We start from the raw sequence: 72089 nt of genomic DNA, 5'->3' as shown, positions 1-72089 counted from the left end.
ACCAGGCCCCCACTCATGTCCCCCTGCACCCCCACCCCCCAGCATCCAGGGGCACCCTCCACCAGGCCCCCACTCATGTCCCCCTGCACCCCCACCCCCCAGCATCCAGGGGCACCCTCCACCAGGCCCCCACTCATGTCCCCTTGCACCCACACCCCCCCCAGCATCCAGGGGCACCCTCCACCAGGCTGCCACTCATGTCCCCCTGCACCCCCACCCCCAGCATCCAGGGGCACCCTCCACCGGCCCCCACTCATGTCCAACTCATGTCTCCCATCACCCCCACCCCCCAGCAGTGCAGGGCACCCTCCACCAGGCCCCCACTCATGTCCAACTCATGTCTCCCAGCACCCCCACCCCCCAGCAGTGCAGGGCACCCTCCACCAGGCCCCCACTCATGTCCAACTCATGTCTCCCAGCACCCCCACCCCCCAGCAGTGCAGGGCACCCTCCACCAGGCCCCCACTCATGTCCCCCTGCACCCCCACCCACCAGCATCCAAGGGCACACTCCACCAGGCCCCCACTCATGTCCAACTCATGTCTCCCATCACCCCCACCCCCCAGCAGTGCAGGGCACCCTCCACCAGGCCCCCACTCATGTCCCCCTGCACCCCCACCCCCAGCAGTCAGCGGCACCCTCCACCAGGTCCGCACTCATGTCTCCCATCACCCCACCCCCAGCAGTGCAGGGCACCCTCCACCAGGCCCCCGCTCATGTCCCCCTGCACCCCCACCCCCCAGCAGTCAGCGGCACCCTCCACCAGGTCCCCACTCATGTCCAACTCATGTCTCCCTGCACCCCCACCCCCCAGCATCCAGGGGCACCCTCCACCAGGCCCCCACTCATGGCCCCTGCACCCCCACTCCCCAGCATCCAGGGGCACCCTCCACCAGGCCCCCACTCATGTCCCCCTGCACCCCCACCCCCCCAGCATCCAGGGGCACCCTCCACCAGGCCCCCACTCATGTCCCCCTGCACCCCCACCCCCCAGCAGTCAGGGACACCCTCCACCAGGCCCCCACTCATGTCTCCCAGCACCCCCACCCCCCAGCAGTGCAGGGCACCCTCCACCAGGCACCCACACATGTCTCCCATCACCCCCACCCCCCAGCAGTGCAGGGCACCCTCCACCAGGCCCCCACTCATGTCTCCCATCACCCCCACCCCCCAGCAGTGCAGGGCACCCTCCACCAGGCCCCCCCTCATGTCCCCCTGCACCCCCACCCCTCCAGCATCCAGGGGTACCCTCCACCAGGCTGCCACTCATGTCCCCCTGCACCCCCACCCCCCAGCATCCAGGGGCACCCTCCACCAGGCCCCCACTCATGTCCAACTCATGTCTCCCATCAACCCTACCCTGCAGCAGTGCAGGGCTCCCTCCACCAGGCCCCCACTCATGTCCAACTCATGTCTCCCAGCACCCCCACCCCCCAGCAGTGCAGGGCACCCTCCAGCAGGCTCCCACTCATGTCCAACACATGTCTCCCACCACCCCCACCCCCCAGCAGTGCAGGGCACCCTCCACCAGGCCCCCACTCATGTCCAACTCATGTCTCCCAGCACCCCCACCCCCCAGCAGTGCAGGGCAAACTCCACCAGGCCCCCACTCATGACCCCATGCACCCCCACCCCGCAGCATCCAGGGGCACCCTCCACCAGGCCCCACTCAAGTCTCCCATCACCCCCGCCCCCCAGCAGTGCAGGGCACCCTCCACCAGGCCCCCACTCATGTCCCCCTGCACCCCCACCCACCAGCATCCAGGGGCACCCTCCACCAGGCCCCCACTCAATTCCAACTCATGTCTCCCAGCACCCCCACCCCCCAGCAGTGCAGGGCACCCTCCACCAGGCCCCCACTCATGTCCCCCTGCACCCCCACCCACCAGCATCCGGGGGCACCCTCCACCAGGCCCCCACTTATGTCCAACTCATGTCTCCCATCACCCCCACCCCCCAGCAGTGCAGGGCACCCTCCACCAGGCCCCCACTCATGTCCCCCTGCACCCCCACCCACCAACATCCAGGGGCACCCTCCACCAGGCCCCCACTTATGTCCAACTCATGTCTCCCATCACCCCCACCCCCCAGCAGTGCAGGGCACCCTCCACCAGGCCCCCACTCATGTCCCCCTGCACCCCCACCCCCCAGCAGTCAGCGGCACCCTCCACCAGGTCCCCACTCATGTCCAACTCATGTCTCCCTGCACCCCCACCCCCCAACATCCAGGGGCACCCTCCACCAGGCCCCCACTCATGTCCCCCTGCACCCCCACCCCCCAGCAGTCAGGGGCACCCTCCACCAGGCCCCCATTCATGTCTCCCAGCACCCCCACCCCCCGGCAGTGCAGGGCACCCTCCACCAGGCCCCCACACATGTCTCCCATCACCCCCACAGCCCAGCAGTGCAGGACACCCTCCACCAGGCCCCCACTCATGTCCCCCTGCACCCCCACCCCCCAGCAGTCAGGGGCACCCTCCACCATGCCCCTACTCATGTCCAACTCATGTCTCCCTGCACCCCCACCACCCAGCATCCAGGGGCACCCTCCACCAGGCCCCCACTCATGTCCCCCTGCACCCCCACCCCCCAGCATCCAGGGGCACCCTCCACCAGGCCCCCGCTCATGTCCCCCTGCACCCCCACCCCCCCAGCATCCAGGGGCACCCTCCACCAGGCTGCCACTCATGTCCCCCTGCACCCCCACCCCCCAGCATCCAGGGGCACCCTCCACCAGGCCCCCACTCATGTCCAACTCATGTCTCCCATCAACCCACCCTCCAGCAGTGAAGGGCACCCTCCACCAGGCCCCCACTCATGTCCAACTCATGTCTCCCAGCACCCCCACCCCCCAGCAGTGCAGGGCACCCTCCACCAGGCCCCCACTCATGTCCAACACATGTCTCCCACCACCCCCACCCCCAGCAGTGCAGGGCACCCTCCACCAGGCCCCCACTCATGTCCAACTCATGTCTCCCAGCACCCGCACCCCCCAGCAGTGCAGGGCACCCTCCACCAGGCCCCCACTCATGTCCCCATGCACCCCCACCCGCAGCATCCAGGGGCACCCTCCACCAGGCCCCACTCATGTCCAACTAATGTCTCCCATCACCCCCACCCACCAGCAGTGCAGGACACCCTCCACCAGGCCCCCACTCATGTCCGACTCATGTCTCCCAGCACCCCCACCCTCCAGCAGTGCAGGGCACCCTCCACCAGGCCCCCACTCATGTCCCCCTGCACCCTCACCCACCAGCATCCAAGGGCAGCCTCCACCAGGCCCCCACTTATGTCCAACTCATGTCTCCCATCACCCCCACCCCCCAGCAGTGCAGGGCACCCTCCACCAGGCCCCACTCATGTCCCCCTGCACCCCCACCCCCCAGCAGTCAGCGGCAACCTCCACCAGGTCCCCACTCATGTCCAACTCATGTCTCCCTGCACCCCCAGCCCCCAGCATCCAGGGGCACCCTCCACCAGGCCCCCACTCATGTCCCCCTGCACCCCCACCCCCACCCCCCAGCATCCAGGGGCACCCTCCACCAGGCCCCCACTCATGTCCCCCTGCACCCCCACTCCCCAGCATCCAGGGGCACCCTCCACCAGGCCCCCACTCATGTCCCCCTGCACCCCCACCCCCCAGCATCCAGGGGCACCCTCCACCAGGCCCCCACTCATGTCCCCCTGCACCCCCACCCCCCAGCATCCAGGGGCACCCTCCACCAGGCCCCCACTCATGTCCCCCTGCACCCCCATTCCCCAGCAGTGCAGGGCACCCTCCACCAGGCCCCCACTCATGTCTCCCAGCACCCCATCCCCCAGCAGTGCAGGGCACCCTCCACCAGGCCCCTACTCATGTCCCCCTGCACCCCCACCCCCCAGCAGTCAGGAGCACCCTACACCAGGCCCCCATTCATGTCCCCCAGCACCCCCACCCCCAGCAGTGCAGGGCACCCTCAACCAGGCCCCTACACATGTCTCCCATCACCCCCACCCCCCCAGCAGTGCAGGGCACGTTCCACCAGGCCCCCACACATGTCTCCCATCACCCCCACCCCCCAGCAGTGCAGGGCACCCTCCACCAGGCCCCCACTCATGTCCAACTCATGTCTCCCAGCACCCCCACCCCCCAGGAGTGCAGGGCACCATCCACCAGGCCCCCACTCATGTCCCCCTGCACCCCCACCCCCCAGCATCCAGGGGCACCCTCCACCAGGCCCCCACTCATGTCCAACTCATGTCTCCCATCGCCCCCACCCCCCAGCAGTGCAGGGCACCCTCCACCAGGCCCCCACTCATGTCTCCCATCACCCCCACCCCCCAGCAGTGCAGGGCACCCTCCACCAGGCCCCCACTCATGTCCCCCTGCACCCACACCACCCAGCAGTCAGGGGCACCCTCCACCAGGCCCCCACTCATGCCCAACTCATGTCTCCCTGCACCCCCACCCCCCAGCATCCAGGGACACCCTCCACCCGGTCCCCACTCATGTCCCACTGCACCCTCACCCCCCAGCATCCAGGGGCACCCTCCACCAGGCCCCCACTCTTGTCCCCCTGCACCCCCACCCCCAAGCATCTAGGGGCATCCTCCACCAGGCCCCCACTCATGTCCCCCTGCACCCCCACCCCCCAGCATCCAGGGGCACCCTCCACCAGGCCCCACTCATGTGCAACTCATGTCTCCCATCACCCCCACCCCCCAGCAGTGCAGGGCACCCTCCACCAGGCCCCCACTCATGTCCCCCTGCACCCCCACCCCCCAGCAGTCTGGAGCACCCTCCCCCAGGCCCCCATTCATGTCTCCCAGCGCCCCCACCCCCCAGCAGTGCAGGGCACCCTCCACTAGGCTCCCACACATGTCACCCATCACCCCCGCCCCCAGCAGTGCAGGGCACCCTCCACCAGGCCCCCACTCATGTCTCCCATCACCCCCACACCCCAGCAGTGCAGGGCACCCTCCACCAGGCCCCCACTCATGTCTCCCATCACCCCCACCCCCCAGCAGTGCAGGGCACCCTCCACCAGGCCCCCACTCATGTCCAACTCATGTCTCCCTGCACCCCCACCCCCCAGCATCCAGGGACACCCTTCACCAGGCCCCCACTCATGTCCCCCTGCACTCCCACACCCAAACATCCAGGGGCACCCTCCACCAGGCCCCCACTCATGTCCCCCTGCACCCCCACCCCCCAGCATCCAGGGGCACCCTCCACCAGGCCCCCACTCATGTCCCCCTGCACCCCCACCCCCCAGCAGTCAGGGGCACCCTCCACCAGGCCCCCACTCACGTCTCCCAGCACCCCCACCCCCCAGCAGTGCAGGGCACCCTCCACCAGGCCTCCACTCATGTCCCCCTGCACCCCCACGCCCCAGCAGTCAGGAGCACCCTTCACCAGGCCCCCATTCATATCTCCCAGCACCCCCACCCCCCAGCAGTGCAGGGCACCCTCCACCAGGCCCCCACACATGTCTCCCATCGCCCCCACCCCCCAGCAGTGCAGGGCACCTTCCACCAGGCCCCCACTCATGTCTCCCATCACCCCCACCCCCCAGCAGTGCAGGACCCTCCACCAGGCCCCCACTCATGTCCCCCTGCACCCCCACCCCCAGCAGTCAGGGGCACCCTCCACCAGGCCCCCACTCATGTCCAAATCATGTCTCCCTGCACCCCCACCACCCAGCATCCAGGGGCACCCTCCACCAGGCCCCCACTCATGTCCCCCTGCACCCCCACCCCCCAGCATCCAGGGGCACCCTCCACCAGGCCCCCACTCATGTCCCCCTGCACCCCCACCCCCCAGCATCCAGGGGCACCCTCCACCAGGCCCCCACTCATGTCCCCCTGCACCCCCACCCCCCCAGCATCCAGGGGCACCCTCCACCAGGCCCCCACTCATGTCCAACTCATGTCTCCCATCACCCCCACCCCCCAGCAGTGCAGGGCACCTTCCACCAGGCCCCCACTCATGTCCAACTCATGTCCCCCTGCACCCCCACCCCCCAGCAGTCAGCGGCACCCTCCACCAGGCCCCCACTCATGTCTCCCAGCACCCCCACCCCCCAGCAGTGCAGGGCACCCTCCACCAGGCCCCCACTCATGTCCCCCTGCACCCCCACCCCCCAGCAGTCAGGAGCACCCTTCACCAGGCCCCCATTCATATCTCCCAGCACCCCCACCCCCCAGCAGTGCAGGGCACCCTCCACCAGGCCCCCACACATGTCTCCCATCGCCCCCACCCCCCAGCAGTGCAGGGCACCTTCCACCAGGCCCCCACTCATGTCTCCCATCACCCCCACCCCCCAGCAGTGCAGGACCCTCCACCAGGCCCCCACTCATGTCCCCCTGCACCCCCACCATCCAGCAGTCAGGGGCACCCTCCACCAGGCCCCCACTCATGTCCAAATCATGTCTCCCTGCACCCCCACCAGCCAGCATCCAGGGGCACCCTCCACCAGGCCCCCACTCATGTCCCCCTGCACCCCCACCCCCCAGCATCCAGGGGCACCCTCCACCAGGCCCCCACTCATGTCCCCCTGCACCCCCACCCCCCAGCATCCAGGGGCACCCTCCACCAGGCCCCCACTCATGTCCCCCTGCACCCCCACCCCCCCAGCATCCAGGGGCACCCTCCACCAGGCTGCCACTCATGTCCCCCTGCACCCCCACCCCCCAGCACCCAGGGGCACCCTCCACCAGGCCCCCACTCATGTCCAACTCATGTCTCCCATCACCCCCACCCCCCAGCAGTGCAGGGCACCTTCCACCAGGCCCCCACTCATGTCCAACTCATGTCTCCCAGCACCCCCACCCCCCAGCAGTGCAGGGCACCCTCCACCAGGCCCCCACTCATGTCCAACACATGCCTCCCACCACCCCCACCCCCCAGCAGTGCAGGGCACCCTCCACAAGGCCCCCACTCATGTCCAACTCATGTCTCCCAGCACCCCCACCTCCCAGCACCCCCACCCCCCAGCAGTGCAGGGCACCCTCCACCAGGCCCCCACTCATGTCCAATTCATGTCTCCCAGCACACCCACCCCCCAGCAGTGCAGGGCACCCTCCACCAGGCCCCCACTCATGTCCAACTCATGTCTCCCAGCACCCCCACCTCCCTGCACCCCCACGCCCCAGCAGTCAGGAGCACCCTTCACCAGGCCCCCATTCATATCTCCCAGCACCCCCACCCCCCAGCAGTGCAGGGCACCCTCCACCAGGCCCCCACACATGTCTCCCATCGCCCCCACCCCCCAGCAGTGCAGGGCACCTTCCACCAGGCCCCCACTCATGTCTCCCATCACCCCCACCCCCCAGCAGTGCAGGACCCTCCACCAGGCCCCCACTCATGTCCCCCTGCACCCCAACCCCCAGCAGTCAGGGGCACCCTCCACCAGGCCCCCACTCATGTCCAAATCATGTCTCCCTGCACCCCCACCACCCAGCATCCAGGGGCACCCTCCACCAGGCCCCCACTCATGTCCCCCTGCACCCCCACCCCCCAGCATCCAGGGGCACCCTCCACCAGGCCCCCACTCATGTCCCCCTGCACCCCCACCCCCCAGCATCCAGGGGCACCCTCCACCAGGCCCCCACTCATGTCCCCCTGCACCCCGACCCCCCCAGCATCCAGGGGCACCCTCCACCAGGCCCCCACTCATGTCCAACTCATGTCTCCCATCACCCCCACCCCCCAGCAGTGCAGGGCACCTTCCACCAGGCCCCCACTCATGTCCAACTCATGTCCCCCTGCACCCCCACCCCCCAGCAGTCAGCGGCACCCTCCACCAGGCCCCCACTCATGTCTCCCAGCACCCCCACCCCCCAGCAGTGCAGGGCACCCTCCACCAGGCCCCCACTCATGTCCCCCTGCACCCCCACCCCCCAGCAGTCAGGAGCACCCTTCACCAGGCCCCCATTCATATCTCCCAGCACCCCCACCCCCCAGCAGTGCAGGGCACCCTCCACCAGGCCCCCACACATGTCTCCCATCGCCCCCACCCCCCAGCAGTGCAGGGCACCTTCCACCAGGCCCCCACTCATGTCTCCCATCACCCCCACCCCCCAGCAGTGCAGGACCCTCCACCAGGCCCCCACTCATGTCCCCCTGCACCCCCACCATCCAGCAGTCAGGGGCACCCTCCACCAGGCCCCCACTCATGTCCAAATCATGTCTCCCTGCACCCCCACCAGCCAGCATCCAGGGGCACCCTCCACCAGGCCCCCACTCATGTCCCCCTGCACCCCCACCCCCCAGCATCCAGGGGCACCCTCCACCAGGCCCCCACTCATGTCCCCCTGCACCCCCACCCCCCAGCATCCAGGGGCACCCTCCACCAGGCCCCCACTCATGTCCCCCTGCACCCCCACCCCCCCAGCATCCAGGGGCACCCTCCACCAGGCTGCCACTCATGTCCCCCTGCACCCCCACCCCCCAGCACCCAGGGGCACCCTCCACCAGGCCCCCACTCATGTCCAACTCATGTCTCCCATCACCCCCACCCCCCAGCAGTGCAGGGCACCTTCCACCAGGCCCCCACTCATGTCCAACTCATGTCTCCCAGCACCCCCACCCCCCAGCAGTGCAGGGCACCCTCCACCAGGCCCCCACTCATGTCCAACACATGCCTCCCACCACCCCCACCCCCCAGCAGTGCAGGGCACCCTCCACAAGGCCCCCACTCATGTCCAACTCATGTCTCCCAGCACCCCCACCTCCCAGCACCCCCACCCCCCAGCAGTGCAGGGCACCCTCCACCAGGCCCCCACTCATGTCCAATTCATGTCTCCCAGCACACCCACCCCCCAGCAGTGCAGGGCACCCTCCACCAGGCCCCCACTCATGTCCAACTCATGTCTCCCAGCACCCCCACCTCCCAGCACCCCCACCCCCCAGCAGTGCAGGGCACCCTCCACCAGGCCCCCACTCATGTCCAACTCATGTCTCCCAGCACCCCCACCCCCCAGCAGTGCAGGGCACCCTCCACCAGGCCCCCACTCATGTCCCCCTGCACCTCCACCCACCAGCACCCAAGGGCACCCTCCACCAGGCCCCCACTCATGTCCAACTCATGTTTCCCAGCACCCCCACCCCCCAGCAGTGCAGGGCACCCTCCACCAGGCCCCCACTCATGTCCCCCTGCACCCCCACCCACCAGCATCCAAGGGCACCCTCCACCAGGCCCCCACTCATGTCCAACTCATGTTTCCCATCACCCCCACCCCCCAGCAGTGCAGGGCACCCTCCACCAGCCCCCCACTCATGTCCCCCTGGACCCCCACGCCCCAGCAGTCAGCGGCACCCTCCACCAGGTCCCCACTCATGTCCAACTCATGTCTCCCTGCACCCCCACCCCCAGCATTCAGGGGCACCCTCCACTAGGCCCCCACTCATGTCCCCCTGCACCCCCACCCCCCAGCATCCAGGGGCACCCTCCACGAGGCCCCCACTCATGTCTCCCTGCACCCCCCCCAGCATCCAGGGGCACCCTCCACCAGGCCCCCACTCATGTCCCCCTGCACCCCCACCCCCCAGCATCCAGGGGCACCCTCCACCAGGCCCCCACTCATTTCCCCCTTCACCCCCACCCCCCAGCATCCAGGGGCACCCTGCACCAGGCCCCCACTCATGTCCCCCTGCACCCCCACCCCCCAGCAGTCAGGGGCACCCTCCACCAGGCCCCCACTCATGTCTCCCAGCACCCCCACCCCCCAGCAGTGCAGGGCACCCTCCACCAGGCCCCCACTCATGTCCCCCTGCACCCCCACCCCCCAGCAGTCAGGAGCACCCGACACCAGGCCCCCATTCATGTCTCCCAGCACCCCCACCCCCCAGCAGTGCAGGGCACCCTCCACCAGGCCCCCACACATGTCTCCCATCACCCCCACCCCCCAGCAGTGCAGGGCACCCTCCACCAGGCCCCCACTTATGTCCAACTCATGTCCCCCTGCACCCCCACCCCCCAGCAGTCAGCGGCACCCTCCACCAGGCCCCCATTCATGTCTCCCAGCACCCCCACCCCCCAGCAGTGCAGGGCACCCTCCACCAGGCCCCCACACATGTCTCCCATCACCCCCACCGCCCAGCAGTGCAGGACACCCTCCACCAGGCCCGCACTCATGTCCCCCTGCACCCCCACCCCCCAGCAGTCAGGGGCACCCTCCACCAGGCCCCCACTCATGTCCAACTCATGTCTCCCTGCACCCCCACCACCCAGCATCCAGGGGCAGCCTCCACCAGGCCCCCACTCATGTCCCCCTGCACCCCCACCCCCCAGCATCCAGGGGCACCCTCCACCAGGCCCCCGCTCATGTCCCCCTGCACCCCCACCCCCCCAGCATCCAGGGGCACCCTCCACCAGGCTGCCACTCATGTCCCCCTGCACCCCCACCCCCCAGCATCCAGGGGCACCCTCCACCAGGCCCCCACTCATGTCCAACTCATGTCTCCCATCAACCCCACCCTCCAGCAGTGAAGGCCACCCTCCACCAGGCCCCCACTCATGTCCAACTCATGTCTCCCAGCACCCCCACCCCCCAGCAGTGCAGGGCACCCTCCACCAGGCCCCCACTCATGTCCAACACGTCTCCCACCACCCCCACCCCCCAGCAGTGCAGGACACCCTCCACCAGGCCCCCACTCATGTCCAACTCATGTCTCCCAGCACCCCCACCCCCCAGCAGTGCAGGGCACCCTCCACCAGGCCCCCACTCATGTCCCCATGCACCCCCACCCCCCAGCAGTCAGCGGCACCCTCCACCAGGTCCCCACTCATGTCCAACTCATGTCTCCCTGCACCCCCACCCCCAGCATCCAGGGGCACCCTCCACCAGGCCCCCACTCATGTCCCCCTGCACCCCCACCCCACCCCCCAGCATCCAGGGGCACCCTCCACCAGGCCCCCACTCATGTCTCCCTGCACCCCCACCCCCCAGCATCCAGGGGCACCCTCCACCAGGCCTACACTCATGTCCCCCTGCACCCCCACCCCCCAGCATCCAGGGGCACCCTCCACCAGGCCCCCACTCATGTCCCCCTGCACCCCCACCCCCCAGCATCCAGGGGCACCCTCCACCAGGCCCCCACTCATGTCCCCCTGCACCCCCACCCCCCAGCAGTCAGGGGCACCCTCCACCAGGCCCCCACTCATGTCTCCCAGCACCCCCACCCCCCAGCAGTGCAGGGCACCCTCCACCAGGCCCCCACTCATGTCCCCCTGCACCCCCACCCCCCAGCAGTCAGGAGCACCCTACACCAGGCCCCCATTCATGTCTCCCAGCACCCCCACCCCCCAGCAGTGCAGGGCAGCCTCCACCAGGCCCCCACACATGTCTCCCATCACCCCCACCCCCAGCAGTGCAGGGCACCCTCCACCAGGCCCCCACTCATGTCTCCCATCACCCCCACCCCCCAGCAGTGCAGGGCACCCTCCACAAGGCCCCAACTCATGTCCCCCTGCACCCCCACCCCCCAGCAGTCAGGGGCACCCTCCACCAGGCCCCCACTCATGTCCAACTCATGTCTCCCTGCACCCCCACCACCCAGCATCCAGGGTCACCCTCCACCAGGCCCCCACTCATGTCCCTCTGCACCCCCACACCCCAGCATCCAGGGGCACCCTCCACCAGGCCCCCACTCATGTCCCCCTGCACCCCCACCCCCCAGCATCCAGGGGCACCCTCCACCAGGCCCCCGATCATGTCCCCCTGCACCCCCCAGCATCCAGGGGCACCCTCCACCAGGCCCCCACTCATGTCTCACATAACCCCCACCCCCAGCAGTGCAAGGCACCCTCCACCAGGCCCCCACTCATGTCCAACTCATGTCTCCCAGCACCCCCACCCCCCAGCAGTGCAGGGCACCCTCCACCAGGCCCCCACTCATGTCCAACTCATGTCTCCCAGCACCCCCACCCCCCAGCAGTGCAGGGCACCCTCCACCAGGCCCCCACTCATGTCCAACTCATGTCTCCCAGCACCCCCACCCCCCAGCAGTGCAGGGCACCCTCCACCAGGCCCCAACTCATGTCCCCCTGCACCCCCACCCCCCAGCATCCAGGGGCACCCTCCACCAGGCCCCCACTCATGTCCCCCTGCACCCCCACCCCCCAGCATCCAGGGGCACCCTCCACCAGGCCCCCACTCATGTCCCCTTGCACCCCCACCCCCCAGCATCCAGGGGCACCCTCCACCAGGCTGCCACTCATGTCCCCCTGCACCCCCACCCCCAGCATCCAGGGGCACCCTCCACCGACCCCCACTCATGTCCAACTCATGTCTCCCATCACCCCCACCCCCCAGCAGTGCAGGGCACCCTCCACCAGGCCCCCACTCATGTCCAACTCATGTCTCCCAGCACCCCCACCCCCCAGCAGTGCAGGGCACCCTCCACCAGGCCCCCACTCATGTCCAACACATGTCTCCCACCACCCCCACCCCCCAGCAGTGCAGGGCACCCTCCACCAGGCCCCCACTCATGTTCAACTCATGTCTCCCAGCACCCCCACCCCCCAGCAGTGCAGGGCACCCTCCACCAGGCCCCCACTCATGTCCCCATGCACCCCCACCCCCCAGCAGTCAGCGGCACCGTCCACCAGGTCCCCACTCATGTCCAACTCATGTCTCCCTGCACCCCCACCCCCAGCATCCAGGGGCACCCTCCAACAGGCCCCCACTCATGTCCCCCTGCACCCCCACCCCACCCCCAGCATCCAGGGGCACCCACCACCAGGCCCCCACTCATGTCTCCCTGCACCCCCACCCCCCAGCATCCAGGGGCACCCTCCACCAGGCCCCCACTCATGTCCCCCTGCACCCCCAACCCCCAGCATCCAGGGGCACCCTCCACCAGGCCCCCACTCATGTCCCCCTGCACCCCCACCCCCCAGCATCCAGGGGCACCCTCCACCAGGCCCCCACTCATGTCCCCCTGCACTCCCACCCCCCAGCAGTCAGGGGCACCCTCCACCAGGCCCCCACTCATGTCTCCCAGCACCCCCACCCCCCAGCAGTAAAGGGCACCCTCCACCAGGCCCCCACTCATGTCCCCCTGCACCCCCACCCCCCAGCAGTCAGGAGCACCCTACACCAGGCCCCCATTCATGTCTCCCAGCACCCCCACCCCCCAGCAGTGCAGGGCACCCTCCACCAGGCCCCCACACATGTCTCCCATCACCCCCACCCCCCAGCAGTGCAGGGCACCATCCACCAGGCCCCCACTCATGTCTCCCATCACCCCCACCACCCAGCAGTGCAGGGCACCCTCCACCAGGCCCCAACTCATGTCTCCCTGCACCCCCACCACCCAGCATCCAGGGTCACCCTCCACCAGGCCCCCACTTATGTCCCCCTGCACCCCCACACCCCAGCATCCAGGGGCACCCTCCACCAGGCCCCCACTCATGTCCCCCTGCACCCCCACCCCACAGCATCCATGGGCACCCTCCACCAGGCCCCCACTCATGTCCCCCTGCACCCCCACCCCCCAGCATCCAGGGGCACCCTCCACCAGGCCCCCGCTCATGTCCCCCTGCACCCCCACCCCCCAGCATCCAGGGGCACCCTCCACTGTTAGGGAGAATTCTCTGTTTAGGCTGAATTTCCCTCCCTAGTGAGTCCCCCAGCAGCTTTGCTGGATTTCTGGGGTTTAATTTTTTCTCCTGCCAAGAGTGAGACTCTTTTACCCTCACTCTTGGACATGTTGAACTGTGTTATCTTGGACAAACCTTGTGTTGAATGGGCTATGGGGTCTTTTACTCCATAAGGCCTCATGTATTTTTGTGATGTGGGTTACACCGCACCCTCTGTGCCGTGACCCAGGGGTGTCCTAGGGACTCCCCAACATAGACTCCATACCCTGGGACTGACTACTGTCTCCCAGGGCATGTAAAGTCACCAAAGACTTTGCTAGTCTTGAATCCTGAACAGAACCAGTACAAACCATCATATTGTGGACGTACTGGCTGGGGCAATTCGATTGCCCCAGGGTCTGTTAGTCGAGGGGGCACGTCTCCGTCCCCCCTGATCGAGTTTTGGCTGGTGGCAGTGGAAACTACGTTTTATATTCGACCGCGAATATTTTCCTATGGGATTTCCCATTGTTTTAGGCTAACACATTTAATTATTTATTTACGGTAGCCTTAAACATACCGCCGGTTTATATATTTATTTTTATAACTCCGGTGGGGACTTTTTGCCAAAACTTGATTCTAAAATGGCGTTGGTGTTCGCCTCTGTAACTCTGACCCAAAGTGGAGCCCTTTGTTCCACTTTTGGCGGGCTTCTCCACAGAAGCCCTCCAAAGTGGTGCCACTCTGTCTGGGGTACTTAGGAGGGGTGGAGGGGGATTTAGGCACCCTGGACTGAGTTACCTTGGTAACTCAAGTCGCACTCCGTCCTGATTGGCCCAAGTGGTGAGCCGCCCGGCTCACCACTTAGCATGTTTGAGTGACAGCTAGGCTGGGTGAATGGGGGTTTGCTGCATAAAAGCAGGGCTTTGGGGACTGGGACTTCAGAAGTCGCCACAGGACCAAGAATCCGACGAGGGAAGAGCTGAGCCGACCTGCTTCGACGACACCACCCGGTGGAGCCCTGCTGAACCGTCTCACCACTTTTTCCCGACGACCGAGGAGAACTCTTAACGGAGTGGCTCCTTCCCTTTACTGGTGGGGACAACCAGTTTTCGCCTTCTTTTCGCTTCTCGAGGTATCTCGTGGCCGCCTTGCCAGTGCCAAGCACCCCGGCAACCGGAACCCCACCACTTTTACCTCAAACCACGAAAGTCGGTACAACCCTTTAACCGGAGGACTCCGCGGCTGGTTTCTTCCCGGGCAGTGCAACGACCTTCTTCTTCTGCTCTTCAGCGAGAACTTCTTCTCCCCTGACCGACGTCGAGCCTTGCTGCCACTGCCTGGAACAACTGCCACCGCTGGAGGATCCTTTCCGCTTAAGGTACCGTGTTCCGCCTGGCTTCCCTTGCTACCGACTGTACGGGGTAGATTTAGCCCCCGGCTTTCGAACCTGGGAGTGCCTGGGACACCCTGGCTAAACTTTCTAAGCCACTCTAAACTCTTTCTAACTCTTTGCAAGACTTTGAATCCCTAATAACAGTGTGATCTTGGGCACATTTTCGCTCCGGCTACTCTAAGAGTGGGCCCTGCCCAGTGACTTTTTGCTCACCTGTGACTTTGTGCTTCTTTGAGCCTATTGCAAGTGTTCTGGACCTTAGAGTGGTGTGTTTAACCCATTTCTGCTTTTTCTCTCCCTTTCTTGGAAACTACTAGAGTGTCATCTAACGTTAAGCACTCACCTCTGTTTTAATTAAGTGGTGTTAACCTAGAGTTGTCTAGATAGGAGAAAGGATTGAATCTACTTTCGTTATAACTGTGTTTGAAGTGTTTACTATATTTTGCTAGAGTGTTTTTAACTTATGTGTATTTTAAATAAATAACTATATACTTTTGAAACCAAGCTCTGGTCAGTGTTTGCTTGTGCTATTGTATTTTGGTACATATTGTGTATACTTTGCATACTGCCTAACTCTTCTTGAGAGAAGTCTGACTGCTCAGCCACAGCTACCAGGTAAATCTGGGTGGTACAGACTGCTACCAAAGGGGTTTACTGCTCTACCTGTAGTCTTAAATCTTTTGCAGTGTTCCCCAAGGGAACTGCACAGGTTTCTGCCTAACACTGGTGTACAGCGGTGGGATTTGTATTGAGTATACATTTTATTGTGCTTTAGATACCTTAGTGCAACTAACCACAAAGCTTAGCAAAAAAAAAAAAAAGTAATCCTCTAACATGTCAGTTATAGAAAGCTATAGTCAAGAGTCCCTTGCAGCCAAAACTGCTGATTGTTTAAGAGTGCTCTGTAAACATAAGGATCTCCTGACTAAGGGCAAGAAAATGGAGCTGATTGAAAGATTGTTGGCTAACCAAAGTCTGGGTGATGGTTCAGAGGAACCTACCACTCCAGCAACTGTAGATGACAGTATTGAAGTTAACATGGAGCAAAATGTTGATGATTCTGAGGAAGAGTCAGAAGAGGAGGGTGAGGCTGTTGTAACTGTCCCCCCTAGGCCTCTGCCTGCTCTACCTGCTGTACCTACTGGACCTTTACCAGGTCCCACCTTTAGTCCTCAGTACTTTGAACTGGAGAAAATGAAGCTAGAATTGGAGTATAAGAAACTTAATGCTCAAACTGACAAAGAATTAAGGCTAAGGGAAATGGAGCTCAAGTATGACTTAGAAATGAAGAAATTATCTGTTGAGAATGCTTCTCTCTCTGGCTCCTCTAGAAGTTCCAGTCCTAAAAGACCCCGGATGCCTAAAGAATTGGTTGGTATGTATGAGCCTAAGTTGGATGTGTTGGATTGGTTGTCTCTGTTTGAATATAATCATGGGCTCCAGAACATCACAGGAAATGACTTGCTCACCTGGTTGTTCTCTAGGCTTCCCCCTGTTGCAACTGATGTGGTAATGGAGATGGGGGAGGAGGATAGGAAGGACTATGAATGTGTGAAACTAGCTTTGATAGCTAGGTTTGGGAAAACCCCTTCCCAGTATCTTAAGAGGTTTAGGAGCCTCAAAAAGCATGATGGTACCCCTTGGGCTACCTGGGTGAATGAATGTTTGAAAAACTTAGAGGGATGGATTAAGGGTTACAAGGTGAACACTTATGAAGGTATGAAGAATTTGTTTATGTTGGAGACTATTTATGATGCCTGCTCTCCTGAGCTCAGACAACACTTGGCTGATTCCAGGGAATTGGATTCCCGGAAACTAGCTAAGGCTGCCGACTTGTGGGTTGCCAACAGGGCCACTCACAGGGATTCTGGGGTAACTCAGAAGAAGGATGGGGAGAAACAGTCTAAAAAGGACTCCAAAGAGAATTCTAATACTACAAATTCCAAAGAGGGCCCCAAACAAAACTATAAGGGTAAGCCACAGGGGAAACCAAATCAGGCTAGTGTACCTCCTGGTCCCAGACCAGAAGGAGGTCAGAACAAGCCTCCATTCCAGCGAGCCTTTGGCTCATGCTTTGTTTGTAAGGCTACTGACCATGTGAAAGGAGATCCCAGATGTAAGGGTAAACCTTCAGGGGTCCAGCTTTCCTCCTTAGCCTTCGCTCCAGAAGAGGAAGTACAAATGGCAAGTGGAAACTTTCTATTACTAGCTGATGAACCCACTGGAGTCTCAGCTAGTGTTTCTTTAGTCTCTCTGGGGTTGTGGGAACAACAGAATTTAGATGTCTATAACTCTATCCCAGATAATACTAAAGAGTATTATAAGGACAGTGTCCAGGTGAATGGTCAGGAGACTCCTGCCATTAGGGACACTGGAGCCAGCATAACTGTGGTGGATGAATCATTTTTCAAGGCAGAGGATGTTGCTAAGGCACCCAAATGCCTCACCAAGTTAGCTGGTGGGCCTGTGCAGATGTGTCCCCAGTTACCAGTTCTCATCCAATGTAATGATATGGCTGTAAAAATACCTGTCAGTGTACAATGTGAAGTGCCAGGTAGGGTTCTGTTGGGTAATGACCTCAAAGCTCTTGGAGTTGTATCTCATACCCCCAGACCTCCTAGCAAAAGGTTCCAGGAACTCACAAAACCTGCAAGAGAGAAAACCCTGAGAGGGTTATCTCAGGAGATGATGACAGAAATCACTCCTCTCCCACTGGAGCAACTTACTGCAGTAACTACCCGATCAGGAGCAAAGGGGCAACCCAAGACTCCTAGGAGAAAGCCAGCAGCAAGCACTCCAGTGCTTCCAACAAGGACTTCCCCTAGGTTGTCCAAAGTTACACCTGTAACTCCACCTCCAGCTGAGGCTGAGAGGGAGGTACAACCCTGTGTGGTTGAGCTAGACTCTGAGGAAGAGCTAGAAGGAGGCCCCAACCTTATTGGAGATTTGGACCCTGAGGACCATCCTGAGCTACAGTCTTTACTGGCAGAAGGTGGGCCTAGCAGGGCAGCTTTTCGTAAGGGGCAAAGAGAATGTCCAACTCTGGAAGGTCTCCGCCACCAGGCAGCTTCTCAAGCTGATGGGCAAGAGCCTGGGAAGTATAGGTTGCACTGGGAAGATGGCCTCTTCTACAGTGAACCCACTGAGTCTGAACCTGGAGACTACAAACGCCTTGTAGTCCCACAAGAGAACAGACAACAGTTCTTACAACTAGCCCATGAGATACCTTTGGCTGGTCACTTGAGTTTCAAGAAGACCAAGGAAAGGCTCTCACTCTACTTTTATTGGCCAAAGATGGGGGCTGAAGTAGATAGATATTGTAAGAGCTGCCATACCTGCCAGACTTCTGGTAAGGTTGGTTCCAAGAATGTGGCACCTTTAGTGCCTCTCCCAGTTGTGGGAGTCCCATTTGAGAGGGTAGGGATTGACATTGTTGGTCCCCTTGATCCTCCAACCTCCTCAGGCAACAGGTTTATCCTTGTTGTAGTAGACCATGCTACTAGGTACCCTGAGGCCATTCCTATGAGGACTGTTACAGCTCCGGCTGTGGCTAAGGCCCTCCTGGGTATTTTTACCAGGGTTGGGTTTCCTAAGGAGGTAATCTCTGACAGGGGGTCAAACTTTATGTCCCACTACATGAAGGCCATGTGGAAAACCTGTGGAGTTACCTACAAGTTCTCAACCGCATACCACCCTCAGACAAACGGGTTGGTTGAAAGGTTTAACAGAACCATGAAGAGCATGATAGGTGCTTTGGAAGAACCCCTTAAGAAAAAGTGGGACCTTCTACTGCCATGCCTTCTCTTTGCTTATAGAGAAGTCCCTCAGGAGGGAGTAGGTTATTCTCCCTTTGAGCTTCTCTATGGCCATCCAGTCAGAGGTCCATTGGCCCTGATTAAGGAGGGGTTGGAAGGTGCTCCTCCCCTCAAGCCAGTCAGAGTGACTGACTATGTGATAGGTCTCCGGAGGAGAATGTCACACATGATGGCAGAAGCAAGTGACAACTTGAAAGCTGGTCAAGCCCTGGTCAAACATTGGCACGACCAGAAGGCTAACATGGTTGAGTTTACTCAAGACCAGCTAGTTCTAGTTATGCTCCCAACAAGGCAGAGGGCCTTGCAAGACAAATGGATGGGACCCTTCAAGGTTGTGGGAAAACTTGGAGAGGTCAACTATCTGGTGGATCTGGGCAGACCCAGGGAAGCTCCTAGAGTCTTCCACACCAACCGACTAAAAGCATACATCTCCAGACCTGATGTAGGAGCCTTGCTTCTAGCTTCAGCTGCAGAGGAGGAAGAGAGTGAATCTCTCCCTGATCTCCTCAGAGGTGTACCTTTAGATGAAAAAGTTGAAGGAGTCAATCTCTCTTCAGACCTGACACCTGAGCAACAAGAGGAGTGCAAATCTATGTTAAATCAGTTTGCCTCCCTGTTCTCACTGTCACCAGGCTTGACCCCTTGGGGCCAGCATGAGATACTCACTGGTGACTGTCTGCCAGTCAAAAGCAGAGGATACAGAATGTCAGAACATATCAGAGCCCACATCAAAGGAGAGGTCAAGAAGATGCTTGATCTCGGGGTAATAGAGCCCTCTACTAGTCCATGGTCTAGCCCAGTTGTGTTAGTACCAAAGGCAGGATCCAAAGACTTGAGATTCTGTGTGGACTATAGAGCTCTAAATGCAGTCACCAAGACTGATGCCCACCCTTTGCCCAGGACAGATGAGTTGGTGGATAAACTTGGTGCAGCCAAGTACCTCAGCACATTTGACCTGACGTCAGGCTATTGGCAAATAGCCCTGACAGACCATGCCAAGGAGAAAACTGCATTTTCAACCCCAGTTGGCTTGTACCAGTTTAAGGTCATGCCTTTTGGACTAAAAAATGCACCTGCCACGTTCCAAAGGATGGTGAACCAAGTTCTGGCTGGGATGGAAGATTTCTGCATGGCATACTTGGATGACATTGCAGTCTTCAGCCACTCCTGGGAAGAACATGTGAACCACCTAGGACATGTGTTGCAGGCTCTGGAACAGGCCCATTTGACAATCAAAGCCAGTAAGTGCCAGATTGGTCAAAGTAAAGTGGTCTACCTTGGACATGAGGTAGGAGGTGGAGAAATAAGGCCTTTGCCCAGCAAGATTGAAGCTGTGCAAAATTGGACAACACCAACTACTCAAACCCAAGTGAGAGCTTTTTTAGGCCTCACTGGATATTACAGGAATTTCATTGAGAACTATGGGACCATAGCTTCTCCACTGAATGTAATCTCCTCTCCCAAATTCCCTAAAAAGGTAAAATGGAATGATGAGTGCAATCAGGCCTTTGAAAAACTGAAGAGAGCTCTTTGCCAAGCTCCAGTATTGAGAGCTCCTGACTACCACCAACCTTTCATTGTACAAACTGATGCTTCCAATGTAGGTATAGGTACAGTTCTAAGCCAACTGGATGAGAAGGGTAGGGAGCACCCCATTTGCTTCATCAGTAGGAAACTGAAGGATCCTGAGACAAGGTGGGCAACTATCGAAAGAGAATGCTTTGCTATTGTGTGGGCACTGAAGAAGTTTAGGCCATACTTGTATGGTTCTACTTTTGTTATTCAGACTGACCACCAACCCTTGAGATGGTTAATGCAAATGAAAGGGGAAAATCCAAAACTATTGAGATGGTCAATCTGCCTGCAAGGGTTTGATTTCACCATTGAGCACAGGTCAGGGTGTCACCATCAAAATGCTGATGGACTCTCTAGGATGTATATCATCGACTAGAGGTATGAGGTTCATCCAGGAGTGGATTAAATCCTCCTGTCCCTTAGTCTGGGGGGGGCGAGTGTTAGGGAGAATTCTCTGTTTAGGCTGAATTTCCCTCCCTAGTGAGTCCCCCAGCAGCTTTGCTGGATTTCTGGGGTTTAATTTTTTCTCCTGCCAAGAGTGAGACTCTTTTACCCTCACTCTTGGACATGTTGAACTGTGTTATCTTGGACAAACCTTGTGTTGAATGGGCTATGGGGTCTTTTACTCCATAAGGCCTCATGTATTTTTGTGATGTGGGTTACACCGCACCCTCTGTGCCGTGACCCAGGGGTGTCCTAGGGACTCCCCAACATAGACTCCATACCCTGGGACTGACTACTGTCTCCCAGGGCATGTAAAGTCACCAAAGACTTTGCTAGTCTTGAATCCTGAACAGAACCAGTACAAACCATCATATTGTGGACGTACTGGCTGGGGCAATTCGATTGCCCCAGGGTCTGTTAGTCGAGGGGGCACGTCTCCGTCCCCCCTGATCGAGTTTTGGCTGGTGGCAGTGGAAACTACGTTTTATATTCGACCGCGAATATTTTCCTATGGGATTTCCCATTGTTTTAGGCTAACACATTTAATTATTTATTTACGGTAGCCTTAAACATACCGCCGGTTTATATATTTATTTTTATAACTCCGGTGGGGACTTTTTGCCAAAACTTGATTCTAAAATGGCGTTGGTGTTCGCCTCTGTAACTCTGACCCAAAGTGGAGCCCTTTGTTCCACTTTTGGCGGGCTTCTCCACAGAAGCCCTCCAAAGTGGTGCCACTCTGTCTGGGGTACTTAGGAGGGGTGGAGGGGGATTTAGGCACCCTGGACTGAGTTACCTTGGTAACTCAAGTCGCACTCCGTCCTGATTGGCCCAAGTGGTGAGCCGCCCGGCTCACCACTTAGCATGTTTGAGTGACAGCTAGGCTGGGTGAATGGGGGTTTGCTGCATAAAAGCAGGGCTTTGGGGACTGGGACTTCAGAAGTCGCCACAGGACCAAGAATCCGACGAGGGAAGAGCTGAGCCGACCTGCTTCGACGACACCACCCGGTGGAGCCCTGCTGAACCGTCTCACCACTTTTTCCCGACGACCGAGGAGAACTCTTAACGGAGTGGCTCCTTCCCTTTACTGGTGGGGACAACCAGTTTTCGCCTTCTTTTCGCTTCTCGAGGTATCTCGTGGCCGCCTTGCCAGTGCCAAGCACCCCGGCAACCGGAACCCCACCACTTTTACCTCAAACCACGAAAGTCGGTACAACCCTTTAACCGGAGGACTCCGCGGCTGGTTTCTTCCCGGGCAGTGCAACGACCTTCTTCTTCTGCTCTTCAGCGAGAACTTCTTCTCCCCTGACCGACGTCGAGCCTTGCTGCCACTGCCTGGAACAACTGCCACCGCTGGAGGATCCTTTCCGCTTAAGGTACCGTGTTCCGCCTGGCTTCCCTTGCTACCGACTGTACGGGGTAGATTTAGCCCCCGGCTTTCGAACCTGGGAGTGCCTGGGACACCCTGGCTAAACTTTCTAAGCCACTCTAAACTCTTTCTAACTCTTTGCAAGACTTTGAATCCCTAATAACAGTGTGATCTTGGGCACATTTTCGCTCCGGCTACTCTAAGAGTGGGCCCTGCCCAGTGACTTTTTGCTCACCTGTGACTTTGTGCTTCTTTGAGCCTATTGCAAGTGTTCTGGACCTTAGAGTGGTGTGTTTAACCCATTTCTGCTTTTTCTCTCCCTTTCTTGGAAACTACTAGAGTGTCATCTAACGTTAAGCACTCACCTCTGTTTTAATTAAGTGGTGTTAACCTAGAGTTGTCTAGATAGGAGAAAGGATTGAATCTACTTTCGTTATAACTGTGTTTGAAGTGTTTACTATATTTTGCTAGAGTGTTTTTAACTTATGTGTATTTTAAATAAATAACTATATACTTTTGAAACCAAGCTCTGGTCAGTGTTTGCTTGTGCTATTGTATTTTGGTACATATTGTGTATACTTTGCATACTGCCTAACTCTTCTTGAGAGAAGTCTGACTGCTCAGCCACAGCTACCAGGTAAATCTGGGTGGTACAGACTGCTACCAAAGGGGTTTACTGCTCTACCTGTAGTCTTAAATCTTTTGCAGTGTTCCCCAAGGGAACTGCACAGGTTTCTGCCTAACATCCACCAGGCCCCCACTCATGTCTCACATAACCCCCACCCCCAGCAGTGCAAGGCACCCTCCACCAGGCCCCCACTCATGTCCAACTCATGTCTCCCAGCACCCCCACCCCCCAGCAGTGCAGGGCACCCTCCACCAGGCCCCCACTCATGTCCAACTCATGTCTCCCAGCACCCCCACCCCCCAGCAGTGCAGGGCACCCTCCACCAGGCCCCCACTCATGTCCAACTCATGTCTCCCAGCACCCCCACCCCCCAGCAGTGCAGGGCACCCTCCACCAGGCCCCCACTCATGTCCCCCTGCACCCCCACCCCCCAGCATCCAGGGGCACCCTCCACCAGGCCCCCACTCATGTCCCCCTGCACCCCCACCCCCCAGCATCCAGGGGCACCCTCCACCAGGCCCCCACTCATGTCCCCTTGCACCCCCACCCCCCCAGCATCCAGTGGCACCCTCCACCAGGCTGCAACTCATGTCCCCCTGCACCCCCACCCCCAGCATCCAGGGGCACCCTCCACCGGCCCCCACTCATGTCCAACTCATGTCTCCCATCACCCCCACCCCCCAGCAGTGCAGGGCACCCTCCACCAGGCCCCACACTCATGTCCAACACATGTCTCCCAGCACCCCCACCAGTGCAGGGCACCCTCCACCAGGCCCCCACTCATGTCCAACACATGTCTCCCACCACCCCCACCCCCCAGCAGTGCAGGGCACCCTCCACCAGGCCCCCACTCATGTCCCCCTGCACCCCCACCTCGCAGCATCCAGGGGCACCCTCCACCAGGCCCCACTCATGTCCAACTCATGTCTCCCATCACCCCCACCCCCCAGCCGTGCAGGGCACCCTCCACCAGGCCCCCACTCATGTCCAACTCATGTCTCCCAGCACCCCCACCCCCCAGCAGTGCAGGGCACCCTCCACCAGGCCCCCAATCATGTCCAACTCATGTCTCCCAGCACCCCCACCCCCCAGCAGTGCAGGGCACCCTCCACCAGGCCCCCACTCATGTCCCCCTGCACCCCCACCCACCAGCATCCAAGGGCACACTCCACCAGGCCCCCACTCATGTCCAACTCATGTCTCCCATCACCCCCACCCCCCAGCAGTGCAGGGCACCCTCCACCAGGCCCCCACTCATGTCCCCCTGCACCCCCACCCCCCAGCAGTCAGCGGCACCCTCCACCAGGTCCCCACTCATGTCCAACTCATGTCTCCCTGCACCCCCACCCCCCAGCATCCAGGGGCACCCTCCACCAGGCCCCCACTCATGTCCCCCTGCACCCCCACCCCCCAGCATCCAGGGGCACCATCCACCAGGCCCCCACTCATGTCCCCCTGCACCCCCACCCCCCAGCATCCAGGGGCACCCTCCACCAGGCCCCCACTCATGTCCCCCTGCACCCCCACCCCCCAGCAGTCAGGGACACCCTCCACCAGGCCCCCACTCATGTCTCCCAGCACCCCCACCCCCCAGCAGTGCAGGGCACCCTCCACCAGGCACCCACACATGTCTCCCATCACCCCCACCCCCCAGCAGTGCAGGGCACCCTCCACCAGGCCCCCACTCATGTCTCCCATCACCCCCACCCCCCAGCAGTGCAGGGCACCCTCCACCAGGCCCCCCCTCATGTCCCCCTGCACCCCCACCCCTCCAGCATCCAGGGGCACCCTCCACCAGGCTGCCACTCATGTCCCCCTGCACCCCCACCCCCCAGCATCCAGGGGCACCCTCCACCAGGCCCCCACTCATGTCCAACTCATGTCTCCCATCAACCCTACCCCCCAGCAGTGCAGGGCTCCCTCCACCAGGCCCCCACTCATGTCCAACTCATGTCACCCAGCACCCCCACCCCCCAGCAGTGCAGGGCGCCCTCCACCAGGCTCCCACTCATGTCCAACACATGTCTCCCACCACCCCCACTCCCCAGCAGTGCAGGGCACCCTCCACCAGGCCCCCACTCATGTCCAACTCATGTCTCCCAGCACCTCCACCCCCCAGCAGTGCAGGGCACCCTCCACCAGGCCCCCACTCATGACCCCATGCACCCCCACCCCGCAGCATCCAGGGGCACCCTCCACCAGGCCCCACTCATGTCTCCCATCACCCCCGCCCCCCAGCAATGCAGGGCACCCTCCACCAGGCCCCCACTCATGTCCAACTCATGTCTCCCAGCACCCCCACCCCCCAGCAGTGCAGGGCACCCTCCACCAGGCCCCCACTCAATTCCAACTCATGTCTCCCAGCACCCCCACCCCCCAGCAGTGCAGGGCACCCTCCACCAGGCCCCCACTCATGTCCCCCTGCACCCCCACCCACCAGCATCCAGGGGCACCCTCCACCAGGCCCCCACTTATGTCCAACTCATGTCTCCCATCACCCCCACCCCCCAGCAGTGCACGGCACCCTCCACCAGGCCCCCACTCATGTCCCCCTGCACCCGCACCCCCCAGCAGTCAGGGGCACCCTCCACCAGGTCCCCACTCATGTCCCCCTGCACCCCCACCCCCCAGCAGTCAGGGGCACCCTCCACCAGGCCCCCATTCATGTCTCCCGGCACCCCCACCCCCCAGCAGTGCAGGGCACCCTCCACCAGGCCCCCACACATGTCTCCCATCACCCCCACCGCCCAGCAGTGCAGGACACCCTCCACCAGGCCCCCACTCATGTCCCCCTGCACCCCCACCCCCCAGCAGTCAGGGGCACCCTCCACCAGGCCCCCACTCATGTCCAACTCATGTCTCCCTGCACCCCCACCACCCAGCATCCAGGGGCACCCTCCACCAGGCCCCCACTCATGTCCCCCTGCACCCCCACCCCCCAGCATCCAGGGGCACCCTCCACCAGGCCCCCGCTCATGTCCCCCTGCACCCCCACCCCCCAGCATCCAGGGGCACCCTCCACCAGGCTGCCACTCATGTCCCCCTGCACCCCCACCCCCCCAGCATCCAGGGGAACCCTCCACCAGGCCCCCACTCATGTCCAACTCATGTCTCCCAGCACCCCCACCCCCCAGCAGTGCAGGGCACCCTCCACCAGGCCCCCACTCATGTCCAACACATGTCTCCCACCACCCCCATCCCCAGCAGTGCAGGGCACCCTCCACCAGGCCCCCACTCATGTCCAACTCATGTCTCCCAGCACCCCCACCCCCCAGCAGTGCAGGGCACCCTCCACCAGGCCCCCACTCATGTCCCCATGCACCCCCACCCTGCAGCATCCAGGGGCGCCCTCCACCAGGCCCCACTCATGTCCAACTAATGTCTCCCATCACCCCCACCCCTCAGCAGTGCAGCGGCACCCTCCACCAGGTCCTCACTCATGTCCAACTCATGTCTCCCTGCACCCCCACCCCCCAGCATCCAGGGGCACCCTCCACCAGGCCCCCACTCATGTCCCCCTGCACCCCCACCCCCACCCTCCAGCAGTGAAGGGCACCCTCCACCAGGTCCCCACTCATGTCCAACTCATGTCTCCCTGCACCCCCACCCCCCAGCAGTGCAGGGCACCCTCCACCAGGCCCCCACTCATGTCCAACACATGTCTCCCACCACCCCCACCCCCAGCAGTGCAGGGCACCCTCCACCAGGCCCCCACCCATGTCAAACTCATGTCTCCCAGAACCCCCACCCCCCAGCAGTGCAGGGCACCCTCCACCAGGCCCCCACTCATGTCCCCATGCACCCCCACCCCGCAGCATCCAGGGGCACCCTCCACCAGGCCCCACTCATGTCCAACTAATGTCTCCCATCACCCCCACCCCCCAGCAGTGCAGGGCACCCTCCACCAGGCCCCCACTCATGTCCAACTCATGTCTCCCAGCACCCCCACCCTCCAGCAGTGCAGGGCACCCTCCACCAGGCCCCCACTCATGTCCCCCTGCACCCCCACCCACCAGCATCCAAGGGCAGCCTCCACCAGGCCCCCACTTATGTCCAACTCATGTCTCCCATCACCCCCACCCCCCAGCAGTGCAGGGTACCCTCCACCAGGCCCCCACTCATGTCCCCCTGCACCCCCACCCCCCAGCAGTCAGCGGCACCCTCCACCAGGTCCCCACTCAAGTCCAACTCATGTCTCCCTGCACCCCCACCCCCCAGCATCCAGGGGCACCCTCCACCAGGCCCCCACTCATGTCCCCCTGCACCCCCACCCCCACCCCCCAGCATCCAGGGGCACCCTCCACCAGGCCCCCACTCATGTCCCCATGCACCCCCACTCCCCAGCATCCAGGGGCACCCTCCACCAGGCCCCCACTCATGTCCCCCTGCACCCCCACCCCCCAGCATCCAGGGGCACCCTCCACCAGGCCCCCACTCATGTCCCCCTGCACCCCCATTCCCCAGCAGTGCAGGGCACCCTCCACCAGGCCCCCACTCATGTCTCCCAGCACCCCATCCCCCAGCAGTGCAGGGCACCCTCCACCAGGCCCCTACTCATGTCCCCCTGCACCCCCACCCCCCAGCAGTCCGGAGCACCCTACACCAGGCCCCCATTCATGTCCCCCAGCACCCCCACCCCCAGCAGTGCAGGGCACCCTCAACCAGGCCCCTACACATGTCTCCCATCACCCCCACCCCCCCAGCAGTGCAGGGCACGTTCCACCAGGCCCCCACACATGTCTCCCATCACCCCCACCCCCCAGCAGTGCAGGGCACCCTCCACCGGGCCCCCACTCATGTCCAACTCATGTCTCCCAGCACCCCCACCCCCCAGTAGTGCAGGGCACCCTCCACCAGGCCCCCACTCATGTCCCCCTGCACCCCCACCCCCCAGCATCCAGGGGCACCCTCCACCAGGCCGCCACTCATGTCCAACTCATGTCTCCCATCGCCCCCACCCCCCAGCAGTGCAGGGCACCCTCCACCGGGCCCCCACTCATGTCTCCCATCACCCCCACCCCCCAGCAGTGCAGGGCACCCTCCACCAGGCCCCCACTCATGTCCCCCTGCACCCACACCACTCAGCAGTCAGGGGCACCCTCCACCAGGCCCCCACTCATGTCCAACTCATGTCTCCCTGCACCCCCACCCCCCAGCATCCAGGGACACCCTCCACCAGGCCCCCACTCATGTCCCACTGCACCCCCACCCCCCAGCATCCAGGGGCACCCTCCACCAGGCCCCCACTCTTGTCCCCCTGCACCCCCACCCCCAAGCATCTGGGGGCATCCTCCACCAGGCCCCCACTCATGTCCCCCTGCACCCCCACCCCCCAGCATCCAGGGGCACCCTCCACCAGGCCCCACTCATGTGCAACTCATGTCTCCCATCACCCCCCACCCCCCAGCAGTGCAGGGCACCCTCCACCAGGCCCCCACTCATGTCCCCCTGCACCCCCAGCCCCCAGCAGTCTGGAGCACCCTCCCCCAGGACCCCATTCATGTCTCCCAGCACCCCCACCCCCCAGCAGTGCAGGGCACCCTCCACTAGGCTCCCACAATTGCCTCCCATCACCCCCACCCCCAGCAGTGCAGGGCACCCTCCACCAGGCCCCCACTCATGTCTCCCATCACCCCCACACCCCAGCAGTGAAGGGCACCCTCCACCAGGCCCCCACTCATGTCTCCCATCACCCCCACCCCCCAGCAGTGCAGGGCACCCTCCACCAGGCCCCCACTCATGTCCAACTCATGTCTCCCTGCACCCCCACCCCCCAGCATCCAGGGACACCCTCCACCAGGCCCCGACTCATGTCCCACTGCACCCCCACCCCCTAGCGTCCAGGGGCACCCTTCACCAGGCCCCCACTCATGTCCCCCTGCACCCCCACCCCCAAACATCCAGGGTCACCCTCCACCAGGCCCCCACTCATGTCCCCCTGCACCCCCACCCCCCAGCATCCAGGGGCACCCTCCACCAGGCCCCCACTCATGTCCCCCTGCACCCCCACCCCCCAGCAGTCAGGGGCACCCTCCACCAGGCCCCCACTCATGTCTCCCAGCACCCCCACCCCCCAGCAGTGCAGGGCACCCTCCACCAGGCCCCCACTCATGTCCCCCTGCACCCCCACCCCCCAGCAGTCAGGAGCACCCTTCACCAGGCCCCCATTCATATCTCCCAGCACCCCCACCCCCAGCAGTGCACGGCACCCTCCACCAGGCCCCCACACATGTCTCCCATCGCCCCCACCCCCCAGCAGTGCAGGGCACCTTCCACCAGGCCCCCACTCATGTCTCCTATCACCCCCACCCCCCAGCAGTGCAGGACCCTCCACCAGGCCCCCACTCATGTCCCCCTGCACCCCCACCCCCAGCAGTCAGGGGCACCCTCCACCAGGCCCCCACTCATGTCCAAATCATGTCTCCCTGCACCCCCACCACCCAGCATCCAGGGGCACCCTCCACCAGGCCCCCACTCATGTCCCCCTGCACCCCCACCCCCCAGCATCCAGGGGCACCCTCCACCAGGCCCCCACTCATGTCCCCCTGCACCCCCACCCCCCAGCATCCAGGGGCAGCCTCCACCAGGCCCCCACTCATGTCCCCCTGCACCCCCACCCCCCCAGCATCCAGGGGCACCCTCCACCAGGCTGCCACTCATGTCCCCCTGCACCCCCACCCCCCAGCACCCAGGGGCACCCTCCACCAGGCCCCCACTCATGTCCAACTCATATCTCCCATCACCCCCACCCCCCAGCAGTGCAGGGCACCCTCCACCAGGCCCCCACTCATGTCCAACACATGTCTCCCACCACCCCCACCCCCCAGCAGTGCAGGGCACCCTCCACAAGGCCCCCACTCATGTCCAACTCATGTCTCCCAGCACCCCCACCCCCCAGCAGTGCAGGGCACCCTCCACCAGGCCCCCACTCATGTCCAACTCATGTCTCCCAGCACCCCCACCTCCCAGCACCCCCACCCCCCAGCAGTGCAGGGCACCCTCCACCAGGCCCCCACTCATGTCCAACTCATGTCTCCCAGCACCCCCACCCCCCAGCAGTGCAGGGCACCCTCCACCAGGCCCCCACTCATGTCCCCCTGCACCCCCACCCACCAGCATCCAAGGGCACCCTCCACCAGGCCCCCACTCATGTCCAACTCATGTTTCCCATCACCCCCACCCCCCAGCAGTGCAGGGCACCCTCCACCAGGCCCCCACTCATGTCTCCCATCACCCCCACCCCCCAGCAGTGCAGGGCACCCTCCACCAGTCCCCCACTCATGTCCCCCTGGACCCCCACCCCCCAGCAGTCAGCGGCACCCTCCACCAGGTCCCCACTCATGTCCAACTCATGTCTCCCTGCACCCCCACCCCCCAGCATTCAGGGGCACCCTCCACTAGGCCCCCACTCATGTCCTCCTGCACCCCCACCCCCCAGCATCCAGGGGCACCCTCCACCAGGCCCCCACTCATGTCTCCCTGCACCCCCCCCAGCATCCAGGGGCACCCTCCACCAGGCCCCCACTCATGTCCCCCTGCACCCCCACCCCCCAGCATCCAGGGGCACCCTCCACCAGGCCCCCACTCATGTCCCCCTGCACCCCCACCCCAGCATCCAGCATCCAGGGGCACCCTCCACCAGGCCCCCACTCATGTCCACCTGCACCCCCACCCCCCAGCAGTCAGGGGCACCCTCCACCAGGCCCCCACTCATGTCTCCCAGCACCCCCACCCCCCAGCAGTGCAGGGCGCCCTCCACCAGGCACCCACTCATGTCCCCCTGCACCCCCACCCCCCAGCAGTCAGGAGCACCCGACACCAGGCCCCCATTCATGTCTCCCAGCACCCCCAACCCCCAGCAGTGCAGGGCACCCTCCACCAGGCCCCCACACATGTCTCCCATCACCCCCACCCCCCAGCAGTGCAGGGCACCCTCCACCAGGCCCCCACTCATGTCTCCCATCACCCCACCCCCCAGCAGTGCAGGGCACCCTCCACCAGGCGCCCACTCATGTCCCCCTGCACCCCCACCCCCCAGCAGTCAGGGGCACCCTCCACCAGGCCCCCACTCATGTCCAACTCATGTCTCCCTGCACCCCCACCACCCAGCATCCAGGGTCACCCTCCACCAGGCCCCCACTCATGTCCCCCTGCACCCCCACACCCCAGCATCCAGGGGCACCCTCCACCAGGCCCCCACTCATGTCCCCCTGCACTCCCACCCCCCAGCATCCAGGGGCACCCTCCACCAGGCCCCCACTCATGTCCAACTCATGTCTCACATAACCCCCACCCCCCAGCAGTGCAAGGCACCCTCCACCAGGCCCCCACTCCTGTCCAACTCATGTCTCCCAGCACCCCCACCACCCCCACCCCCCAGCAGTGCAGGGCACCCTCCACCAGGCCCCCACTCATGTCCAACTCATGTCTCCCAGCACCCCCACCACCCAGCAGTGCAGGGCACCCTCCACCAGGCCCCCACTCATATCCAACTCATGTCTCCCAGCACCCCCACCCCCCAGCAGTGCAGGGCACCCTCCACCAGGCCCCCACTCATGTCCCCCTGCACCCCCACCCCCCAGCATCCAGGGGCACCCTCCACCAGGCCCCCACTCATGTCCAACTCATGTCTCCCATCACCCCCACCCCCCAGCAGTGCAGGGCACCCTCCACCAGGCCCTCTATCAAGGATTGGTGACTGGCCTGCAGATTTGCCCACTAGGTCTGTAATGTCCTCCTCCTCACTTGATAGGAAAGGTTCCCCCGAAATACCGTTCTCCTCCTCACCTGATGTAGAAGAGTAGTGGGTTCTCCTTCGACGTGGTTTCTCCCTTTGAGACTTCTTCTTGGAGAGCAGATACGGTCTGCCTCGAAAAGAAGCCACCGTGAATCTCAACAGAGGAAACCTCACGATGACCCCCTCCCGTGACAGCCAGTTGTTATCGGGGGAAAAAGCCTCCGAGGCCCAAAAAACCCCCACAAGTTGATAGAAGACTCCTGAAGCAGGTCCGTTGAAGCGTGGAGCACTAAACGCAGTATCCAGAGAAATCGGCTCCAGGCAGAAGCGGTGGAATCACAAGAAGGTAAACGAAGCAGCGTGAATGGGCTTCACAGAGGAGAGAGCTCCTGAAAACATTGATAGGAGGAAAACGACCAGCAGGGAGTACTTCCGATAGAGTAGGAAGCGAGGAAAAGGGGAGAGAGCAAGCGGGAGAGAGCGTAGCAGGAATTGGGGTTGGAAGATCGCTAAGAGGGGACAAAGCTACAGAGCGCACGCAACGAACGGGAAAGCAAGTTGCAACGCGCCAGCCCGCTGAGATTCGGATGGAGAAATACACGGCGGGCGGCCATGTTGGAAAACACTAGACTGCACCGTACGTTGAAGCGAAAACGTAACGGAACCGTCTAATGGCGACGGAACTTCCACCTTCGCCAAATCCTCCAAGCGCCAATGGTCGTGACAGTATGCCCCCTTCGAAGGCCCCTTCCTCCAGGCTTACCCGGGAGGAGACGGTGGAATCGTAGAATCAATCGGGGGGCAAAAACCTGTGCAGCCGGTTCCCAAGTATCCTCGGAAGAGGGGTAGCCTTTCCAATGTATGAGGTACTCCAGGCGTCCTTGATGGTACCGAGAGTCTCGAATCTGGGAGACCTCATATTCCTCCGAGGTAGAAGTAGGTCGAATCACTAACTTGGGAGCAGCTTGTTTCCTGGCATCAGGGACAAAGGGTCGAAGGAGGGAGGAATGGAACACCGGATGTATCCGTCGGAGAGTCTTTGGCAACTCTAAACGGTAGGCAACAGGGTTGATCTTTGTCTCTATCTTGAAAGGTCCAATGAAACGAGGGGACAACTTAGAAGGACGGACCCAACGGGGTAGGAACTTGGTGGACAACATGACCTCTGTACCCTTGTCCCAAGAAGGCACTTGTCGTCGATGTCTATCGGATTGTTCCTTATACCGTCGGCTAGTCTCACTTAGACTACGTTCCGCTGTGTCATGAGCTTCATTCAGGCGATTGAGAGTGGTCTCTAAAGACGGGATGTTGGTCTCATTCCAGGCTGTTGGTATGATGGATTTAGGATGGAACCCATAAGTGCAAAAAAAAGGGCTGATGCCCGTTGCGGAATGCACAGCATTATTATATGCAAACTCAGCTGTTGGAAGTAGAGAGACCCAGTTGTCTTGTTGTTGATTTGTGAAACACCGTAAATACTGTTCCAGTGAACCATTGAGTCTTTCAGTCTGGCCATTAGTTTGAGGGTGATACCCAGAAGAGAGAGCCCTCTCCATGCCCAAGAGCTTACATAGGGCCGTCCAGAACTTGGAGGTGTATTGAGTACCACGATCGGATACGATCTTCTGGGGTAAGCCGTGTAATCTAAAGATATCCCTGAGGAATACTTCAGCCATAAATGAGGCTGTAGGCAGCTGGGATAAGGGAGAGAAATGAGCGAGTTTGGAGTAGGTGTCGACAGTAACCATGATACAAGTACAACCCTGGGAACTAGGTAGTTCTACGATGAAGTCAGTAGAGATAGAATTCCAAGGACCCGACGGAACAGGTTCTTGTTGTAACAATCCCAGTGGTTTTTGAGTGGAATACTTGTTCTGTTGGCACACTAAACAAGATTGTACATAGGTCTTGGTATCTGTCCTCATGTTGGGCCAATGAAAAGAACGTTTTAACAGTTCCAATGTTCCTCTAATTCCTCGATGTCCGGCGGTCCTGGCGTCGTGACACCACTGAAGAGCCTGTTGGCGATGTTTCTGCGCGGGCAAGAACAGTCTTCCCTGGATGAAGTATAGACCATCTTTCCTACAGACAGGCAGCTTATTGACGTCTAGAGCAGGAACATCTGAAGAGGTTTCCCTTACCTCCTGCATAAAAGAGGACACCGTTGAGACAATTCGGGTATGTGGGAACATTAACTCCTTTCTGTAGGTAGGGTTCAGGTCGTCTTTGCGGGACAAAGCATCAGCAATCTGATTTTGAGTACCCGGGATGTAGGAAATAGTAAAATGAAATTGAGCAAAGAAATGAGCCCACCTGGCCTGTCTAGTGTTGTAACATTCTTGTTGTCTGAGGACCTGTAAATTTTTATGATCGGTGCGTATTTGGAAAGGATGAAAGCTTCCTTGGAGTAGATGTCTCCACTCGAGGCAAGCCAGCTTCATGGCCAAGAGCTCCCGCTCGATGACTGAATAGTTCCGTTGGCTCGCAGTTAGTGTCTTTGAGAAGTAGGCCACAGGGTGTTCCTGGCCCTGGTCCAATTGCAGAAGAACAGCTCCTACGGCTGCCGCTGAAGCGTCGGTCTCCAGAATGAAAGGACTCAGCTGATCGGGCTGTCTAAGTATAGGTGCAGAACAGAAACTTCGTTTCAGGTGGAGAAAACTATCCTCAGCGGCTGTTGACCAGATAAAAGGTTCAGAAGATTTCTTTAGCAGCGAGGTTATGGGTAGAGTGAGTTGTGAGAAGTTGGGTATAAACTTTCTGTAAAAATTGGCTAGTCCCAAAAACCGTTGTATCTCTTTGACAGAGGTGGGAGACGGCCAACCAAGAATGGATTCAACCTTTTTGGGGTCCATAGTAATCCCTTGCTCGGATAGAATGAATCCTAAATAGGATACAGAAGACTGGGCAAAGGTACATTTCTCCGGCTTTACTAGAAGGTGATGTTGTTTAAGCCTACTTAGGACCTCTCCAACATGAAGAATGTGGTCTTTTAAATTGCGAGAGTACACCAGAATGTCATCCAAGTAGATCACAGTGTTTTGACCCAAAAGATCTGAAAATAGGCGGTCCATGAACCTCTGAAATATGGAGGGTGCATTTACTAGGCCAAACGGCATTACTTGGTATTCGTAAAGGCCGTAGGGAGTGCGAAAAGCCGTCTTCCATTCATCACCCGCTCTTATCCGGAGTAGATGGTAGGCGTTTCGTAGGTCGAGCTTGGTGAAAACTACAGAGCCCTGAACGGCTTCCAGGATCTCATGAATGATAGGCATCGGGTAACGGTCTTTGATGGTCACTTTGTTGAGACCCCTGTAGTCTATACACGGTCTCAACTCCTTGCTCTCGCGTTTAGGAATGAAAAACAAAGAGGCGCCTGCGGGAGATTTAGAAGAACGAATCAGTCCATTGGCGAGATTGTCGTCAAGGTAGCGCCTGAGAACTGCCTTTTCTGACAATGAGAGGGGATACATCCTGCCGAAAGGAACCAATGCCTGAGGAACCAGATCAATACCACAGTCTTCGGGTCTATGCGGAGGTAGTTCAATGGGTACCTGTTCTTCAAATACTTCAGTAAATTTGGAATAGCAACTGGGTATACAATTTACGGTATTCTGTTCCGTAGCACATACCGTCTTGACCAATTCATGTTGGGGTTCAGGTAAACACTCCTTCAAACAGTACTTGGAATGAAAGCTTAACAGGTTGTTTGTCCAATCCACAGTTGGGTTGTGCTTCCGGAGCCAACCGATACCCAAGATGACAGGGAAATGAGCTGCTCGGATTATGTCAAATGATAACCGCTCCTTGTGTTGCTGAATAGATACTTGTATAACTTCGGTGGTATGAGTTATGAGTCCGGAACATAGGGGTGTTCCATCCACTCCTTCCACCTTTTGATCCTCCTTTTTTGCAATTCTAAATAGACCCACCTTATCCGCCCACAAGGTGTCCAAAAAGTTTCCTGCGGCTCCGCAATCCAACAACGCTTGCGTGTCGATTTCCTTGTCTCTGAAACGGAGCGTGATGCCTATCACCATCAGGCGGAGGTCCTCTGGCGTTCTGGCAGAGGTCACGGAAAGTGTGGTGTAAGAACAGGGAAGCACCCCTCGGTAGTCCGTCCTACCAACTACCGAGGGCGCTCGTTTCCCGACCTTCGGGGGGGCACAGAAGGGCAGTCCCTCAACAGGTGGGCAGCAGAACCGCAATACAAACAAAGATTTTCGTCACGTCTCTTCCTCTTCTCTTCGGCGGTCAAGGGAGGTCTAGTGGTTCCGACTTGCATGGGTTCGTCTCGGGTCTTTCGAGTAGCAGGTGAGGAGGCGGAGGTGTGAGAGTCTGAGAACAAGTTTGGGCCACGGCTCTTCTTTCTTTCGTTTTTCCGTTCGGTTAGGCGGAAGTCTATTCTTAGTACTGCTGCTAATAGATCCGAGAAAGAGTCAGGACGAGAAATCCTGGCAAGTTCGTCCTTAAGTTCTTCCCGTAAACCTCTGCGGAAAATCGTGTACTGAGCCTGTTCTTGCCACCCAGCTTCCGCAGCCAAGGTCTTGAATGTTGCTATGTAAGATAGTAAATCTGAGGTCCCTTGCCGCACATCCAGTAAACCCTCACTAGCAATGTGGGCACATTCCGTCCGCAAAAAGGTCTGTTTAAGGAGATCCTTAAAGGCAGTATAATCCTGTAACACAGGATCTGACTGGGATACCAATGGTGTTGCCCATGCCAAGGCGTTCCCAGTTAGGTGTGTGATCATGAAACCCACCTTAGCATGATCCGTGGAAAACGCATAGGGTCTAAAGGTGAAATGTATATTGCAGGCATCAAGGAATTCTTTTACCCTTCTCTCAGTGCCATCAAACTTTCCTGACACTAAAGGCAAAGGGGGTAGATCAGTAGCCTGTTGTTCTCTAGTTGCTACTCTCTGTTGGAGTGCTGCGTTGTCGGCCTTGAGTGTTTGGACCTCGACATTAAGGTTCTGAACTGCGGCCACCAGCTCCTGTAACTGCTGTGGCGTGGCCATGTCTTCTTCTTTTTGGCGTTGCAAGCTATCAAGGATTGGTGACTGGCCTGCAGATTTGCCCACTAGGTCTGTAATGTCCTCCTCCTCACTTGATAGGAAAGGTTCCCCCGAAATACCGTTCTCCTCCTCACCTGATGTAGAAGAGTAGTGGGTTCTCCTTCGACGTGGTTTCTCCCTTTGAGACTTCTTCTTGGAGAGCAGATACGGTCTGCCTCGAAAAGAAGCCACCGTGAATCTCAACAGAGGAAACCTCACGATGACCCCCTCCCGTGACAGCCAGTTGTTATCGGGGGAAAAAGCCTCCGAGGCCCAAAAAACCCCCACAAGTTGATAGAAGACTCCTGAAGCAGGTCCGTTGAAGCGTGGAGCACTAAACGCAGTATCCAGAGAAATCGGCTCCAGGCAGAAGCGGTGGAATCACAAGAAGGTAAACGAAGCAGCGTGAATGGGCTTCACAGAGGAGAGAGCTCCTGAAAACATTGATAGGAGGAAAACGACCAGCAGGGAGTACTTCCGATAGAGTAGGAAGCGAGGAAAAGGGGAGAGAGCAAGCGGGAGAGAGCGTAGCAGGAATTGGGGTTGGAAGATCGCTAAGAGGGGACAAAGCTACAGAGCGCACGCAACGAACGGGAAAGCAAGTTGCAACGCGCCAGCCCGCTGAGATTCGGATGGAGAAATACACGGCGGGCGGCCATGTTGGAAAACACTAGACTGCACCGTACGTTGAAGCGAAAACGTAACGGAACCGTCTAATGGCGACGGAACTTCCACCTTCGCCAAATCCTCCAAGCGCCAATGGTCGTGACACCCTCACTCATGTCCAACTCATGTCTCCCAGCACCCCCACCCCCCAGCAGTGCAGGGCACCCTCCACCAGGCCCCCACTCATGTCTCCCATCACCCCCACCCCCCAGCAGGGCAGGGCACCCTCCACCAGGCCCCCACTCATGTCCACCTGCACCCCCACCCCCCAGCAGTCAGCGGCACCCTCCATCAGGTCCCCACTCATGTCCAACTCATGTCTCCCTGCACCCCCACCCCCCAGCATCCAGGGGCACCCTCCACCAGGCCCCCACTCATGTCCCCCTGCACCCCCACCCCCACCCCCCAGCATCCAGGGGCACCCTCCACCAGGCCCCCACTCATGTCCCCCTGCACCCCCACCCCCCAGCATCCAGGGGCACCCTCCACCAGGCCCCCACTCATGTCCCCCTGCACCCCCACCCCCCAGCATCCAGGGGCACCCTCCACCAGGCCCCCACTCATGTCCCCCTGCACCCCCACTCCCCAGCAGTGCAGGGCACCCTCCACCAGGCCCCCACTCATGTACCCCTGCACCCCCACCCCCCAGCATCCAGGGGCACCCTCCACCAAGCCCCCACTCATGTCCCCCTGCACCCCCACCCCCCAGCATCCAGGGGCACCCTCCACCAGGCCCCCACTCATGTCCCCTTGCACCCCCACCCCCCCAGCATCCAGGGGCACCCTCCACCAGGCCCCCACTCATGTCCCCTTGCACCCCCACCCCCCCAGCATCCAGGGGCACCCTCCACCAGGCTGCCACTCATGTCCCCCTGCACCCCCACCCCCAGCATCCAGGGGCACCCTCCACCGGCCCCCACTCATGTCCAACTCATGTCTCCCATCACCCCCACCCCCCAGCAGTGCAGGGCACCCTCCACCAGGCCCCCACTCATGTCCAACTCATGTCTCCCAGCACCCCACCCCCCAGCAGTGCAGGGCACCCTCCACCAGGCCCCCACTCATGTCCAACACATGTCTCCCACCACCCCCACCCCCCAGCAGTGCAGGGCACCCTCCACCAGGCCCCCACTCATGTCCCCCTGCACCCCCACCTCGCAGCATCCAGGGGCACCCTCCACCAGGCCCCACTCATGTCCAACTCATGTCTCCCATCACCCCCACCCCCCAGCAGTGCAGGGCACCCTCCACCAGGCCCCCACTCATGTCCAACTCATGTCTGTCAGCACCCCCACCCCCCAGCAGTGCAGGGCACCCTCCACCAGGCCCCCACTCATGTCCAACTCATGTCTCCCATCACCCCCACCCCCAGCAGTGCAGGGCACCCTCCACCAGGCCCCCACTCATGTCCCCCTGCACCCCCACCCCCCAGCAGTCAGCGGCACCCTCCACCAGGTCCCCACTCATGTCCAACTCATGTCTCCCTGCACCCCCACCCCCCAGCATCCAGGGGCACCCTCCACCAGGCCCCCACTCATGTCCCCCTGCACCCCCACCCCCACCCCCCAGCATCCAGGGGCACCCTCCACCAGGCCCCGACTCATGTCCCCCTGCACCCCCACCCCCCAGCATCCAGGGGCGCCCTCCACCAGGCCCCCACTCATGTCCCCCTGCACCCCCACCCCCCAGCATCCAGGGGCACCCTCCACCAGGCCCCCACTCATGTCCCCCTGCACCCCCACCCCCCAGCATCCAGGGGCACCCTCCACCAGGCCCCCACTCATGTCCCCCTGCACCCCCACCCCCCAGCAGTCAGGGACACCCTCCACCAGGCCCCCACTCATGTCCCCCTGCACCCCCACCCCCCAGCATCCAGGGGCACCCTCCACCAGGCCCCCACTCATGTCCCCCTGCACCCCCACCCCCCAGCAGTGCAGGGCACCCTCCACCAGGCCCCCACTCATGTCCCCCTGCACCCCCACCCACCAGCATCCAGGGGCACCCTCCACCAGGCCCCCACTTATGTCCAACTCATGTCTCCCATCACCCCCACCCCCCAGCAGTGCAGGGCACCCTCCACCAGGCCCCCACTCATGTCCCCCTGCACCCCCACCCCCCAGCAGTCAGGGGCACCCTCCACCAGGCCCCCATTCATGTCTCCCGGCACCCCCACCCCCCAGCAGTGCATGGCACCCTCCACCAGGCCCCCACACATGTCTCCCATCACCCCCACCGCCCAGCAGTGCAGGACACCCTCCACCAGGCCCCCACTCATGTCCCCCTGCACCCCCACGCCCCAGCAGTCAGGGGCACCCTCCACCAGGCCCCCACTCATGTCCAACTCATGTCTCCCTGCACCCCCACCACCCAGCATCCAGGGGCACCCTCCACCAGGCCCCCACTCATGTCCCCCTGCACCCCCACCCCCCAGCATCCAGGGGCACCCTCCACCAGGCCCCCGCTCATGTCCCCCTGCACCCCCACCCCCCCAGCATCCAGGGGCACCCTCCACCAGGCTGCCACTCATGTCCCCCTGCACCCCCACCCCCCCAGCATCCAGGGGCACCCTCCACCAGGCCCCCACTCATGTCCAACTCATGTCTCCCATCAACCCCACCCTCCAGCAGTGAAGGGCACCCTCCACCAGGCCCCCACTCATGTCCAACTCATGTTTCCCAGCACCCCCACCCCCCAGCAGTGCAGGGCACCCTCCACCAGGCCCCCACTCATGTCCAACACATGTCTCCCAACACCCCCACCCCCAGCAGTGCAGGGCACCCTCCACCAGGCCCCCACTCATGTCCAACTCATGTCTCCCAGCACCCCCACCCCCCAGCAGTGCAGGGCACCCTCCACCAGGCCCCCACTCATGTCCCCATGCACCCCCACCCCGCAGCATCCAGGGGCGCCCTCCACCAGGCCCCACTCATGTCCAACTAATGTCTCCCATCACCCCCACCCCCCAGCAGTGCAGCGGCACCCTCCACCAGGTCCCCACTCATGTCCAACTCATGTCTCCCTGCACCCCCACCCCCCAGCATCCAGGGGCACCCTCCACCAGGCCCCCACTCATGTCCCCCTGCACCCCCACCCTCCAGCAGTGAAGGGCACCCTCCACCAGGTCCCCACTCATGTCCAACTCATGTCTCCCAGCACCCCCACCCCCCAGCAGTGCAGGGCACCCTCCACCAGGCCCCCACTCATGTCCAACACATGTCTCCCACCACCCCCACCCCCAGCAGTGCAGGGCACCCTCCACCAGGCCCCCACTCATGTCAAACTCATGTCTCCCAGAACCCCCACCCCCCAGCAGTGCAGGGCACCCTCCACCAGGCCCCCACTCATGTCCCCCTGCACCCCCACCCACCAGCATCCAAGGGCAGCCTCCACCAGGCCCCCACTTATGTCCAACTCATGTCTCCCATCACCCCCACCCCCCAGCAGTGCAGGGCACCCTCCACCAGGCCCCCAATCATGTCCCCCTGCACCCCCACCCCCCAGCAGTCAGCGGCACCCTCCACCAGGTCCCCACTCAAGTCCAACCCATGTCTCCCTGCACCCCCACCCCCCAGCATCCAGGGGCACCCTCCACCAGGCCCCCACTCATGTCCCCCTGCACCCCCACCCCCACCCCCCAGCATCCAGGGGCACCCTCCACCAGGCCCCCACTCATGTTCCCATGCACCCCCACTCCCCAGCATCCAGGGGCACCCTCCACCAGGCCCCACTCATGTCCCCCTGCACCCCCACCCCCCAGCATCCAGGGGCACCCTCCACCAGGCCCCCACTCATGTCCCCCTGCACCCCCATTCCCCAGCAGTGCAGGGCACCCTCCACCAGGCCCCCACTCATGTCTCCCAGCACCCCATCCCCCAGCAGTGCAGGGCACCCTCCACCAGGCCCCTACTCATGTCCCCCTGCACCCCCACCCCCCAGCAGTCTGGAGCACCCTACACCAGGCCCCCATTCATGTCCCCCAGCACCCCCACCCCCAGCAGTGCAGGACACCCTCAACCAGGCCCCTACACATGTCTCCCATCACCCCCACCCCCCCAGCAGTGCAGGGCACGTTCCACCAGGCCCCCACACATGTCTCCCATCACCCCCACCCCCCAGCAGTGCAGGGCACCCTCCACCGGGCCCCCACTCATGTCCAACTCATGTCTCCCAGCACCCCCACCCCCCAGTAGTGCAGGGCACCCTCCACCAGGCCCCCACTCATGTCCCCCTGCACCCCCACCCCCCAGCATCCAGGGGCACCCTCCACCAGGCCGCCACTCATGTCCAACTCATGTCTCCCATCGCCCCCACCCCCCAGCAGTGCAGGGCACCCTCCACCAGGCCCCCACTCATGTCTCCCATCACCCCCACCCCCCAGCAGTGCAGGGCACCCTCCACCAGGCCCCCACTCATGTCCCCCTGCACCCACACCACTCAGCAGTCAGGGGCACCCTCCACCAGGCCCCCACTCATGTCCAACTCATGTCTCCCTGCACCCCCACCCCCCAGCATCCAGGGACACCCTCCACCAGGCCCCCACTCATGTCCCACTGCACCCCCACCCCCCAGCATCCAGGGGCACCCTCCACCAGGCCCCCACTCTTGTCCCCCTGCACCCCCACCCCAAGCATCTGGGGGCATCCTCCACCAGGCCCCCACTCATGTCCCCCTGCACCCCCACCCCCCAGCATCCAGGGGCACCCTCCACCAGGCCCCACTCATGTGCAACCCATGTCTCCCATCACCCCCCACCCCCCAGCAGTGCAGGGCACCCTCCACCAGGCCCCCACTCATGTCTCCCTGCACCCCCACCCCCCAGCAGTCTGGAGCACCCTGCCCCAGGCCCCCATTCATGTCTCCCAGCACCCCCACCCCCCAGCAGTGCAGGGCACCCTCCACTAGGCTCCCACAATTGTCTCCCATCACCCCCACCCCCAGCAGTGCAGGGCACCCTCCACCAGGCCCCCACTCATGTCTCCCATCACCCCCACACCCCAGCAGTGCAGGGCACCCTCCACCAGGCCCCCACTCATGTCTCCCATCACCCCCACCCCCCAGCAGTGCAGGGCACCCTCCACCAGGCCCCCACTCATGTCCCCCTGCACCCCCACCCCCAAACATCCAGGGGCACCCTCCACCAGGCCCCCACTCATGTCCCCCTGCACCCCCACCCCCCAGCATCCAGGGGCACCCTCCACCAGGCCCCCACTCATGTCCCCCTGCACCCCCACCCCCCAGCAGTGCAGGGCACCCTCCACCAGGCCCCCACTCATGTCCCCCTGCACCCCCACCCACCAGCATCCAGGGGCACCCTCCACCAGGCCCCCACTTATGTCCAACTCATGTCTCCCATCACCCCCACCCCCCAGCAGTGCAGGGCACCCTCCACCAGGCCCCCACTCATGTCCAACACATGTCTCCCACCACCCCCACCCCCCAGCAGTGCAGGGCACCCTCCACCAGGCCCCCACTCATGTTCAACTCATGTCTCCCAGCACCCCCACCCCCCAGCAGTGCAGGGCACCCTCCACCAGGCCCCCACTCATGTCCCCATGCACCCCCACCCCCCAGCAGTCAGCGGCACCGTCCACCAGGTCCCCACTCATGTCCAACTCATGTCTCCCTGCACCCCCACCCCCAGCATCCAGGGGCACCCTCCAACAGGCCCCCACTCATGTCCCCCTGCACCCCCACCCCACCCCCAGCATCCAGGGGCACCCACCACCAGGCCCCCACTCATGTCTCCCTGCACCCCCACCCCCCAGCATCCAGGGGCACCCTCCACCAGGCCCCCACTCATGTCCCCCTGCACCCCCAACCCCCAGCATCCAGGGGCACCCTCCACCAGGCCCCCACTCATGTCCCCCTGCACCCCCACCCCCCAGCATCCAGGGGCACCCTCCACCAGGCCCCCACTCATGTCCCCCTGCACTCCCACCCCCCAGCAGTCAGGGGCACCCTCCACCAGGCCCCCACTCATGTCTCCCAGCACCCCCACCCCCCAGCAGTAAAGGGCACCCTCCACCAGGCCCCCACTCATGTCCCCCTGCACCCCCACCCCCCAGCAGTCAGGAGCACCCTACACCAGGCCCCCATTCATGTCTCCCAGCACCCCCACCCCCCAGCAGTGCAGGGCACCCTCCACCAGGCCCCCACACATGTCTCCCATCACCCCCACCCCCCAGCAGTGCAGGGCACCATCCACCAGGCCCCCACTCATGTCTCCCATCACCCCCACCACCCAGCAGTGCAGGGCACCCTCCACCAGGCCCCAACTCATGTCTCCCTGCACCCCCACCACCCAGCATCCAGGGTCACCCTCCACCAGGCCCCCACTTATGTCCCCCTGCACCCCCACACCCCAGCATCCAGGGGCACCCTCCACCAGGCCCCCACTCATGTCCCCCTGCACCCCCACCCCACAGCATCCATGGGCACCCTCCACCAGGCCCCCACTCATGTCCCCCTGCACCCCCACCCCCCAGCATCCAGGGGCACCCTCCACCAGGCCCCCGCTCATGTCCCCCTGCACCCCCACCCCCCAGCATCCAGGGGCACCCTCCACTGTTAGGGAGAATTCTCTGTTTAGGCTGAATTTCCCTCCCTAGTGAGTCCCCCAGCAGCTTTGCTGGATTTCTGGGGTTTAATTTTTTCTCCTGCCAAGAGTGAGACTCTTTTACCCTCACTCTTGGACATGTTGAACTGTGTTATCTTGGACAAACCTTGTGTTGAATGGGCTATGGGGTCTTTTACTCCATAAGGCCTCATGTATTTTTGTGATGTGGGTTACACCGCACCCTCTGTGCCGTGACCCAGGGGTGTCCTAGGGACTCCCCAACATAGACTCCATACCCTGGGACTGACTACTGTCTCCCAGGGCATGTAAAGTCACCAAAGACTTTGCTAGTCTTGAATCCTGAACAGAACCAGTACAAACCATCATATTGTGGACGTACTGGCTGGGGCAATTCGATTGCCCCAGGGTCTGTTAGTCGAGGGGGCACGTCTCCGTCCCCCCTGATCGAGTTTTGGCTGGTGGCAGTGGAAACTACGTTTTATATTCGACCGCGAATATTTTCCTATGGGATTTTCCATTGTTTTAGGCTAACACATTTAATTATTTATTTACGGTAGCCTTAAACATACCGCCGGTTTATATATTTATTTTTATAACTCCGGTGGGGACTTTTTGCCAAAACTTGATTCTAAAATGGCGTTGGTGTTCGCCTCTGTAACTCTGACCCAAAGTGGAGCCCTTTGTTCCACTTTTGGCGGGCTTCTCCACAGAAGCCCTCCAAAGTGGTGCCACTCTGTCTGGGGTACTTAGGAGGGGTGGAGGGGGATTTAGGCACCCTGGACTGAGTTACCTTGGTAACTCAAGTCGCACTCCGTCCTGATTGGCCCAAGTGGTGAGCCGCCCGGCTCACCACTTAGCATGTTTGAGTGACAGCTAGGCTGGGTGAATGGGGGTTTGCTGCATAAAAGCAGGGCTTTGGGGACTGGGACTTCAGAAGTCGCCACAGGACCAAGAATCCGACGAGGGAAGAGCTGAGCCGACCTGCTTCGACGACACCACCCGGTGGAGCCCTGCTGAACCGTCTCACCACTTTTTCCCGACGACCGAGGAGAACTCTTAACGGAGTGGCTCCTTCCCTTTACTGGTGGGGACAACCAGTTTTCGCCTTCTTTTCGCTTCTCGAGGTATCTCGTGGCCGCCTTGCCAGTGCCAAGCACCCCGGCAACCGGAACCCCACCACTTTTACCTCAAACCACGAAAGTCGGTACAACCCTTTAACCGGAGGACTCCGCGGCTGGTTTCTTCCCGGGCAGTGCAACGACCTTCTTCTTCTGCTCTTCAGCGAGAACTTCTTCTCCCCTGACCGACGTCGAGCCTTGCTGCCACTGCCTGGAACAACTGCCACCGCTGGAGGATCCTTTCCGCTTAAGGTACCGTGTTCCGCCTGGCTTCCCTTGCTACCGACTGTACGGGGTAGATTTAGCCCCCGGCTTTCGAACCTGGGAGTGCCTGGGACACCCTGGCTAAACTTTCTAAGCCACTCTAAACTCTTTCTAACTCTTTGCAAGACTTTGAATCCCTAATAACAGTGTGATCTTGGGCACATTTTCGCTCCGGCTACTCTAAGAGTGGGCCCTGCCCAGTGACTTTTTGCTCACCTGTGACTTTGTGCTTCTTTGAGCCTATTGCAAGTGTTCTGGACCTTAGAGTGGTGTGTTTAACCCATTTCTGCTTTTTCTCTCCCTTTCTTGGAAACTACTAGAGTGTCATCTAACGTTAAGCACTCACCTCTGTTTTAATTAAGTGGTGTTAACCTAGAGTTGTCTAGATAGGAGAAAGGATTGAATCTACTTTCGTTATAACTGTGTTTGAAGTGTTTACTATATTTTGCTAGAGTGTTTTTAACTTATGTGTATTTTAAATAAATAACTATATACTTTTGAAACCAAGCTCTGGTCAGTGTTTGCTTGTGCTATTGTATTTTGGTACATATTGTGTATACTTTGCATACTGCCTAACTCTTCTTGAGAGAAGTCTGACTGCTCAGCCACAGCTACCAGGTAAATCTGGGTGGTACAGACTGCTACCAAAGGGGTTTACTGCTCTACCTGTAGTCTTAAATCTTTTGCAGTGTTCCCCAAGGGAACTGCACAGGTTTCTGCCTAACATCCACCAGGCCCCCACTCATGTCTCACATAACCCCCACCCCCAGCAGTGCAAGGCACCCTCCACCAGGCCCCCACTCATGTCCAACTCATGTCTCCCAGCACCCCCACCCCCCAGCAGTGCAGGGCACCCTCCACCAGGCCCCCACTCATGTCCAACTCATGTCTCCCAGCACCCCCACCCCCCAGCAGTGCAGGGCACCCTCCACCAGGCCCCCACTCATGTCCAACTCATGTCTCCCAGCACCCCCACCCCCCAGCAGTGCAGGGCACCCTCCACCAGGCCCCCACTCATGTCCCCCTGCACCCCCACCCCCCAGCATCCAGGGGCACCCTCCACCAGGCCCCCACTCATGTCCCCCTGCACCCCCACCCCCCAGCATCCAGGGGCACCCTCCACCAGGCCCCCACTCATGTCCCCTTGCACCCCCACCCCCCAGCATCCAGTGGCACCCTCCACCAGGCTGCAACTCATGTCCCCCTGCACCCCCACCCCCAGCATCCAGGGGCACCCTCCACCGGCCCCCACTCATGTCCAACTCATGTCTCCCATCACCCCCACCCCCCAGCAGTGCAGGGCACCCTCCACCAGGCCCCCACTCATGTCCAACACATGTCTCCCAGCACCCCCACCAGTGCAGGGCACCCTCCACCAGGCCCCCACTCATGTCCAACACATGTCTCCCACCACCCCCACCCCCCAGCAGTGCAGGGCACCCTCCACCAGGCCCCCACTCATGTCCCCCTGCACCCCCACCTCGCAGCATCCAGGGGCACCCTCCACCAGGCCCCACTCATGTCCAACTCATGTCTCCCATCACCCCCACCCCCCAGCCGTGCAGGGCACCCTCCACCAGGCCCCCACTCATGTCCAACTCATGTCTCCCAGCACCCCCACCCCCAGCAGTGCAGGGCACCCTCCACCAGGCCCCCAATCATGTCCAACTCATGTCTCCCAGCACCCCCACCCCCCAGCAGTGCAGGGCACCCTCCACCAGGCCCCCACTCATGTCCCCCTGCACCCCCACCCACCAGCATCCAAGGGCACACTCCACCAGGCCCCCACTCATGTCCAACTCATGTCTCCCATCACCCCCACCCCCCAGCAGTGCAGGGCACCCTCCACCAGGCCCCCACTCATGTCCCCCTGCACCCCCACCCCCCAGCAGTCAGCGGCACCCTCCACCAGGTCCCCACTCATGTCTCCCATCACCCCACCCCCCAGCAGTGCAGGGCACCCTCCACCAGGCCCCCACTCATGTCCCCCTGCACCCCCACCCCCCAGCAGTCAGCGGCACCCTCCACCAGGTCCCCACTCATGTCCAACTCATGTCTCCCTGCACCCCCACCCCCCAGCATCCAGGGGCACCCTCCACCAGGCCCCACTCATGTCCCCCTGCACCCCCACCCCCCAGCATCCAGGGGCACCATCCACCAGGCCCCCACTCATGTCCCCCTGCACCCCCACCCCCCAGCATCCAGGGGCACCCTCCACCAGGCCCCCACTCATGTCCCCCTGCACCCCCACCCCCCAGCAGTCAGGGACACCCTCCACCAGGCCCCCACTCATGTCTCCCAGCACCCCCACCCCCCAGCAGTGCAGGGCACCCTCCACCAGGCACCCACACATGTCTCCCATCACCCCCACCCCCAGCAGTGCAGGGCACCCTCCACCAGGCCCCCACTCATGTCTCCCATCACCCCCACCCCCCAGCAGTGCAGGGCACCCTCCACCAGGCCCCCCCTCATGTCCCCCTGCACCCCCACCCCTCCAGCATCCAGGGGCACCCTCCACCAGGCTGCCACTCATGTCCCCCTGCACCCCCACCCCCCAGCATCCAGGGGCACCCTCCACCAGGCCCCCACTCATGTCCAACTCATGTCTCCCATCAACCCTACCCCCCAGCAGTGCAGGGCTCCCTCCACCAGGCCCCCACTCATGTCCAACTCATGTCACCCAGCACCCCCACCCCCCAGCAGTGCAGGGCGCCCTCCACCAGGCTCCCACTCATGTCCAACACATGTCTCCCACCACCCCCACTCCCCAGCAGTGCAGGGCACCCTCCACCAGGCCCCCACTCATGTCCAACTCATGTCTCCCAGCACCTCCACCCCCCAGCAGTGCAGGGCACCCTCCACCAGGCCCCCACTCATGACCCCATGCACCCCCACCCCGCAGCATCCAGGGGCACCCTCCACCAGGCCCCACTCATGTCTCCCATCACCCCCGCCCCCCAGCAATGCAGGGCACCCTCCACCAGGCCCCCACTCATGTCCAACTCATGTCTCCCAGCACCCCCACCCCCCAGCAGTGCAGGGCACCCTCCACCAGGCCCCCACTCAATTCCAACTCATGTCTCCCAGCACCCCCACCCCCCAGCAGTGCAGGGCACCCTCCACCAGGCCCCCACTCATGTCCCCCTGCACCCCCACCCACCAGCATCCAGGGGCACCCTCCACCAGGCCCCCACTTATGTCCAACTCATGTCTCCCATCACCCCCACCCCCCAGCAGTGCACGGCACCCTCCACCAGGCCCCCACTCATGTCCCCCTGCACCCGCACCCCCCAGCAGTCAGGGGCACCCTCCACCAGGTCCCCACTCATGTCCCCCTGCACCCCCACCCCCCAGCAGTCAGGGGCACCCTCCACCAGGCCCCCATTCATGTCTCCCGGCACCCCCACCCCCCAGCAGTGCAGGGCACCCTCCACCAGGCCCCCACACATGTCTCCCATCACCCCCACCGCCCAGCAGTGCAGGACACCCTCCACCAGGCCCCCACTCATGTCCCCCTGCACCCCCACCCCCCAGCAGTCAGGGGCACCCTCCACCAGGCCCCCACTCATGTCCAACTCATGTCTCCCTGCACCCCCACCACCCAGCATCCAGGGGCACCCTCCACCAGGCCCCCACTCATGTCCCCCTGCACCCCCACCCCCCAGCATCCAGGGGCACCCTCCACCAGGCCCCCGCTCATGTCCCCCTGCACCCCCACCCCCCAGCATCCAGGGGCACCCTCCACCAGGCTGCCACTCATGTCCCCCTGCACCCCCACCCCCCCAGCATCCAGGGGAACCCTCCACCAGGCCCCACTCATGTCCAACTCATGTCTCCCAGCACCCCCACCCCCCAGCAGTGCAGGGCACCCTCCACCAGGCCCCCACTCATGTCCAACACATGTCTCCCACCACCCCCATCCCCAGCAGTGCAGGGCACCCTCCACCAGGCCCCCACTCATGTCCAACTCATGTCTCCCAGCACCCCCACCCCCCAGCAGTGCAGGGCACCCTCCACCAGGCCCCCACTCATGTCCCCATGCACCCCCACCCTGCAGCATCCAGGGGCGCCCTCCACCAGGCCCCACTCATGTCCAACTAATGTCTCCCATCACCCCCACCCCTCAGCAGTGCAGCGGCACCCTCCACCAGGTCCTCACTCATGTCCAACTCATGTCTCCCTGCACCCCCACCCCCCAGCATCCAGGGGCACCCTCCACCAGGCCCCCACTCATGTCCCCCTGCACCCCCACCCCCACCCTCCAGCAGTGAAGGGCACCCTCCACCAGGTCCCCACTCATGTCCAACTCATGTCTCCCTGCACCCCCACCCCCCAGCAGTGCAGGGCACCCTCCACCAGGCCCCCACTCATGTCCAACACATGTCTCCCACCACCCCCACCCCCAGCAGTGCAGGGCACCCTCCACCAGGCCCCCACCCATGTCAAACTCATGTCTCCCAGAACCCCCACCCCCCAGCAGTGCAGGGCACCCTCCACCAGGCCCCCACTCATGTCCCCATGCACCCCCACCCCGCAGCATCCAGGGGCACCCTCCACCAGGCCCCACTCATGTCCAACTAATGTCTCCCATCACCCCCACCCCCCAGCAGTGCAGGGCACCCTCCACCAGGCCCCCACTCATGTCCAACTCATGTCTCCCAGCACCCCCACCCTCCAGCAGTGCAGGGCACCCTCCACCAGGCCCCCACTCATGTCCCCCTGCACCCCCACCCACCAGCATCCAAGGGCAGCCTCCACCAGGCCCCCACTTATGTCCAACTCATGTCTCCCATCACCCCCACCCCCCAGCAGTGCAGGGTACCCTCCACCAGGCCCCCCACTCATGTCCCCCTGCACCCCCACCCCCCAGCAGTCAGCGGCACCCTCCACCAGGTCCCCACTCAAGTCCAACTCATGTCTCCCTGCACCCCCACCCCCCAGCATCCAGGGGCACCCTCCACCAGGCCCCCACTCATGTCCCCCTGCACCCCCACCCCCACCCCCCAGCATCCAGGGGCACCCTCCACCAGGCCCCCACTCATGTCCCCATGCACCCCCACTCCCCAGCATCCAGGGGCACCCTCCACCAGGCCCCCACTCATGTCCCCCTGCACCCCCACCCCCCAGCATCCAGGGGCACCCTCCACCAGGCCCCCACTCATGTCCCCCTGCACCCCCATTCCCCAGCAGTGCAGGGCACCCTCCACCAGGCCCCCACTCATGTCTCCCAGCACCCCATCCCCAGCAGTGCAGGGCACCCTCCACCAGGCCCCTACTCATGTCCCCCTGCACCCCCACCCCCCAGCAGTCCGGAGCACCCTACACCAGGCCCCCATTCATGTCCCCCAGCACCCCCACCCCCAGCAGTGCAGGGCACCCTCAACCAGGCCCCTACACATGTCTCCCATCACCCCCACCCCCCCAGCAGTGCAGGGCACGTTCCACCAGGCCCCCACACATGTCTCCCATCACCCCCACCCCCCAGCAGTGCAGGGCACCCTCCACCGGGCCCCCACTCATGTCCAACTCATGTCTCCCAGCACCCCCACCCCCCAGTAGTGCAGGGCACCCTCCACCAGGCCCCCACTCATGTCCCCCTGCACCCCCACCCCCCAGCATCCAGGGGCACCCTCCACCAGGCCGCCACTCATGTCCAACTCATGTCTCCCATCGCCCCCACCCCCCAGCAGTGCAGGGCACCCTCCACCGGGCCCCCACTCATGTCTCCCATCACCCCCACCCCCCAGCAGTGCAGGGCACCCTCCACCAGGCCCCCACTCATGTCCCCCTGCACCCACACCACTCAGCAGTCAGGGGCACCCTCCACCAGGCCCCCACTCATGTCCAACTCATGTCTCCCTGCACCCCCACCCCCCAGCATCCAGGGACACCCTCCACCAGGCCCCCACTCATGTCCCACTGCACCCCCACCCCCCAGCATCCAGGGGCACCCTCCACCAGGCCCCCACTCTTGTCCCCCTGCACCCCCACCCCCAAGCATCTGGGGGCATCCTCCACCAGGCCCCCACTCATGTCCCCCTGCACCCCCACCCCCCAGCATCCAGGGGCACCCTCCACCAGGCCCCACTCATGTGCAACTCATGTCTCCCATCACCCCCCACCCCCCAGCAGTGCAGGGCACCCTCCACCAGGCCCCCACTCATGTCCCCCTGCACCCCCAGCCCCCAGCAGTCTGGAGCACCCTCCCCCAGGACCCCATTCATGTCTCCCAGCACCCCCCACCCCCCAGCAGTGCAGGGCACCCTCCACTAGGCTCCCACAATTGCCTCCCATCACCCCCACCCCCAGCAGTGCAGGGCACCCTCCACCAGGCCCCCACTCATGTCTCCCATCACCCCCACACCCCAGCAGTGAAGGGCACCCTCCACCAGGCCCCCACTCATGTCTCCCATCACCCCACCCCCCAGCAGTGCAGGGCACCCTCCACCAGGCCCCCACTCATGTCCAACTCATGTCTCCCTGCACCCCCACCCCCCAGCATCCAGGGACACCCTCCACCAGGCCCCGACTCATGTCCCACTGCACCCCCACCCCCTAGCGTCCAGGGGCACCCTTCACCAGGCCCCCACTCATGTCCCCTGCACCCCCACCCCCAAACATCCAGGGTCACCCTCCACCAGGCCCCCACTCATGTCCCCCTGCACCCCCACCCCCCAGCATCCAGGGGCACCCTCCACCAGGCCCCCACTCATGTCCCCCTGCAACCCCCACCCCCCAGCAGTCAGGGGCACCCTCCACCAGGCCCCCACTCATGTCTCCCAGCACCCCCACCCCCCAGCAGTGCAGGGCACCCTCCACCAGGCCCCCACTCATGTCCCCCTGCACCCCCACCCCCCAGCAGTCAGGAGCACCCTTCACCAGGCCCCCATTCATATCTCCCAGCACCCCCACCCCCAGCAGTGCACGGCACCCTCCACCAGGCCCCCACACATGTCTCCCATCGCCCCCACCCCCCAGCAGTGCAGGGCACCTTCCACCAGGCCCCCACTCATGTCTCCTATCACCCCCACCCCCCAGCAGTGCAGGACCCTCCACCAGGCCCCCACTCATGTCCCCCTGCACCCCCACCCCCAGCAGTCAGGGGCACCCTCCACCAGGCCCCCACTCATGTCCAAATCATGTCTCCCTGCACCCCCACCACCCAGCATCCAGGGGCACCCTCCACCAGGCCCCCACTCATGTCCCCCTGCACCCCCACCCCCCAGCATCCAGGGGCACCCTCCACCAGGCCCCCACTCATGTCCCCCTGCACCCCCACCCCCCAGCATCCAGGGGCAGCCTCCACCAGGCCCCCACTCATGTCCCCCTGCACCCCCACCCCCCCAGCATCCAGGGGCACCCTCCACCAGGCTGCCACTCATGTCCCCCTGCACCCCCACCCCCCAGCACCCAGGGGCACCCTCCACCAGGCCCCCACTCATGTCCAACTCATATCTCCCATCACCCCCACCCCCCAGCAGTGCAGGGCACCCTCCACCAGGCCCCCACTCATGTCCAACACATGTCTCCCACCACCCCCACCCCCCAGCAGTGCAGGGCACCCTCCACAAGGCCCCCACTCATGTCCAACTCATGTCTCCCAGCACCCCCACCCCCCAGCAGTGCAGGGCACCCTCCACCAGGCCCCCACTCATGTCCAACTCATGTCTCCCAGCACCCCCACCTCCCAGCACCCCCACCCCCCAGCAGTGCAGGGCACCCTCCACCAGGCCCCCACTCATGTCCAACTCATGTCTCCCAGCACCCCCACCCCCCAGCAGTGCAGGGCACCCTCCACCAGGCCCCCACTCATGTCCCCCTGCACCCCCACCCACCAGCATCCAAGGGCACCCTCCACCAGGCCCCCACTCATGTCCAACTCATGTTTCCCATCACCCCCACCCCCCAGCAGTGCAGGGCACCCTCCACCAGGCCCCCACTCATGTCTCCCATCACCCCCACCCCCCAGCAGTGCAGGGCACCCTCCACCAGTCCCCCACTCATGTCCCCCTGGACCCCCACCCCCCAGCAGTCAGCGGCACCCTCCACCAGGTCCCCACTCATGTCCAACTCATGTCTCCCTGCACCCCCACCCCCCAGCATTCAGGGGCACCCTCCACTAGGCCCCCACTCATGTCCTCCTGCACCCCCACCCCCCAGCATCCAGGGGCACCCTCCACCAGGCCCCCACTCATGTCTCCCTGCACCCCCCCCAGCATCCAGGGGCACCCTCCACCAGGCCCCCACTCATGTCCCCCTGCACCCCCACCCCCCAGCATCCAGGGGCACCCTCCACCAGGCCCCCACTCATGTCCCCCTGCACCCCCACCCCAGCATCCAGCATCCAGGGGCACCCTCCACCAGGCCCCCACTCATGTCCACCTGCACCCCCACCCCCCAGCAGTCAGGGGCACCCTCCACCAGGCCCCCACTCATGTCTCCCAGCACCCCCACCCCCCAGCAGTGCAGGGCGCCCTCCACCAGGCACCCACTCATGTCCCCCTGCACCCCCACCCCCCAGCAGTCAGGAGCACCCGACACCAGGCCCCCATTCATGTCTCCCAGCACCCCCAACCCCCAGCAGTGCAGGGCACCCTCCACCAGGCCCCCACACATGTCTCCCATCACCCCCACCCCCCAGCAGTGCAGGGCACCCTCCACCAGGCCCCCACTCATGTCTCCCATCACCCCACCCCCCAGCAGTGCAGGGCACCCTCCACCAGGCGCCCACTCATGTCCCCCTGCACCCCCACCCCCCAGCAGTCAGGGGCACCCTCCACCAGGCCCCCACTCATGTCCAACTCATGTCTCCCTGCACCCCCACCACCCAGCATCCAGGGTCACCCTCCACCAGGCCCCCACTCATGTCCCCCTGCACCCCCACACCCCAGCATCCAGGGGCACCCTCCACCAGGCCCCCACTCATGTCCCCCTGCACTCCCACCCCCCAGCATCCAGGGGCACCCTCCACCAGGCCCCCACTCATGTCCAACTCATGTCTCACATAACCCCCACCCCCCAGCAGTGCAAGGCACCCTCCACCAGGCCCCCACTCCTGTCCAACTCATGTCTCCCAGCACCCCCACCACCCCCACCCCCCAGCAGTGCAGGGCACCCTCCACCAGGCCCCCACTCATGTCCAACTCATGTCTCCCAGCACCCCCACCACCCAGCAGTGCAGGGCACCCTCCACCAGGCCCCCACTCATATCCAACTCATGTCTCCCAGCACCCCCACCCCCCAGCAGTGCAGGGCACCCTCCACCAGGCCCCCACTCATGTCCCCCTGCACCCCCACCCCCCAGCATCCAGGGGCACCCTCCACCAGGCCCCCACTCATGTCCAACTCATGTCTCCCATCACCCCCACCCCCCAGCAGTGCAGGGCACCCTCCACCAGGCCCTCTATCAAGGATTGGTGACTGGCCTGCAGATTTGCCCACTAGGTCTGTAATGTCCTCCTCCTCACTTGATAGGAAAGGTTCCCCCGAAATACCGTTCTCCTCCTCACCTGATGTAGAAGAGTAGTGGGTTCTCCTTCGACGTGGTTTCTCCCTTTGAGACTTCTTCTTGGAGAGCAGATACGGTCTGCCTCGAAAAGAAGCCACCGTGAATCTCAACAGAGGAAACCTCACGATGACCCCCTCCCGTGACAGCCAGTTGTTATCGGGGGAAAAAGCCTCCGAGGCCCAAAAAACCCCCACAAGTTGATAGAAGACTCCTGAAGCAGGTCCGTTGAAGCGTGGAGCACTAAACGCAGTATCCAGAGAAATCGGCTCCAGGCAGAAGCGGTGGAATCACAAGAAGGTAAACGAAGCAGCGTGAATGGGCTTCACAGAGGAGAGAGCTCCTGAAAACATTGATAGGAGGAAAACGACCAGCAGGGAGTACTTCCGATAGAGTAGGAAGCGAGGAAAAGGGGAGAGAGCAAGCGGGAGAGAGCGTAGCAGGAATTGGGGTTGGAAGATCGCTAAGAGGGGACAAAGCTACAGAGCGCACGCAACGAACGGGAAAGCAAGTTGCAACGCGCCAGCCCGCTGAGATTCGGATGGAGAAATACACGGCGGGCGGCCATGTTGGAAAACACTAGACTGCACCGTACGTTGAAGCGAAAACGTAACGGAACCGTCTAATGGCGACGGAACTTCCACCTTCGCCAAATCCTCCAAGCGCCAATGGTCGTGACAGTATGCCCCCTTCGAAGGCCCCTTCCTCCAGGCTTACCCGGGAGGAGACGGTGGAATCGTAGAATCAATCGGGGGGCAAAAACCTGTGCAGCCGGTTCCCAAGTATCCTCGGAAGAGGGGTAGCCTTTCCAATGTATGAGGTACTCCAGGCGTCCTTGATGGTACCGAGAGTCTCGAATCTGGGAGACCTCATATTCCTCCGAGGTAGAAGTAGGTCGAATCACTAACTTGGGAGCAGCTTGTTTCCTGGCATCAGGGACAAAGGGTCGAAGGAGGGAGGAATGGAACACCGGATGTATCCGTCGGAGAGTCTTTGGCAACTCTAAACGGTAGGCAACAGGGTTGATCTTTGTCTCTATCTTGAAAGGTCCAATGAAACGAGGGGACAACTTAGAAGGACGGACCCAACGGGGTAGGAACTTGGTGGACAACATGACCTCTGTACCCTTGTCCCAAGAAGGCACTTGTCGTCGATGTCTATCGGATTGTTCCTTATACCGTCGGCTAGTCTCACTTAGACTACGTTCCGCTGTGTCATGAGCTTCATTCAGGCGATTGAGAGTGGTCTCTAAAGACGGGATGTTGGTCTCATTCCAGGCTGTTGGTATGATGGATTTAGGATGGAACCCATAAGTGCAAAAAAAAGGGCTGATGCCCGTTGCGGAATGCACAGCATTATTATATGCAAACTCAGCTGTTGGAAGTAGAGAGACCCAGTTGTCTTGTTGTTGATTTGTGAAACACCGTAAATACTGTTCCAGTGAACCATTGAGTCTTTCAGTCTGGCCATTAGTTTGAGGGTGATACCCAGAAGAGAGAGCCCTCTCCATGCCCAAGAGCTTACATAGGGCCGTCCAGAACTTGGAGGTGTATTGAGTACCACGATCGGATACGATCTTCTGGGGTAAGCCGTGTAATCTAAAGATATCCCTGAGGAATACTTCAGCCATAAATGAGGCTGTAGGCAGCTGGGATAAGGGAGAGAAATGAGCGAGTTTGGAGTAGGTGTCGACAGTAACCATGATACAAGTACAACCCTGGGAACTAGGTAGTTCTACGATGAAGTCAGTAGAGATAGAATTCCAAGGACCCGACGGAACAGGTTCTTGTTGTAACAATCCCAGTGGTTTTTGAGTGGAATACTTGTTCTGTTGGCACACTAAACAAGATTGTACATAGGTCTTGGTATCTGTCCTCATGTTGGGCCAATGAAAAGAACGTTTTAACAGTTCCAATGTTCCTCTAATTCCTCGATGTCCGGCGGTCCTGGCGTCGTGACACCACTGAAGAGCCTGTTGGCGATGTTTCTGCGCGGGCAAGAACAGTCTTCCCTGGATGAAGTATAGACCATCTTTCCTACAGACAGGCAGCTTATTGACGTCTAGAGCAGGAACATCTGAAGAGGTTTCCCTTACCTCCTGCATAAAAGAGGACACCGTTGAGACAATTCGGGTATGTGGGAACATTAACTCCTTTCTGTAGGTAGGGTTCAGGTCGTCTTTGCGGGACAAAGCATCAGCAATCTGATTTTGAGTACCCGGGATGTAGGAAATAGTAAAATGAAATTGAGCAAAGAAATGAGCCCACCTGGCCTGTCTAGTGTTGTAACATTCTTGTTGTCTGAGGACCTGTAAATTTTTATGATCGGTGCGTATTTGGAAAGGATGAAAGCTTCCTTGGAGTAGATGTCTCCACTCGAGGCAAGCCAGCTTCATGGCCAAGAGCTCCCGCTCGATGACTGAATAGTTCCGTTGGCTCGCAGTTAGTGTCTTTGAGAAGTAGGCCACAGGGTGTTCCTGGCCCTGGTCCAATTGCAGAAGAACAGCTCCTACGGCTGCCGCTGAAGCGTCGGTCTCCAGAATGAAAGGACTCAGCTGATCGGGCTGTCTAAGTATAGGTGCAGAACAGAAACTTCGTTTCAGGTGGAGAAAACTATCCTCAGCGGCTGTTGACCAGATAAAAGGTTCAGAAGATTTCTTTAGCAGCGAGGTTATGGGTAGAGTGAGTTGTGAGAAGTTGGGTATAAACTTTCTGTAAAAATTGGCTAGTCCCAAAAACCGTTGTATCTCTTTGACAGAGGTGGGAGACGGCCAACCAAGAATGGATTCAACCTTTTTGGGGTCCATAGTAATCCCTTGCTCGGATAGAATGAATCCTAAATAGGATACAGAAGACTGGGCAAAGGTACATTTCTCCGGCTTTACTAGAAGGTGATGTTGTTTAAGCCTACTTAGGACCTCTCCAACATGAAGAATGTGGTCTTTTAAATTGCGAGAGTACACCAGAATGTCATCCAAGTAGATCACAGTGTTTTGACCCAAAAGATCTGAAAATAGGCGGTCCATGAACCTCTGAAATATGGAGGGTGCATTTACTAGGCCAAACGGCATTACTTGGTATTCGTAAAGGCCGTAGGGAGTGCGAAAAGCCGTCTTCCATTCATCACCCGCTCTTATCCGGAGTAGATGGTAGGCGTTTCGTAGGTCGAGCTTGGTGAAAACTACAGAGCCCTGAACGGCTTCCAGGATCTCATGAATGATAGGCATCGGGTAACGGTCTTTGATGGTCACTTTGTTGAGACCCCTGTAGTCTATACACGGTCTCAACTCCTTGCTCTCGCGTTTAGGAATGAAAAACAAAGAGGCGCCTGCGGGAGATTTAGAAGAACGAATCAGTCCATTGGCGAGATTGTCGTCAAGGTAGCGCCTGAGAACTGCCTTTTCTGACAATGAGAGGGGATACATCCTGCCGAAAGGAACCAATGCCTGAGGAACCAGATCAATACCACAGTCTTCGGGTCTATGCGGAGGTAGTTCAATGGGTACCTGTTCTTCAAATACTTCAGTAAATTTGGAATAGCAACTGGGTATACAATTTACGGTATTCTGTTCCGTAGCACATACCGTCTTGACCAATTCATGTTGGGGTTCAGGTAAACACTCCTTCAAACAGTACTTGGAATGAAAGCTTAACAGGTTGTTTGTCCAATCCACAGTTGGGTTGTGCTTCCGGAGCCAACCGATACCCAAGATGACAGGGAAATGAGCTGCTCGGATTATGTCAAATGATAACCGCTCCTTGTGTTGCTGAATAGATACTTGTATAACTTCGGTGGTATGAGTTATGAGTCCGGAACATAGGGGTGTTCCATCCACTCCTTCCACCTTTTGATCCTCCTTTTTTGCAATTCTAAATAGACCCACCTTATCCGCCCACAAGGTGTCCAAAAAGTTTCCTGCGGCTCCGCAATCCAACAACGCTTGCGTGTCGATTTCCTTGTCTCTGAAACGGAGCGTGATGCCTATCACCATCAGGCGGAGGTCCTCTGGCGTTCTGGCAGAGGTCACGGAAAGTGTGGTGTAAGAACAGGGAAGCACCCCTCGGTAGTCCGTCCTACCAACTACCGAGGGCGCTCGTTTCCCGACCTTCGGGGGGGCACAGAAGGGCAGTCCCTCAACAGGTGGGCAGCAGAACCGCAATACAAACAAAGATTTTCGTCACGTCTCTTCCTCTTCTCTTCGGCGGTCAAGGGAGGTCTAGTGGTTCCGACTTGCATGGGTTCGTCTCGGGTCTTTCGAGTAGCAGGTGAGGAGGCGGAGGTGTGAGAGTCTGAGAACAAGTTTGGGCCACGGCTCTTCTTTCTTTCGTTTTTCCGTTCGGTTAGGCGGAAGTCTATTCTTAGTACTGCTGCTAATAGATCCGAGAAAGAGTCAGGACGAGAAATCCTGGCAAGTTCGTCCTTAAGTTCTTCCCGTAAACCTCTGCGGAAAATCGTGTACTGAGCCTGTTCTTGCCACCCAGCTTCCGCAGCCAAGGTCTTGAATGTTGCTATGTAAGATAGTAAATCTGAGGTCCCTTGCCGCACATCCAGTAAACCCTCACTAGCAATGTGGGCACATTCCGTCCGCAAAAAGGTCTGTTTAAGGAGATCCTTAAAGGCAGTATAATCCTGTAACACAGGATCTGACTGGGATACCAATGGTGTTGCCCATGCCAAGGCGTTCCCAGTTAGGTGTGTGATCATGAAACCCACCTTAGCATGATCCGTGGAAAACGCATAGGGTCTAAAGGTGAAATGTATATTGCAGGCATCAAGGAATTCTTTTACCCTTCTCTCAGTGCCATCAAACTTTCCTGACACTAAAGGCAAAGGGGGTAGATCAGTAGCCTGTTGTTCTCTAGTTGCTACTCTCTGTTGGAGTGCTGCGTTGTCGGCCTTGAGTGTTTGGACCTCGACATTAAGGTTCTGAACTGCGGCCACCAGCTCCTGTAACTGCTGTGGCGTGGCCATGTCTTCTTCTTTTTGGCGTTGCAAGCTATCAAGGATTGGTGACTGGCCTGCAGATTTGCCCACTAGGTCTGTAATGTCCTCCTCCTCACTTGATAGGAAAGGTTCCCCCGAAATACCGTTCTCCTCCTCACCTGATGTAGAAGAGTAGTGGGTTCTCCTTCGACGTGGTTTCTCCCTTTGAGACTTCTTCTTGGAGAGCAGATACGGTCTGCCTCGAAAAGAAGCCACCGTGAATCTCAACAGAGGAAACCTCACGATGACCCCCTCCCGTGACAGCCAGTTGTTATCGGGGGAAAAAGCCTCCGAGGCCCAAAAAACCCCCACAAGTTGATAGAAGACTCCTGAAGCAGGTCCGTTGAAGCGTGGAGCACTAAACGCAGTATCCAGAGAAATCGGCTCCAGGCAGAAGCGGTGGAATCACAAGAAGGTAAACGAAGCAGCGTGAATGGGCTTCACAGAGGAGAGAGCTCCTGAAAACATTGATAGGAGGAAAACGACCAGCAGGGAGTACTTCCGATAGAGTAGGAAGCGAGGAAAAGGGGAGAGAGCAAGCGGGAGAGAGCGTAGCAGGAATTGGGGTTGGAAGATCGCTAAGAGGGGACAAAGCTACAGAGCGCACGCAACGAACGGGAAAGCAAGTTGCAACGCGCCAGCCCGCTGAGATTCGGATGGAGAAATACACGGCGGGCGGCCATGTTGGAAAACACTAGACTGCACCGTACGTTGAAGCGAAAACGTAACGGAACCGTCTAATGGCGACGGAACTTCCACCTTCGCCAAATCCTCCAAGCGCCAATGGTCGTGACACCCTCACTCATGTCCAACTCATGTCTCCCAGCACCCCCACCCCCCAGCAGTGCAGGGCACCCTCCACCAGGCCCCCACTCATGTCTCCCATCACCCCCACCCCCCAGCAGGGCAGGGCACCCTCCACCAGGCCCCCACTCATGTCCACCTGCACCCCCACCCCCCAGCAGTCAGCGGCACCCTCCATCAGGTCCCCACTCATGTCCAACTCATGTCTCCCTGCACCCCCACCCCCCAGCATCCAGGGGCACCCTCCACCAGGCCCCCACTCATGTCCCCCTGCACCCCCACCCCCACCCCCCAGCATCCAGGGGCACCCTCCACCAGGCCCCCACTCATGTCCCCCTGCACCCCCACCCCCCAGCATCCAGGGGCACCCTCCACCAGGCCCCCACTCATGTCCCCCTGCACCCCCACCCCCCAGCATCCAGGGGCACCCTCCACCAGGCCCCCACTCATGTCCCCCTGCACCCCCACTCCCCAGCAGTGCAGGGCACCCTCCACCAGGCCCCCACTCATGTACCCCTGCACCCCCACCCCCCAGCATCCAGGGGCACCCTCCACCAAGCCCCCACTCATGTCCCCCTGCACCCCCACCCCCCAGCATCCAGGGGCACCCTCCACCAGGCCCCCACTCATGTCCCCTTGCACCCCCACCCCCCCAGCATCCAGGGGCACCCTCCACCAGGCCCCCACTCATGTCCCCTTGCACCCCCACCCCCCCAGCATCCAGGGGCACCCTCCACCAGGCTGCCACTCATGTCCCCCTGCACCCCCACCCCCAGCATCCAGGGGCACCCTCCACCGGCCCCCACTCATGTCCAACTCATGTCTCCCATCACCCCCACCCCCCAGCAGTGCAGGGCACCCTCCACCAGGCCCCCACTCATGTCCAACTCATGTCTCCCAGCACCCCACCCCCCAGCAGTGCAGGGCACCCTCCACCAGGCCCCCACTCATGTCCAACACATGTCTCCCACCACCCCCACCCCCCAGCAGTGCAGGGCACCCTCCACCAGGCCCCCACTCATGTCCCCCTGCACCCCCACCTCGCAGCATCCAGGGGCACCCTCCACCAGGCCCCACTCATGTCCAACTCATGTCTCCCATCACCCCCACCCCCCAGCAGTGCAGGGCACCCTCCACCAGGCCCCCACTCATGTCCAACTCATGTCTGTCAGCACCCCCACCCCCCAGCAGTGCAGGGCACCCTCCACCAGGCCCCCACTCATGTCCAACTCATGTCTCCCATCACCCCCACCCCCAGCAGTGCAGGGCACCCTCCACCAGGCCCCCACTCATGTCCCCCTGCACCCCCACCCCCCAGCAGTCAGCGGCACCCTCCACCAGGTCCCCACTCATGTCCAACTCATGTCTCCCTGCACCCCCACCCCCCAGCATCCAGGGGCACCCTCCACCAGGCCCCCACTCATGTCCCCCTGCACCCCCACCCCCACCCCCCAGCATCCAGGGGCACCCTCCACCAGGCCCCGACTCATGTCCCCCTGCACCCCCACCCCCCAGCATCCAGGGGCGCCCTCCACCAGGCCCCCACTCATGTCCCCCTGCACCCCCACCCCCCAGCATCCAGGGGCACCCTCCACCAGGCCCCCACTCATGTCCCCCTGCACCCCCACCCCCCAGCATCCAGGGGCACCCTCCACCAGGCCCCCACTCATGTCCCCCTGCACCCCCACCCCCCAGCAGTCAGGGACACCCTCCACCAGGCCCCCACTCATGTCCCCCTGCACCCCCACCCCCCAGCATCCAGGGGCACCCTCCACCAGGCCCCCACTCATGTCCCCCTGCACCCCCACCCCCCAGCAGTGCAGGGCACCCTCCACCAGGCCCCCACTCATGTCCCCCTGCACCCCCACCCACCAGCATCCAGGGGCACCCTCCACCAGGCCCCCACTTATGTCCAACTCATGTCTCCCATCACCCCCACCCCCCAGCAGTGCAGGGCACCCTCCACCAGGCCCCCACTCATGTCCCCCTGCACCCCCACCCCCCAGCAGTCAGGGGCACCCTCCACCAGGCCCCCATTCATGTCTCCCGGCACCCCCACCCCCCAGCAGTGCATGGCACCCTCCACCAGGCCCCCACACATGTCTCCCATCACCCCCACCGCCCAGCAGTGCAGGACACCCTCCACCAGGCCCCCACTCATGTCCCCCTGCACCCCCACGCCCCAGCAGTCAGGGGCACCCTCCACCAGGCCCCCACTCATGTCCAACTCATGTCTCCCTGCACCCCCACCACCCAGCATCCAGGGGCACCCTCCACCAGGCCCCCACTCATGTCCCCCTGCACCCCCACCCCCCAGCATCCAGGGGCACCCTCCACCAGGCCCCCGCTCATGTCCCCCTGCACCCCCACCCCCCCAGCATCCAGGGGCACCCTCCACCAGGCTGCCACTCATGTCCCCCTGCACCCCCACCCCCCCAGCATCCAGGGGCACCCTCCACCAGGCCCCCACTCATGTCCAACTCATGTCTCCCATCAACCCCACCCTCCAGCAGTGAAGGGCACCCTCCACCAGGCCCCCACTCATGTCCAACTCATGTTTCCCAGCACCCCCACCCCCCAGCAGTGCAGGGCACCCTCCACCAGGCCCCCACTCATGTCCAACACATGTCTCCCAACACCCCCACCCCCAGCAGTGCAGGGCACCCTCCACCAGGCCCCCACTCATGTCCAACTCATGTCTCCCAGCACCCCCACCCCCCAGCAGTGCAGGGCACCCTCCACCAGGCCCCCACTCATGTCCCCATGCACCCCCACCCCGCAGCATCCAGGGGCGCCCTCCACCAGGCCCCACTCATGTCCAACTAATGTCTCCCATCACCCCCACCCCCCAGCAGTGCAGCGGCACCCTCCACCAGGTCCCCACTCATGTCCAACTCATGTCTCCCTGCACCCCCACCCCCCAGCATCCAGGGGCACCCTCCACCAGGCCCCCACTCATGTCCCCCTGCACCCCCACCCTCCAGCAGTGAAGGGCACCCTCCACCAGGTCCCCACTCATGTCCAACTCATGTCTCCCAGCACCCCCACCCCCCAGCAGTGCAGGGCACCCTCCACCAGGCCCCCACTCATGTCCAACACATGTCTCCCACCACCCCCACCCCCAGCAGTGCAGGGCACCCTCCACCAGGCCCCCACTCATGTCAAACTCATGTCTCCCAGAACCCCCACCCCCCAGCAGTGCAGGGCACCCTCCACCAGGCCCCCACTCATGTCCCCCTGCACCCCCACCCACCAGCATCCAAGGGCAGCCTCCACCAGGCCCCCACTTATGTCCAACTCATGTCTCCCATCACCCCCACCCCCCAGCAGTGCAGGGCACCCTCCACCAGGCCCCCAATCATGTCCCCCTGCACCCCCACCCCCCAGCAGTCAGCGGCACCCTCCACCAGGTCCCCACTCAAGTCCAACCCATGTCTCCCTGCACCCCCACCCCCCAGCATCCAGGGGCACCCTCCACCAGGCCCCCACTCATGTCCCCCTGCACCCCCACCCCCACCCCCCAGCATCCAGGGGCACCCTCCACCAGGCCCCCACTCATGTTCCCATGCACCCCCACTCCCCAGCATCCAGGGGCACCCTCCACCAGGCCCCACTCATGTCCCCCTGCACCCCCACCCCCCAGCATCCAGGGGCACCCTCCACCAGGCCCCCACTCATGTCCCCCTGCACCCCCATTCCCCAGCAGTGCAGGGCACCCTCCACCAGGCCCCCACTCATGTCTCCCAGCACCCCATCCCCCAGCAGTGCAGGGCACCCTCCACCAGGCCCCTACTCATGTCCCCCTGCACCCCCACCCCCCAGCAGTCTGGAGCACCCTACACCAGGCCCCCATTCATGTCCCCCAGCACCCCCACCCCCAGCAGTGCAGGACACCCTCAACCAGGCCCCTACACATGTCTCCCATCACCCCCACCCCCCCAGCAGTGCAGGGCACGTTCCACCAGGCCCCCACACATGTCTCCCATCACCCCCACCCCCCAGCAGTGCAGGGCACCCTCCACCGGGCCCCCACTCATGTCCAACTCATGTCTCCCAGCACCCCCACCCCCCAGTAGTGCAGGGCACCCTCCACCAGGCCCCCACTCATGTCCCCCTGCACCCCCACCCCCCAGCATCCAGGGGCACCCTCCACCAGGCCGCCACTCATGTCCAACTCATGTCTCCCATCGCCCCCACCCCCCAGCAGTGCAGGGCACCCTCCACCAGGCCCCCACTCATGTCTCCCATCACCCCCACCCCCCAGCAGTGCAGGGCACCCTCCACCAGGCCCCCACTCATGTCCCCCTGCACCCACACCACTCAGCAGTCAGGGGCACCCTCCACCAGGCCCCCACTCATGTCCAACTCATGTCTCCCTGCACCCCCACCCCCCAGCATCCAGGGACACCCTCCACCAGGCCCCCACTCATGTCCCACTGCACCCCCACCCCCCAGCATCCAGGGGCACCCTCCACCAGGCCCCCACTCTTGTCCCCCTGCACCCCCACCCCAAGCATCTGGGGGCATCCTCCACCAGGCCCCCACTCATGTCCCCCTGCACCCCCACCCCCCAGCATCCAGGGGCACCCTCCACCAGGCCCCACTCATGTGCAACCCATGTCTCCCATCACCCCCCACCCCCCAGCAGTGCAGGGCACCCTCCACCAGGCCCCCACTCATGTCTCCCTGCACCCCCACCCCCCAGCAGTCTGGAGCACCCTGCCCCAGGCCCCCATTCATGTCTCCCAGCACCCCCACCCCCCAGCAGTGCAGGGCACCCTCCACTAGGCTCCCACAATTGTCTCCCATCACCCCCACCCCCAGCAGTGCAGGGCACCCTCCACCAGGCCCCCACTCATGTCTCCCATCACCCCCACACCCCAGCAGTGCAGGGCACCCTCCACCAGGCCCCCACTCATGTCTCCCATCACCCCCACCCCCCAGCAGTGCAGGGCACCCTCCACCAGGCCCCCACTCATGTCCCCCTGCACCCCCACCCCCAAACATCCAGGGGCACCCTCCACCAGGCCCCCACTCATGTCCCCCTGCACCCCCACCCCCCAGCATCCAGGGGCACCCTCCACCAGGCCCCCACTCATGTCCCCCTGCACCCCCACCCCCCAGCAGTGCAGGGCACCCTCCACCAGGCCCCCACTCATGTCCCCCTGCACCCCCACCCACCAGCATCCAGGGGCACCCTCCACCAGGCCCCCACTTATGTCCAACTCATGTCTCCCATCACCCCCACCCCCCAGCAGTGCAGGGCACCCTCCACCAGGCCCCCACTCATGTCCCCCTGCACCCGCACCCCCCAGCAGTCAGGGGCACCCTCCACCAGGTCCCCACTCATGTCCCCCTGCACCCCCACCCCCCAGCAGTCAGGGGCACCCTCCACCAGGCCCCCATTCATGTCTCCCGGCACCCCCACCCCCCAGCAGTGCAGGGCACCCTCCACCAGGCCCCCACACATGTCTCCCATCACCCCCACCGCCCAGCAGTGCAGGACACCCTCCACCAGGCCCCCACTCATGTCCCCCTGCACCCCCACCCCCCAGCAGTCAGGGGCACCCTCCACCAGGCCCCCACTCATGTCCAACTCATGTCTCCCTGCACCCCCACCACCCAGCATCCAGGGGCACCCTCCACCAGGCCCCCACTCATGTCCCCCTGCACCCCCACCCCCCAGCATCCAGGGGCACCCTCCACCAGGCCCCCGCTCATGTCCCCCTGCACCCCCACCCCCCCAGCATCCAGGGGCACCCTCCACCAGGCTGCCACTCACATACATGCCAACATTCTGTGACCAAAAATCTGTAGGAATCTTAAAGTTTCAAAAATAGTCAGGCGAGGAGGTAATGATAGGAATAGGGCGCGTCAGCAGCCCATTGTCATTGAATGAGCCCGCCGCCGCACGTGCATTCAATGACAATGAGGCGCCTGCCACGCCTTGTGCCATCACGCCAGCTCGGGGGAGTCCTTGAAAGACTCACCGGAGTTGACGTGGTGGGGGGCTAATGGCGCCTTTTGTGAAAGGCACTCGCGGCGGAGGGGCGCCCTTAGCACACCGCCGTGGGCGCCTTTTACATCAAAGGCCTGCATGCTGCGCCTTCTCCCGCTACGCCAGCTCGGGGAAGTCCTTGAAAGACTCCCCCGAGCTGGCGTGGTGGGGGGTTAATGGCGCCTTTGGCCAAAAGGCACCCGCGGTGGAGGGGCGCTTTTAGCCCACCGCCGTGGGTGCCTTTGACATTAAAAGCCTGCATACTGCGCCTTCTCCCGCTACGCCAGCTCGGGGATGTCCTTGAAAGACTCCCCCGAGTTGGCGTGGTGGGGGGCTAATGGCGCCTTTTGCCAAAGGCACCCGCGGCGTAGGGGCGCTTTTAGCCCACCGCCGTGGGTGCCTTTGACATTAACAGCCTGCATGCCGTGCCTTCTCCCGCTACGTCAGCTCGGGGAAGTCCTTGAAAGACTCCCCCGAGTTGGCGTGGTGGGGGGCTAATGGCGCCTTTTGCCAAAGGCACCTGCGGCAGAGGGGCGCTTTTAGCCCACCGCCGTGGGTGCCTTTGACATTAACAGCCTGCATGCCGTGCCTTCTCCCGCTACGTCAGCTCGGGGAAGTCCTTGAAAGACTCCCCCGAGTTGGCGTGGTGGGGGACTAATGGCGCCTTTAGCCAAAGGCACCCGCGGCGGAGGGGCGCTTTAGCCCACCGCCGTGGGTGCCTTTGACATTAAAAGCCTACATGCCGGGCATTCTCCCGGTACGCCAGCTCGGGGGAGCCCTTGAAAGACTCCCCCGAGCTGGCGTGGGCAAAAAAAAAAAATGAAAAAAAAAAAAAAAAAAAAAAAAAAAAAAAGATTTTTACCCAAAAAATCGGTATTTGGTGTCAAAAAATCGGTAGGCGGTAGGACTGCTTAAAAGGCGGTATCCTACCGCCTAAATCGGTAGGGTTGGCAAGTATGCACTCATGTCCCCCTGCACCCCCACCCCCCCAGCATCCAGGGGCACCCTCCACCAGGCCCCCACTCATGTCCAACTCATGTCTCCCATCAACCCCACCCTCCAGCAGTGAAGGGCACCCTCCACCAGGCCCCCACTCATGTCCAACTCATGTCTCCCAGCACCCCCACCCCCCAGCAGTGCAGGGCACCCTCCACCAGGCCCCCACTCATGTCCAACACATGTCTCCCAACACCCCCACCCCCAGCAGTGCAGGGCACCCTCCACCAGGCCCCCACTCATGTCCAACTCATGTCTCCCAGCACCCCCACCCCCCAGCAGTGCAGGGCACCCTCCACCAGGCCCCCACTCATGTCCCCATGCACCCCCACCCCGCAGCATCCAGGGGCGCCCTCCACCAGGCCCCACTCATGTCCAACTAATGTCTCCCATCACCCCCACCCCCCAGCAGTGCAGCGGCACCCTCCACCAGGTCCCCACTCATGTCCAACTCATGTCTCCCTGCACCCCCACCCCCCAGCATCCAGGGGCACCCTCTACCAGGCCCCCACTCATGTCCCCCTGCACCCCCACCCCCACCCTCCAGCAGTGAAGGGCACCCTCCACCAGGTCCCCACTCATGTCCAACTCATGTCTCCCAGCACCCCCACCCCCCAGCAGTGCAGGGCACCCTCCACCAGGCCCCCACTCATGTCCAACACATGTCTCCCACCACCCCCACCCCCAGCAGTGCAGGGCACCCTCCACCAGGCCCCCACTCATGTCAAACTCATGTCTCCCAGAACCCCCACCCCCCAGCAGTGCAGGGCACCCTCCACCAGGCCCCCACTCATGTCCCCATGCACCCCCACCCCGCAGCATCCAGGGGCACCCTCCACCAGGCCCCACTCATGTCCAACTAATGTCTCCCATCACCCCCACCCCCCAGCAGTGCAGGGCACCCTCCACCAGGCCCCCACTCATGTCCCCCTGCACCCCCACCCACCAGCATCCAAGGGCAGCCTCCACCAGGCCCCCACTTATGTCCAACTCATGTCTCCCATCACCCCCACCCCCCAGCAGTGCAGGGCACCCTCCACCAGGCCCCCAATCATGTCCCCCTGCACCCCCACCCCCCAGCAGTCAGCGGCACCCTCCACCAGGTCCCCACTCAAGTCCAACCCATGTCTCCCTGCACCCCCACCCCCCCAGCATCCAGGGGCACCCTCCACCAGGCCCCCACTCATGTCCCCCTGCACCCCCACCCCCACCCCCCAGCATCCAGGGGCACCCTCCACCAGGCCCCCACTCATGTTCCCATGCACCCCCACTCCCCAGCATCCAGGGGCACCCTCCACCAGGCCCCCACTCATGTCCCCCTGCACCCCCACCCCCCAGCATCCAGGGGCACCCTCCACCAGGCCCCCACTCATGTCCCCCTGCACCCCCATTCCCCAGCAGTGCAGGGCACCCTCCACCAGGCCCCCACTCATGTCTCCCAGCACCCCATCCCCCAGCAGTGCAGGGCACCCTCCACCAGGCCCCTACTCATGTCCCCCTGCACCCCCACCCCCCAGCAGTCCGGAGCACCCTACACCAGGCCCCCATTCATGTCCCCCAGCACCCCCACCCCCAGCAGTGCAGGACACCCTCAACCAGGCCCCTACACATGTCTCCCATCACCCCCACCCCCCCAGCAGTGCAGGGCACGTTCCACCAGGCCCCCACACATGTCTCCCATCACCCCCACCCCCCAGCAGTGCAGGGCACCCTCCACCGGGCCCCCACTCATGTCCAACTCATGTCTCCCAGCACCCCCACCCCCCAGTAGTGCAGGGCACCCTCCACCAGGCCCCCACTCATGTCCCCCTGCACCCCCACCCCCCAGCATCCAGGGGCACCCTCCACCAGGCCGCCACTTATGTCCAACTCATGTCTCCCATCGCCCCCACCCCCCAGCAGTGCAGGGCACCATCCACCAGGCCCCCACTCATGTCTCCCATCACCCCCACCCCCCAGCAGTGCAGGGCACCCTCCACCAGGCCCCCACTCATGTCCCCCTGCACCCACACCACTCAGCAGTCAGGGGCACCCTCCACCAGGCCCCCACTCATGTCCAACTCATGTCTCCCTGCACCCCCACCCCCCAGCATCCAGGGACACCCTCCACCAGGCCCCCACTCATGTCCCACTGCACCCCCACCCCCCAGCATCCAGGGGCACCCTCCACCAGGCCCCCACTCTTGTCCCCCTGCACCCCCACCCCCAAGCATCTGGGGGCATCCTCCACCAGGCCCCCACTCATGTCCCCCTGCACCCCCACCCCCCAGCATCCAGGGGCACCCTCCACCAGGCCCCACTCATGTGCAACTCATGTCTCCCATCACCCCCCACCCCCCAGCAGTGCAGGGCACCCTCCACCAGGCCCCCACTCATGTCTCCCTGCACCCCCACCCCCCAGCAGTCTGGAGCACCCTCCCCCAGGCCCCCATTCATGTCTCCCAGCACCCCCACCCCCCAGCAGTGCAGGGCACCCTCCACTAGGCTCCCACAATTGTCTCCCATCACCCCCACCCCCAGCAGTGCAGGGCACCCTCCACCAGGCCCCCACTCATGTCTCCCATCACCCCCACACCCCAGCAGTGCAGGGCACCCTCCACCAGGCCCCCACTCATGTCTCCCATCACCCCCACCCCCCAGCAGTGCAGGGCACCCTCCACCAGGCCCCCACTCATGTCCCCCTGCACCCCCACCCCCAAACATCCAGGGGCACACTCCACCAGGCCCCCACTCATGTCCCCCTGCACCCCCACCCCCCAGCATCCAGGGGCACCCTCCACCAGGCCCCCACTCATGTCCCCCTGCACCCCCACCCCCCAGCAGTCAGGGGCACCCTCCACCAGGCCCCCACTCATGTCTCCCAGCACCCCCACCCCCAGCAGTGCAGGGCACCCTCCACCAGGCCCCCACTCATGTCCCCCTGCACCCCCACACCCCAGCAGTGCAGGGCACCCTCCACCAGGCCCCCACTCATGTCTCCCATCACCCCCACCCCCCAGCAGTGCAGGGCACCCTCCACCAGGCCCCCACTCATGTCCCCCTGCACCCCCACCCCCAAACATCCAGGGGCACACTCCACCAGGCCCCCACTCATGTCCCCCTGCACCCCCACCCCCCAGCATCCAGGGGCACCCTCCACCAGGCCCCCACTCATGTCCCCCTGCACCCCCACCCCCCAGCAGTCAGGGGCACCCTCCACCAGGCCCCCACTCATGTCTCCCAGCACCCCCACCCCCAGCAGTGCAGGGCACCCTCCACCAGGCCCCCACTCATGTCCCCCTGCACCCCCACCCCCCAGCAGTCAGGAGCACCCTTCACCAGGCCCCCATTCATATCTCCCAGCACCCCCACCCCCCAGCAGTGCACGGCACCCTCCACCAGGCCCCCACACATGTCTCCCATCGCCCCCACCCCCCAGCAGTGCAGGGCACCCTCCACCAGGCCCCCACTCATGTCTCCCAGCACCCCCACCCCCAGCAGTGCAGGGCACCCTCCACCAGGCCCCCACTCATGTCCCCCTGCACCCCCACCCCCCAGCAGTCAGGAGCACCCTTCACCAGGCCCCCACTCATGTCTCCCATCACCCCCACCCCCCAGCAGTGCAGGGCACCCTCCACCAGGCCCCCACTCATGTCCCCCTGCACCCCCACCCCCAAACATCCAGGGGCACACTCCACCAGGCCCCCACTCATGTCCCCCTGCACCCCCACCCCCCAGCATCCAGGGGCACCCTCCACCAGGCCCCCACTCATGTCCCCCTGCACCCCCACCCCCCAGCAGTCAGGGGCACCCTCCACCAGGCCCCCACTCATGTCTCCCAGCACCCCCACCCCCAGCAGTGCAGGGCACCCTCCACCAGGCCCCCACTCATGTCCCCCTGCACCCCCACCCCCCAGCAGTCAGGAGCACCCTTCACCAGGCCCCCATTCATATCTCCCAGCACCCCCACCCCCCAGCAGTGCACGGCACCCTCCACCAGGCCCCCACACATGTCTCCCATCGCCCCCACCCCCCAGCAGTGCAGGGCACCTTCCACCAGGCCCCCACTCATGTCTCCTATCACCCCCACCCCCCAGCAGTGCAGGACCCTCCACCAGGCCCCCACTCATGTCCCCCTGCACCCCCACCCCCAGCAGTCAGGGGCACCCTCCACCAGGCCCCCACTCATGTCCAAATCATGTCTCCCTGCACCCCCACCACCCAGCATCCAGGGGCACCCTCCACCAGGCCCCCACTCATGTCCCCCTGCACCCCCACCCCCCAGCATCCAGGGGCACCCTCCACCAGGCCCCCACTCATGTCCCCCTGCACCCCCACCCCCCAGCATCCAGGGGCACCCTCCACCAGGCCCCCACTCATGTCCCCCTGCACCCCCACCCCCCCAGCATCCAGGGGCACCCTCCACCAGGCTGCCACTCATGTCCCCCTGCACCCCCACCCCCCAGCACCCAGGGGCACCCTCCACCAGGCCCCCACTCATGTCCAACTCATATCTCCCATCACCCCCACCCCCCAGCAGTGCAGGGCACCCTCCACCAGGCCCCCACTCATGTCCAACACATGTCTCCCACCACCCCCACCCCCCAGCAGTGCAGG

The sequence above is a fragment of the Ambystoma mexicanum genome, chromosome 3p (assembly GCF_040938575.1).
Source record: "Ambystoma mexicanum isolate Mex_15411 chromosome 3p, UKY_AmexF1_1, whole genome shotgun sequence".
Taxonomy (NCBI): domain Eukaryota; kingdom Metazoa; phylum Chordata; class Amphibia; order Caudata; family Ambystomatidae; genus Ambystoma; species Ambystoma mexicanum.
Note: the sequence above shows the minus strand (reverse complement) of the source record.